The sequence below is a fragment of the Macaca nemestrina genome, chromosome 18, assembly GCF_043159975.1.
Source record: "Macaca nemestrina isolate mMacNem1 chromosome 18, mMacNem.hap1, whole genome shotgun sequence".
NCBI lineage: Eukaryota > Metazoa > Chordata > Mammalia > Primates > Cercopithecidae > Macaca > Macaca nemestrina.
In genome coordinates, this window is record NC_092142.1 from 73195080 (window position 1) to 73254632 (window position 59553).

Genomic DNA, 59553 nt, shown 5'->3' on the forward strand with positions numbered 1-59553 from the left:
TGAGAGAAAAGCAGCATCGTTTCCACAGCAGACCACTCAGCGTCACTGCGGCGGGGACATTCTGAGGTCAGACCCTTTTGACTAGGAAAAGCAACACACAAGGCAACATGGTTTTTCCCTTTCAACCACTGTGGCTTACTTGCTTACTCAACTAAGAAAGAAAAAGCAACCTTATTATAGAGATCAGCAAGAGATGAAGAAAATTATAGGGAGGCTGCCCTGGCCCAAAGGTCTGCTAACAGCTTCTGCAGGGAGGATGAGGGTGGTGCCCGGTTAACTGCTTATCTCCACTACAGACCAGAGAACGTCTGTGCGATGCCTCTCATCAGTGAGGTAGATGATCATCCTCTTGCCAGAGGTATCGAGTGCCAGCCCACAGCACAGCGGAACAGAACGAGCTGCCCCTCAGGGCTGCATCCGACACACGGCAACCCCAGCAGAATTAATAGGCTGCTCCAAGAAAATGCAACCCAAGGGAGAGGGACTCGTGCCCCGAGGCCTGCACCACCCCAGCTTGCTCTGCTTTGAGATGCAGAATTTGAAAGCAGCTGTCACCGTCACTCATGTCCACAGTGGAGCTTGTTTCTGTCCTGCCTGTCAGACACACCTCCTGCCACCATGAAAGCTGAGTGGGGGTGGGAAGGGAAAAAGAGTCCAGAGTGACTATTAGGAGGAGGAGGTGGAAGGACAAGGAAGGCTGCAGAGCAAAAATTTTTAAAGTAGGTCAAGTTCAAAATTATATCAAGGAGATGAGAGATGGGAGGCAAAAGCTCCATAAGAGGAACGGAGGCAGAAGGAAGAAAAGCTCCAAGGAGACGCCCGCTCCAGGACAAGATGATGGGGAGAAGGTGAGGTTGCCCTGGCATCACTTCCCATGTAAGTCACTCAGCTCCATGTCATCCTTTCGGCGCTTCTGGGTGAAGAGGGAGGCGACGGGGTAGAGCTTGGCCTTGGCCTGGAAGCGGTATCCCGCGATGTCAATCTCATACTCTCCCCGGTTGATAAAATCCGCTGTCACCACCTGCTCTTCCCCCGTGTCCTCGGAAAAGTTGTGAACAAAGCCCAGGCAAACGTGGCGCTCTAGGCTGTAGCTGTAGGCACTGCTGGTGGTCTTGCCAACGTACTGCCCATTCCGGTAAATGGGCTCTCCCCACCAAGGCCAAAGGTCTAGGTCTGTGTCATGGTCGTCCAGGATGAACATGGTGAGGCGTTTATACACTCCATTCTGCTTCTGCAGCAGGAGGGCATCACGACCAATGAAATCCATGCCCTAAGAAAGAAAGGAACTGCCAAGTCATCCAGCGACACTCAGACCCTCGGCACAGAAAGCAGCACCGTGGGAAGGGTCCCCTGGTGTCACAGCAATGACACAGAGAGGGGCACAGCCGCCTCCAACCACAACCCTGCCAGCTTTTGGGAAATGGTGTGATTTCCACCATGTGAAAAACTGCATGTGAAATATAAAAGACCGCTTGGTAATTTTTGTAACAACAGAGGTACACATTTTGTTGCCTATTTTATAAACATAAAGTCACAAGACCAGATAGAACAAAAACATTTAGGAAAAAAACTCACTCACTTAATAAAATACCCTGTCAGTACAGTACTTTAGAAGAATGTTTTTTATATTGGCCAGTTGCGGTGGCTCACGCCTGTAACCCCAGCACTTTGGGAGGCCGAGGCGGGCGGATCTCCTGAGGTCAGGAGTTCAAGACCAGCCTGACCAACTTGGAGAAACCCCATCTCTACTGAAAAAAAAAAAAAAAAAAAAAAAAAAAAAAAAATTAGCTGGGCGTGGTGGCACATGCCTGAAATCCCAGCTACTTGGGAGGCTGAGGCAGGAGAATCACTTGAAGCCAGGAGGCAGAGGTTGCAGTGAGCCAAAAATCATGCCATTGCACTCCAGCCTGGGCAACAAGAATGAAGCTCCGTCTCAAGAAAAGAAGAAAAAAAAAATAGTGATTATCTTTAAATAGACAAAATGTGGGTGATTTTAGTTTCCTTTTTTATATTTCCCAAAATGAGTTATTACTTTTTTTTTTTTTTGGAGATGGAGCCTTGCTCTGTCACTCAGGTAGGAGTGTAGTGGCATGATCTCAGCTCACTGGACCCTCTTCCTCCCAGGTTCAGGCAATTCTCACGTCTCATCCTCCCGAGTAGCTGGGATTACAGGTGCCTACCACCACGTCCAGCTAATTTTTATATTTTTACTAGAGATGGGGTTTCACCATGTTGGCCAGGCTGGTCTCGAACTCGTGACCTCAGGTGATCTGCCCAAAACAAAAAAACCAAAAAAATTAGGCCGGGTGTGGTGTCTCACATCTGTAATCCCAGCACTTTGGGAGGCCAAGGAGGGCGGATCACCTGAGCTCAGGAGTTCGAGACCACCTTGGCCAATGTGGCAAAACTGTCTTTACCAAAATACAAAAAATTAGCTGGGTGTGGTGACAGTCTATGGTCCCAGCTACTTGGGAGGCTGAAGTGGGAGAATCACCTGAACATGTGAGGGCACTGCAGTGAGCCAACATTGCGCCCCTGCACTCCAACCTGGGTGACAGAAAAAGACCCCACCTCAAAATCAAAAACAAAAGAAAAAGCCCACAAAAATTAGGCAGCTGACCAAAAGATAACTAGTTTGTACAAATATTCGTGGCATATTAATGCATCACCATAATTAACTCGGAATAGCCTCCCAGAAAGTACTAGAAATAAGTGGGTTTTTTTGTTTGTTGTTTTTTAATTTTAATACAGAGACGAGGTCTTGCTGTATTGCCCAGGCTGAGCTCAAGTGATCCTCCTGCCTTGGCCTCCCCAAAGTGCTAGGATTACAGTTGTGAGCCACTGCATCTGACCAAGTGTTGTCTATTTATTATGTTTTCTTTTTTTTTGAGACGGAGTCTTGCTTTATCACCCAGGCTGGAGTGCAGTGGTGCAATCTTGGCTCACTGCAACCTCCACCTGCTAGGTTCAGGTGATTCTCCTGCCTTAGCCTCCCGAGTAGCTGGAACTACAGGTGCCGACCACCACGCTGGCTATTTTTCGTATTTTTTTGTTTTGCTTTGTTTTGTTTTGTTTTTTTGCCTCCCAGGTTCACGCCATTCTCCTGCCTCAGCCTCCAAGTAACTTGGGACTACAGGCACCAGCCACCACGCCCAGCTAATTTTTTGTATTTTTAGTAGAGACGGGGTTTCACCATGTTAGCCAGGATGATCTCAATCTCCTGACCTAATGATCCACCTGCCCGCCTCGGCTTCCCAAAGTGTTGGGATTACAGGCATGAGCCACTGCACCCAGCCTACTTTTTGTATTTTTAGTAGAGACGGGTTTCACCATGTTGGCCAGGCTGGTCTTGAACTCCTGACCTCAGGTGATCCGCCTGCCTCAGCCTCCCAAAGTTCTGGGATTCAGGCATGAGCCACCATTATTATGTTTTCATTTGAAGATATTTTACCCTATAAAGTTTTCGTTCTCATTTACCTGATGCTAACATCAAGGCCTCAATCTTTTTCCTTTTTCCTCTCATATCAGTTCTTCTTCCTAGTCTAGTGCAGATTCACTACTCAGAAAGCTGAGTGAAAGTGGAGTCTGGATAAACACAGTACCTTTTCTAATTTCACCCGAGACTCTCGTCCACATTCCAGGGGTGTGGTGAGGTTATTTATATCCTGACCCCAGAAGGCAAAAAACTTCTCAATTCGGAGACTGCGAAGAGCATAATACCCAGCATTCCGGATTCCGTATTTCTGGCCAACACTCATCACTTCATTGTACACATGCAGGGCGTACTATAGGAAGAGATGGAAAGTTAGTAAGCAGTAGACCTTCAGAATTAAGCATGAAGCATGTCTGGAAGAGGTGATGGCTCACACTATTAACATGGACAAGAGAGGAGGCATATAAAACTCCCAGGATGTCTCATCCTTGACACACTTAGGGCATAGTCCAGGGGTGATAAGCTGGGGTCACCCCAGCCTGGACTTAAGCTCCATGACAGCAGGATCCATGTCTTTTTACCTCTCTAAAATGTCTTGTGTGGTAATTCTAGCACACAGCAACTTTTACATAATAATTTGTAGAAGCACTCTCACCATTTGGTAAATGGCCAGTCTCATCATCGTTTCTAAAACAGTCCACTAATGCTCCAGGGTCTTCATCTGATTCTGGCTTTGTTCTTTTGCTCCAGTTTCCCAACCACTGTCATGCCCTCATGTGCTGGCCCAAGCTGTGAGGCCCAGCTCTCACACGTAACTCGAGACGTGTGCACACATCGGATGACGGTGGGGGAGCCAGGAAGGCAGGGCTCGCCTGCTCGTGTCCCATAGCATTCAGGCTCTCAAGTTGCTCTTTTCTTGGTTTCAGAAACATGTACATTATCAGATCAGTGAACAGAAGGTTTTCCAAACTGAAGGCAAATATTAAATCCCTGTCTGAACATACACTGTTAAGTTTAAAGTCCAACAAAAATGAGACTACACTGTTTGCTTTAAAAACTATAAAATGAAATCGAAAGCAAGACACAGCAAAGAACCAGCTTCAGTAATACTGCAGTTCTTTATCCTAGCGCAGTATGTTTCTATAAACTGCACCACTGTAGCTGAACAGGCATCTACCAAACAGACCACTACGATCAATTATTTTACTTCATTTTATTTCTTTTTTTTTTTTTTTAATTTTATTTTTGAGACAGAGTTTTGCTCTTCCGCCCAGGCTGGAGTGAAGTGGTGCTATCTTGGCTCAATGCAACTTCCACCTCCCGGGTTCAAGTGATTCTCCTGCCTCAGCCTCCTGAGTAGCTGAGATTATAGGCGCCTGCCACCACACCCGGCTACTTTTTGTATTTTTAGAGACGAGGTTTCGCCATGTTGACCAGGCTGCTCTAGCACTCCTGACCTCAGGTGATTCGCCCACCTTTGCTTCCCAAAGTGCTGGAATTACAGGCATGAACCACTGTGCCCGGAAGACAACTTTAAATGTGGAAAAAAGGAATCCAAGCTATTGCATGCAACACTTGCCTGTGGTATGTGTATAAGGGAAACACCTGAATCAGCCAAGGTGGGTGCAGGAGACCCACAGAACGCGGCAGAATGAGGAGAAGACAGAGCTGGCGTCTCCGGGGAGCGTGGTGCTCTCCCACCTCAAGCTCAATCCCCGGTTCTTTAGCTAAGAGGATGGCCAAGGAAGAAAGAGGTAACCAGGTGACAAGCGTTGGGCCAGATCCAACTACATGACTAATGTTGGCAAAATCAAAGAGAAGAGTGGGTCTCCACCGTTCACTCATTCTTCTCACAAAATACCAGAGATTTAGTGTGAACAAAACGAGAATCTGCCATGTGCCCCCATGTTTTGGAAGACCTTTTCTCAAAGAGACAAACATAAGCTTCCCGGACAAAAGCCAGCTTATAGAGAACCCAAGAGTGGCACAAACAATCTCTTTGACTCATGAAAAATCATAAGAAAGGGAACAGCTCAGGGAAATCAGAAAGCCGAAACCAAGGCCTCCAAGCAAGGATGAAGCTGCCAGAGCCACAGAGCCTCCCCTTCCTGATGAGGTGTGACCACAAGCATCTAGGTGACAACACCTGAACCACTGGGTGGCACTTCAGAATCAATATGTCTGCACAGGCCAACCATGGCAGCTGCATCTGTTTAAACTCTTCCCAAGTCTTGAACAATCTCTTCATCTTCATATTGTTGTAATACTTCTGAGTGTGGAAAAGCAGATGAAATTTCATGCGCTGATATATCTGTGCTTTAATAATTTAAAAAGGGTCGGGCACAGTGGCTCAAATAGTTAAAAGAGGGCTGGACACAGTGGCTCATGCCGGTAATCCCAACACTTTGGGAGGCTGAGATGAGAAGATCATTTGAGGCTAGAGTTAGAGTCCAGCCTGGGCAACATATGCAGACTCTCATTGCTATAAAAAAAAAAAAAATAGCCCGGGTGCGGTGGCTCATGCCTGTAATCCTAGCACTTTGGGAGGCCAAGGCAGGCAGATCACGAGGTCAGGAGATCGAGACCATCCTGGCCAACACGGTGAAACCCTGTCTCTACTAAAAATACAAAAAATTAGCCAGGTGTGGTGGCGGGCGCCTGTAGTCCCAGCTACTCAGGAGGCTGAGGCAGGAGAATCGTTTGAACCTGGGAGGCAGAGCTTGCAGTGAGCCGAGATAGTGCCACTGCACTCCAGCCTGGGCAACAATGGGAGACTCTGTCTAAACAATAAATTTAAAAAACAAAATAGCTGGGCACCTGTGGTCCTACCTACTCAGGAAGCTGAGGTGGGAGGACTGCTTGAGCCCAGAGGTTGAAGGCTGCAGTCAGCTATGATCATGCCACTGCACTAAAAAATGGTAGTAAATAAGGTCGGGGCAGTGGCTCACACGTGTAATCTCAACACTTCGGGAGGCTGAGGCGAGAGGATCACTAGAGTCCAGGAATCTGAGACCAGCCTAGGCAACATAGCAAGACCCTGCCTCTACAAAAATAAAATTAAAAAATTAGCTGGGAATGTTGGTACATGCCTGTAGTCCCAGCTATTCAGGAGGCTGAGGCAGGAGGATCACTTCAGCCTGGGAGGTCAAGCTGCAATAAGCCAGTCTGGGTGATAGAGCAATGCCTTATCTCACCAAAAAAAAAAAAAATTTAGGCCAGGCGCGGTGGCTCAAGCCTGTAATCCCAGCACTTTGGGAGGCCAAAACGGGTGGATCACGAGGTCAGGAGATCGAGACCATCCTGGTAACACGGTGAAACCCCGTCTCTACTAAAAAAATACAAAAAAATAGCTGGGCGAGGTGGTGGGCGCCTGTAGTCCCAGCTACTCGGGAGGCTGAGGCAGGAGAATGGCGTGAACCCGGGAGGCGGAGCTTGCAGTGAGCTGAGATCCGGCCACCGCACTCCAGCCTGGGCGACAGAGCGAGACTCCGTCTCAAAAAAAACAAAAAACAAAAAACAACAACAACAACAAAAAAAAATTTAAGAGAAAACCTATCACTAAAAGTAATATGACTAACATCAAGAAGAAAACAAGCATGCCTACAATCGTTGCTACCTGTCACAATAGGACAAAGGAAGGAAATTATGGGAAGAAAGACTGTGGGCCGGGCGTGGCAGCTCATGCCTGTAATCCCAGCACTTTGGGAGACCGAGGTGGGCGGATCATCTAAGGTTAGGAGTTCAAAACCAGCCTGGCCAACATGGTGAAACCCCGTCTCTACTAAAAATACAAAAATTAGTTGGGTGTGGTGGCACGCCCTGTAATCCCAGCTACTCGGGAGGCTGAGGCAGGAGAATCGCTTGAACCCGGGAGGCGGAGGTTGCGGTGAGCCTAGATTGCGCCACTGCACTCCAGCCTGGGGCATAAGAGTGAGACTTCATCTCAAAAAAAAAAAAAAGAAAGAAAAGATTGTGGAAAAAGAAGAAACTATTACTATTTGCATATGATTAGACTGAACTCAGCCTGCAGACCTTTTTATAACAGCAAAAGACTAGAAATATCATAAATGTCTATTAGTATCGGAATGAATTAGAATGAATGGAATGAATGAATGAATGGAATGCTATGCCACTGTTAAAAAATAAAGAAAAGAAGAACAAGGAAGCTCTTTTTCTTTAGGCACCAACAAAGAAAGAGCTCTAAGACAAATTGTGAAGTGACGCTGGGTGCAGTGGCTCACGCCTGTAATCCCAGCACTTTGGGAGGCCGAGGTGTGTGGACCACTTGAGGTCAGGAATTGGAGATAAGCCTGGGCAACATGGTGAAGCCCCATCTCTACTAAAAATACAAAATTCAGCCAGGCATGGTGGTGTGCACCTGTAATCTCAACTACCTGGGAGGCTGAGGCGGGAGAATCACTCGAACCTGGGAGGCAAAGGTTGCAGTGAACTGAAATTATGCCGCTATACTCCAGCCTAGGTGACAGAGTGAGACTCTGCCTCAATCAAAACAAAAAAAATTGTGAAGTGAAAAAAAAAAAAACCCAGGATGACGAATAGCAGTATGCTTCCATTTCTGTTTTTAAAAAGGGGGCTTGGCTGGGTATGGTGGCTCACACCTATAATCCCAGCACTTTGGGAGGACAAGGTGGGTGTATCACCTGAGGTCAGGAGTTTGAGACCAGCCTGAGTGACATGGCAAAATCCGTCTCTACAAAAAATTACAAAAATTAGCCAGGTATGGTGACACATGCCTACAGTCCCAGCTACTCGGGAGGCTGAGGTGGGAGGGTGGCTTGAGCCCAGGAGGTCGAGGCTGCAGTGAGCCATGGTCATGCCATTGCACTCCACCCTGGGCAACAGAGTGAGACTGTGTCTCAAAAAAAAAAAAAATTAATTATAAATTTGCTTGCAATATGCATACAAATCTCAAGTGCCATATTAAATACTAATATTATTGGTGACAGTTGGTGAGAACTGATCAGACGGCGCCAAAGACTTTTTAAATGTATTACCTATTCAAAAAAACTTATATAACTTAGTTAAAAATGGTCAAATCTCTTCAATGCAGCCTACCTCAGTTCCCAAGGCCCAATCAGATACAGCTCTCCAAACCTGCCAGTGCTGGTGAATGCCGGGAGTGCCGGCACCCCACAGTGGTTGTGGGAAGAAGGGAAGGGTGCCCTCTCACCTCTATGGGGATGTACAGCATGAATCCTGGCTCTCCTGTGTGCGTCATGCTCATCACCCGGATCCCATTTGCATAGCCCACGCTCATCTCCTGCAGGGACAAAGTTAGCAGTCAGCCTGGGCACTCACATTGCTTGTTAAGGTGGGACGCCTGGGGAAACCTTTCATTAGTGCTGCACCCTCTGCTTACTGTTGAGTGAAACAGACGCCAAGGCAAGAATTTCATCCTGAAAGCGGTGAATTTCCAGGTCCTGAGGCACTGAGAATGGAGCACTGCCTCTGTGACACCTCTACTTGCTACTGTTACCATCTCAGGAGTTTTAGCCAAGCTGATGGTGGAGAGTGGAGGGAAGTCTTTGACAAGCACAAAATATTCCTCTTTGCCAGGTCCTTGTGTTAGTCGGGGGTTGCAGGCACAATGAGGACAAGGCGAGTGTCTTCTCTGGGGGACTCAACAGACAAACCCTGGCCACCTGCCATACAAAAGATGATGCCGGATGCCCACAGACATGATTCATCTGCTATCCTGGGGTCAAAGACGGGCTTCTGATTCTCAGGACATGTTACATAGATGCTCAGTTCCCTAACAGCGGCCACTGATGCAATCACTGTTCCTATAAAGGAAAGTGGAAAGTCCCAGACAGCACTGAAGTGAAGTGCTTCCATAGGAGGCTGACAGGATGTGGCACTCGCCGGGTGTTGAGCATACGGGTCACTCTTCCAAGCAGGAGAGTGAACACTGGGAGGGGTCCACTGACAGCTAACAGTGGAGAGTTTTCTGTTGCTTCACTTTGCCTCGGAGAAGGAAAACTGTGAAACAATTTGTAGGTGTTACCAACTTTGGGTGAACTTCCAAGAGTCTCCATCAGTAACTGCCTGGAAGTTGCTGGTTACAGGTTGCCAAGATGTCTGTCCGTTTGGCTGTCTCTAATCAGCTGCTTCCTGGGGAGGATTCTGTTGTCATTGCTTTCATTCGATTACAGTTTGTTTCACTCAGCTCTGGTAGCCACTTACAGGAAAGAAAATTATGTAAGAAGTTCAGAGATTCACCTACGCCATTTCTTCTCTGAAGATGCCACAGACACAGAAGTTACTCTGTGTACAGAAAAGAGACCACACCGCATGGAGAGAAGGGACCTAACTTCGACAGGCATTTTTGTGTGCGTCATAATCCTGTAACTTCAAATTTTGATCCAGTGTTACAGAAACCAAAAAGCATACAGACTTTACATTTAGAGAACCTAAATCCACTTCAAAGATATCCTAATGCTTATCAAATAAGGAAAGCTTGGAGTGTAAAAAATAAACAGATAAGGCCAGGCACAGTGGCTAACACCTGTAATTCCAGCACTTTGGGAGGCCTTGGTGGGCGGATCACCTGAGGTCAGGAGTTCGAGACCAGGCTGGCCAACATGGTGAAACCCTGTCTCTACTAAAAATACAAAAAATTAGCAGGGCATAGTGGTGGGCACTTATAATCCCAGCTACTCAGGAGGCTGAAACAGGAGAATCGCCTGAACCCGGGAAGTGGAAGTTGCAGTGAGCCGAGATCTCACTATTGCATGCCAGCCTGCGCAACAAGAGTGAAACTCTGCCTCAAAATAATAACAACAAATAAATATACTCAGTCACTTCTTTGCTAATGAAGGGCAGCACATTTTTTTTTTTTTTTTTTTGAGACAGAGTCTTGCTCTGTCACTTAACTTGGAGTGCAATGGCGCAATCTTGTGCAGTAACCTGGAGTGCAATGGCTGCAACATCTGCCTCCCAGGTTCAAGCCATTCTCCTGCCTCAGCCTCCCGAGTAGCTGGGACCACAGGCATGCACCACCACGCCTGGCTAATTTTTGTATTTTTGTATTTATTTATTTATTATTTATTTTTGAGGTAGAATCGCACTCAATATATTGCCCAGGCTGGAGTGCAATGGCACGATCTCGGCTCACTATAACCTCCGCCTCCCAGGTTCAAGTGATTCTCCTGCCTCAGCATCCCGAGTAGCTAGGATTACAGGCATGTACCACCACATCCGACTAATTTTTGTATTTTTAGTAGAGATGGGGTTTTGCCAGTTGGCCAGGCTGGTCTTGAACTCCTGACTTCATGATCTGCCCAGCTCGGCCTCCCAGAGTGCTGGGATTACAGGCATGAGCCACTGCACCTGGCCTCTTTTTTTTTTTTTTTTTTGAGATGGAGTCTGGCTCTGTCGCCCAGGCTGGAGTGCAGTGGCCGGATCTCAGCTCACTGCAAGCTCCGCCTCCCGGGTTTACGCCATTCTCCTGCCTCAGCCTCCCGAGTAGCTGGGACTACAGGCGCCCGCCACCTCGCCCGGCTAATTTTTTTGTATTTTTAGTAGAGACGGGGTTTCATTGTGTTAGCCAGGATGGTCTCGATCTCCTGACCTCGTGATCTGCCCGTCTCGGCCTCCCAAAGTGCTGGGATTACAGGCTTGAGCCACCGTGCCCGGCCCAGCGCACTCTTTTATTTGAGACATAGTCTCACTCTGTCACCCAGGTGGAGTGCAGTGGCGTGTTCTCGGCTCACTGCAACCTCTGCCTCCCGGGTTCAAGTGATTCCCGAGCCTCGGCCTCACAAGTAGCCGGGATTATAGGCGTGTGTGACCACACCTGGCTAATTTTTGTATTTTTAACAGAGACAGGGTCTCACCATGTTGGCCAGGCTGGTCTCAAACCCCTGACCTTGGGTGATCCACCTGCCTTAGCCACCTAAAGTGCTGGGACATGAGCCACCTCACCCAGCCAAGACACACTTTGTGGGTGTTAACACCATAGTAAGAACAGGGAGCTGCCACCGCTATGAAAGACACATTCTCTACCCATTTAAAAACAGAACTTTATCAGCACTCACCTTGCAAAAGAGGCTTGGGAAGTGGTCTGGAGTCATAGGGGCATAGGACAACTCGGACAGCACATCCACAGCTCGAGGGCCAATCAGATTGAGGGCTAAATGGAAAAGAACAAGAGATGTCCAGCTCTCCTGCTGAACAGGTGAGCCAATCGGAAAGGTCTACTCTAGACTTGCTCAGCTATAGCCAGGCCTGGGTGCTGAGACCAGGAATACGTCCCTTTGCTTAGGCACTCCAAGGATGGATGCTAAGCACCCCGATTCTGGTGAATACACCTCTGCCAACAGGGCCTGTGAATGCAGCACGGCTGGCCATAACTGCCCACACAATTTCCGTTCTCCTCCTTTTCCCAGCACGGCTAAGTGATGGAAGAAGCCCCAACCCAAATCAGTACCCGGAGGAGATCTGCCCAACCAAAAAGTATATGGACTTTAAATTCGGAGAAGCTAAATCCACTTCAAAGATATCCTAATGCTTACTACATAAGGAAAGCATTATTCCAGACACCGGTGTTTGGGATATCAGCTTGTGCTAATTACACATCATCCATCCTAAGCCAGGCTAGAACATGACTTTTATTCAGTAACATTCTGTAGCATGCCAATCCAGGAGCAGGACGTAAATCATATTCGCTACTACAAGGAATTGAGAATGAGGGCCTGGGAGAGCAAACGCTGGTGGGGCCAAGGAGCAAGATCAGTTAGGTAGGAGGGCGGGAGGGATTAAGTTGAGACGGCTGAGGGTGAGAAAATCAGGGAACCAAGTCATCCTTAAAAATTAGGTACTCATGGCTGGGCGCGGTGGCTCACGCCTGTAATGCCAGCACTTTGGGAGGCCGAGATGGGGCGGATCACGAGGTCAGGAGATCAATACCATCCTGGCTAACACGGTGAAACCCCGTCTCTACTAAAAATACAAAAAATTAGCCGGGCATGGTGGTGGGAGCCTGTAGTCCCAGCTACTTGGGAGGCTGCAGCAGGAGAATGGGACGTGGAGCTTGCAGTGAGCCGAGACTGCGCCACTGCACTCCAGCCTGGGCGAGAGAGCAAGACACCGTCTCAAAAAAAAAAAAATAAGAAAAATTAGGTACTTATTAAAAAAAAAAAAAAACTTTAAAATTTACTCATTCATTCAAAAAATAAATGACCTCCTACATGCAAGCTGTAGGGGATATAGCAGTGAACAAAACAAATAGAAACCAAAGCACTAACTCATTTCACACTTCACCTACAAAAAGAGGAAGGGGCTGGGCATGGTGGCTCATGCCCGTAATCTGAGCACTTTGGGAGACCAAGGTGGGTGGATTATCTGAGGTCAGAAGTTCGTGACCAGCCTTACCAACATGGTGAAACCCATCTCTACCAAAAATATAAAAAATAACTCACGCCTGTAATCCCAGCACTTTGGGAGGCCGAGGTGGGTGGATCACGAGGTCAGGAGATTGAGACCATCCTGGCTAACATGGTGAAACCCCGTCTCTACTAAAAATACAAAAAATTAGCTGGGCGTGGTGGTGGGCGCCTGTAGTCCCAGCTACTTGGGAGGCTGAGGCAGGAGAATGGCGTGAAACTGGAAGGCAGAGCTTTCAGTGAGCCGAGATCACACCACTGCACTCCAGCCTGGGCGACAGAGCAACACTCTGCCTCAAAAAAAAAAAAAAATTGGCATGGTGGCATGTGCCTGTAATCTCAGCTACTCAGGAGGCTGTGGTAGGAGAATCGCTTGAACCCAGGAGGTAGAGGTTGCAGTGAGGGGGGATCGCACCACTGCATTCCAGCCTGGGCAACAGAGTGAGACTCCATCTCAAAATAAACAAACAAATACATAAATAAATAAATATAATTAAAAATTAGTTAGGTGGAGTGGCATGTGCCTGTGGTTCCAGCTACTCTGGAGGCTGAGGTGGGAGGACTGCTTGAGCCCAGGAGGTTGACGCTGCAGTGAGTTACGATGGTGCAACTACATTCCAGCTTGGGCAACAGAGCAAGATCCTGTCTCAAAAAAAAAAAAAAAAAAAAAAAAAAAAAGTCTTAGAAATCTACTTTTTTTTTTTTTTGAGACAAAGTCTTGCTCTGTTGCCCAGGCTACAGTACAATGGCATGATCTCGGCTCACTGCAACCATTGCCTCCCAGACTCAAACGATTCTCCTGCCTCAGCCTTCCAAGTAGCTGGGACTATAGGCGTGCACCATGTCCAGCTAATTTTTGTATTTTTAGTAGAGATGGGGTTTCATCATGTTGGCCAGGCTGGTCTTGAACTCCCAACCTCATGATCCGCCCACCTTGGCCTCCCAAAGTGCTGGGATTACAGGTGTAAGCCACTGTGTCCAGCCTTCAATTTTCTTTTCTTTTTTTTTTTTTTGAGACGGAGTCTCACTTGTCTAGGATGGAGTGCAGTGGTGCGATCTGGGTTCACTGCAACCTCTGCCTCCCAGATTCAAGTGATTCTTCTGCTTCAGCCTCCCAAGTAGCCGGGACTATAGGCATGTGCCACCATGCCCAGCTAATTTTTGTATTTTTAGTAGAGATGGGGTTTCACCATATAGGCCAAGCTGGTCTTGAACTCCTGACCTAGTGATCTGCCCACCTCGGCCTCCAAAAGTGCTGGGATTACAGGCGTGAGCCACTGCGCCCTAGAGATCAATTTCCTATGACCAGAGAGCCTCTTCTATGCTAACTCTAACGTTCATTTTTGAGGGTCAAATGTAAAGAAGGCAAACGTGGAAGACATATCTGCATCTGCTGGCCTTTTCCACGTGGCAGAGCCTGAGGCCCCCGTACCTGTGTACTTCCAGGTGACGTCCTCCAGGAGCAGGTTGCTGTCTTTCGGCATGTGTTTCTTAAGCCAAGCCCAACAGTGGACCTGCTGGTCAGTTGGAGAGATCATGAAGAAACTGAAAAGTGAGACCCCAAAATAATCAAAAGCAGGCAGCAGAAAAAGGATCAAGAAACAATCAAATCTTACTTAGTTTCAAAGCAATGAGGCAAACACTAGGAAAAGATTTCTTAGCTTTCACAGAAGGCCAGTAGCACCATTCTAGGATATACCACCTAACAACAAAACAAAATTCTAGCTTCCTGTTAGTGCCAAGAAATTATACAGATTTATTAACGTAAGACATCGGCTAGGCACAGTGGCTCAGGCCTGTAATCCCAGCACTTTGGGAGGCCAAGGTGGGCGGATTGCTTGAGCTCAGGTGTTCAAGACCAGCCTGGGCAATGTGGCAAAATCCTATCTCTACAAAACACACAAAAATTGGCTGGGTGTGGTGGTGGTACCTGCGGTCCCAGCTACTTAGAAAGCTGAGGTGGGAGGATCACTTGAGCCCAGGAGGTGGAGGCTGCAGGGATCCATGATCACATCACTGCACTCCAGCCTGGGTGACAAAGTCAGACCCTGTCTCCAAAAAAAAAAAAAAAAAAAAGACAAGGCATCTTCTCCCACTAGGGTACATAATCTGGTGGGCTTTTTAAAATTTTCCTCCTGGTGATTTCTTTTTGTTTAGGACTGTTAATAAACTGGTTTTGATTTCATGTAATGATTCTTAGTCCCTGGGATTTATGGTTCCTGGAGAAGCTCCTGAAAGCCTCTGCTACAGTACCCCTAAGGAATCAATGTGTTGGAGGGAGCAGAGACAACGGCAGCTCATCTCACCTGCGCTTGTTCAGTCGTGCTATGCTGCAGTCATTTTCATACCCTCCACCCTCGTTGAGCATGCCGGTATGCACAATGTGGCCCACAGGCACATCCAGGTCATTGGAAAAGAGGTACTGTAGAACTTCTAATGCCTGATCCCCAGTGGACTGCAGGGTTAGGGAATGAAACAAGAGAGAGTGAGCGTGAGAGCACCTGGCTGGGCCACATGGCCCCACCAGCAATGAACCTCACTGAGAAAATTCAATCAGCCAATTCCCACGTGACAACATTTGCAGACGTACTCCACTGCAAGAAGCTCCAGGCAATGCTAGCTATTGATTCTTATGATAAACAGGCCTCTCTAGCAAATCAAAAATCTGAAACAAGGAGCTAAAATTTCAGAAAAATGTTACGATACAGATGAAACACAAAAATATACCAGAATTCTTAAGAAATCAGTTTTTTGTTTTTGTGTTATTTTTTAGATGGAGTCTCACTCTGTTGCCCAGGCTGAGTGCCGTGGCACAATCTCAGCTCACTGCAACTACCACCTCCTGGGTTCATGTGATTCTCCTGCCTCAGCCTCCCTACTAGCTGGGATTATAAGCGCCCGCCACCACGCCCGGCTTTTTTTTTTTTTTTTTTGAGACATTCGTTCTTATCACCCAGGCTGGAGTGCCACGGTGCAATCTCAGCTCACTGCAGCCTCCATCTCCTGGTTTCAAGCAATTCTCCTGCCTCAGCCTCCCAAGTAGCTGGGATTACAAGTGCCCGCCACCACGCCTGGCTAATTTTTTGTATTTTTGGTAGAGACGATTTCGCCACGTTGGCCAGGCTGGTCTTGAACTCCTGATCTCAGGTGATCTGCCGTCTTGGCCTCCCAAACTGCTGGGATTACAGGTGTGAGCCACCCCTCCTGGCCTTAATTTTTGTATTTTTAGTAGAAACGGGCTTTCACCATCTTGGCCAGGCTGGTCTTGAACTCCTGACCTCAGGTGATCCATGCCCCCTTGGCCTCCCAAAGTGCTGGGAAAACAAGCATGAGCCACTGCACCCACTCAGGAATCAGTTTTGAAGAAGAAAAACAAAAGGCATTCAATAAATATGCAGTTTCCTAATCCATTATTTTGGTTCCCAAATACTTACTGTTATCTCAAACTTTGTGAAAGAGGACATGTCAATGACACACACAGCTTCCTTACAGCACTTGACTTCAGACTCCACGATGTCAAACCAATCTGGCTTATAGAAAGTCTTGCTCTGCTCCAATGCCAGGAGGTCTACGGAATGGAAAAATCACAAGGTGGAAAGAAAATGAGGGAACTTACACTGGAGAGTCTCCCTGTAGAGTTTAGTGTAGTCCAGGTGGTTCTTATTCTTCTGTAACACATTCTAGCTTATGCACTTGAAAATACATTTTATTAATTCCCAGTACAAAAAAAAAAAAAAGAGCAAAAATGAGAACGTGACTTCTTACCCTTGTCAGGGGGAACAAAGTACTTTGGCCTCTCAAATCCGTGTTTCTCCATCCACCTGGCTCCCTGTGCATCCAGCCGGTCGTAGAGAGGAGAGGTGCGTAACTGCCTACCGGTCTGGAAGTCCCAGCGGGGAACCTTCAGATCATACATCAAAGCTAGACAGACAAGAGTAGTCTATCAAAGCCCAAGACACAGATTCGCGACCTGAGTAGCCAATATCCACTAGACTCTGAAGTTGTTTCTATTCAAAAGAGCTTTCCAGGCTAACGTAGTCTTTTTTTTTTTTTTTTTTTTTGGAGATGGAGTTTTGCTCTTGTTGCCCAGGCTGGAGTGCAGTGGCACAATCTCGGCTCACCGCAACCTCCGCCTCCTAGGTTTAAGCGATTCTCCAGCCTCAGCCTCCCAAGTAGATGGGATTACAGGCACGCGCCACCGTGCCAGGCTAATTTTTTGTATTTTTAGTAGAGATGGGGTTTCTCCATGTTGGTCAGGCTGGTCTCAAACTCCTGACCTCAGGTGATCTGCCTGCCCCGGCCTCCCGAGTGCTGGGATTACAAGTGTGAGCCACTGTGCCCAGCCCAATTTCCAGGCTAATGGAGTCTAATTTTCAAAATTACCGAGTGTATCAGGCATGCTCCAGAAGGAAAGACAATCCTGACAAGCTGCTGTCGTCCCTCCCTGGAGGTACAGAGCTACGTGTCACGGCATGACACGGCCTGTACTCACATTCAGCATTCCACATTAGTTGGGAGAAAAGTCAGGGTCCTAAACCTTGCTAAGCTTCATAGCAGAGATGAAGGTTACTAAGTGGGACACAGGTGGTAACAAAGTGCGAAAAAACAGCACTCAATTCTTCATCGTGCCTGTGTTAGGATCTCAGACCTATGATAGACATTTCCTCCCTGATAACTTACTTCTCAAGTGAAAGGTTATGTATTGTAGCTTGATTAGGTGGCTTTGAAATCTGAGAAGTTACATTCTATTGTACCAATGACATTATTCACACAACAAAGCTAGGGTCAGTATTCGTTTCTCTTAGGCCAGGTGCGGTGGCTCATGTCTGTAAACCCAGCACTTTGGGAGTTCAAGGAGGGCAGATCATGAGGTCAGGAGTTCGAGATCAGCCTGGCCAACATGGTAAAACCCTGTCTCTACTAAAAATACATAAATTAGCCAAGCATGGTGGCAGGCACCTGTAATACCAGCCACTCGGGAGGCTGAAGCAGGAGAATTGCTTGAACCCAGGAGGCAGAGGTTGCAGTGAGCCGAAATTGTGCCACTGCACTCCAGCCTGGGCAATAGAGCAAGACTGTCTCGGGCCGGGGTGGGGGGGAATTCATTTCCCTTAATGTCCAATCTTCAACAACAAGAAGTAAAAAAAGCCAGAAAACTGTGATCTATGGTCCCTTGCAAAGAGAAGACCTGATCTCACAGCATTCCAAACAAAAGGTACATCAAGGCTGGGGGAGGTTGGGAGACAGAAGGAAGCCAGGTGGGGTTCTCTGCATGGTGACAATCTGTCCATATCCTGGTACTTTAGATTCTACCTTCCCCATTTTCCTTTTTTTTTTTTTTTTTTTTTGAGACGGAGTCTCACTCTATCGCCCAGGCTAGAGTGCAGTGGTACGATATTGGCTCACTGCAACCTCCGCCTCCCAGGTTCAAGTGATTGTCCTGCCTCAGCCTGCCAAGTAGCTGGGATCACAGGCACGTACCACCACACCTGGCTACATTTTTATATTTTTAGTAGAGACAGGGTTTCGCCATGTTGGTCAGGCTAGACCTCCTGACCTCAAGTGATCCGCCCACCTTGGCCTCCCAAAGTGCTGGGATTACAGGCATAAGCCACCGCGCCTGGCACCTTCCCCATTTTCTATGTGCCTGCCATTTCTATTTCACGAGAATTGGAGAAGGTTACCAAAAGTGTCATATCACCAAGGAGAAGCTCAAGCTCAATTATGATTTGCACAGGTTCCAAAGTAACGATGGGTGGGGAAATCTAGGCTTATAATAGTTCACCTCTAAAAAAAAAAAAAAACTTTCATTTTTTATTTTTTTGAGACAGGGTCTCAGTCCCACTGCCCAGACTGGAGTATGTAGTGGCGCCGTCATAGCTCACTACAGCCTCAACTTCCCCAGGTGATTCGCCTACCTCAGCCTCCCAAGTAGCTGGGATTTTAGGTGTGTGCCACTATGCACGGCTAATTTTTTGGTTTTGGTTTTAGTACAGACAGTTTTGCTACATTGTCTAGGCTGGTCTCAAACTCCTGACCTCAAGTGATCTGCCTCCCTCAGCATCCCACAGTGCTGGGACTACAGGCATGAGCCACCACGCCCAGCCAAGTTCAACATTTTAACCAAAGTATTTGCTAAAATTAAAGAACCTTGGCAGTTAAACATATCGCTGTTAGGTCCTTCATCTCCATGGATGTACATCCTCTTCCCAGGCCAAAAGTCAGCACTCAGGCATTAAAGGCCATCCAGAGTCCTCACCATCAATGTTGTTCAACTACCAAACTAACAGTTTACTTGTAACCAAGAATGGTGGTCACAGCCAACACAGAAACTTAGTGCTGAGCATAAGTATATCCAAAATATTTAGATATCATTTGGCAAAGTCTGAGAACAGCTCCTCAGTACAGGAAAATGAAATTACAACTTGAACCCACATGGTTTGGTTCAATTCCTGATACAAAAGCTTTTTTTTTTTTTTTTTTTGAGACAGAGTCTCGCTCTGTCGCCCGGGCTGGAGTGCAGTGGCCGGATCTCAGCTCACTGCAAGCTCCGCCTCCCGGGTTCACGCCATTCTCCTGCCTCAGCCTCCCGAGTAGCTGGGACTACAGGCGCCCACCACCGCGCCCGGCTAATTTTTTGTATTTTTTAGTAGAGACGGGGTTTCACCGTGTTACCAGGATGGTCTCGATCTCCTGACCTCGTGATCTGCCCGCCTCGGCCTCCCAGAGTGCTGGGATTACAGGCTTGAGCCACCGCGCCCGGCCGATACAAAAGCTTTCTTAGGGTTTCCTAGAAAATAAATCAGAGATCAAGGTAGAATAACAAATTAAGATGAAGTGGCCAATCCTTCAAAGTTGCAGCAGGGTGAGAACAAGGGAGTGAGAGCAGGAATGTATGTTTTGTATTTATATGAGAAGTGGTTCCCAATCTCGCTGCTGTAGGGTGGATTAACGATGAAAGTCACTCACGGAAGCCTGAAGCTCTGAGAATAACGTGGAAAAATTCTCTGACTTGGAAAGAAAAAACTAAGTGGGGAACGAGAAAGCATTTTCTCGAAAAAAAAAATGTGGGAGTGAGAAAGCATTCACTTCGACATAGGGGCTCTCAAGGCAAACTGGGAAGAATGCATTGCTTAGAATATTTAGGAAGCTGCTATGTACCATCTGTAAATCCTGTTCTACTTTCTTGTTCCCAGAAGGAAACAAGGTCCAATGCACTGAAGAAAACGTTATGTATATATCACCAGGTGCTTAAAGCCCCTTACTCAGGCCTGAAACAGTCAAATCAGATGCCCAACTCAAAGTGCTTGTTAAAGAACTGAGGAAAACTTTGCTCCTTCTGAATGACAACACGGACCACCGGGAAGATAACTGCAACTAGGAGCAACTGTGATAATGCTTCACTTACGCATGACTTCCATGACCCGGTGGCGCAGAAAGGTACGGCTGCTCTGGAGGGCTCCAAAACGTTTCAGGTCCAATTCCCAAACGTTTTCTGAGGGATAACCATGTACCATCCATTCAGCAAGGTACCTATATAGACAAAGGGCACTTGTTGGGACTCAGGTCTGAGATTTGAGAAGATAAAACTAATTTCTACAAATTGAGAACTAATAGAATCAAAAGACCCTAAATTGCCACAGACCAGCTGAATGGTTTTGGGCAATTTCCTTAACTTTTCTGGAAGAAACGAACATGGGTCTGTGTACTGCTCTGAAAAGACTACTATGAGGATTTTACCCCAGATGATAAGATTCCCTAGGAGGTATTTAACATATAAGCTGGCCAGACACATTGGCTGATGCCTGTAATCCCACAACTTTGGGAGGCTAAAGCAGGGGATTGCTTGAAGTCAGGAGTTTGAGACCAACCTGGGCAACATAGTAAGACTCCGTCTCTACCAAAAAAAAAAAAAGTTTCAACATGAGCCAGGTGGCTCACGCCCGTAATCCCAGCACTCTGGGAGGCCAAGGCAGATGGATCACCTGAGGTCAGGAGTTCGAGACCAGCCTGACCAACGTGGAGAAACTCTGTCTCTACTAAAAATACAAAAATTAGCCAGGTGTGCTGGCACACACCTGTAATCCCAGCTACTCGGGAGGCTAAGGCAGGAGAATAGCCTGAACCCAGGAAGTGGAGGTTGCAGTGAGCTGAGATCATGTCACTGCATTCCAGCCTGGGCGACAGAGGAAGACTCTGTCTAAAAAACAAACCGTGTATTACCTAGTTCAGATACCTACCTCAATCAACATACTTGTCTACCAAACTCAAATACACACTCAAATGACCAATATTTGTTACAACAGAAAAAGTATAAAAGAATATCCCACAGGATCTGTGGCTAACTCCAAAAGATGAGTTGCAAAAACATTTTGCCAGATGACATTTCTGGAACATGGGGAGTCTCCTATGCAGGGGACAACTCCAAAATTACATGTATCTTCTTATTAGTCTTAACATACTAGATTAAATATACCACACATCATATTAACAACAATTCTAGAAGGGAAGAGACCCAGCAAGCTGACTTATGTTCACAGCTGACTCTGAGGGAGAAAGACTTACTTTCCGGCTCCTCCACCAAATGAAAGGCCAGCAGAGTTCATTCCTGCCAGGACAAAGTAGCCCTGCACTGCAGGAGACTCGCCCATGATGCATCTCATGTCTGGTGTGAAGGTCTCTGGGCAATTCACCAACTTCATGATCTCCAGAGTCTCTAATTCTGGCATCCTCCTCAGAAGGGAACTCAACAGAGGCTCTGAGCAATAACAACAAACCCAAATAGAGTTCTCACCTTTAAGGAATTAAACCACTTTCAACCCCTCTACTTTTTTACTCCCTCTCCTTTCAGAAAATCTCTTAAAAAAAAAATTTTTTTTTTTGAGATGGAGTCTCACTCTGTCGCCCAGGTTGGAGTGCGGTGGCACAATCTCAGCTCACTGCAACCACTGCCTCCCAGGTTCAAGCGATTCTCCTGCCTCAGCCTGCCAAGTAGCTCGGATTACAGGCACGCACCACCGTGCCTAGCTAATTTTTGGTATTTTTAGTAGAGACGAGGTTTCACCATGATGGCCAAGCTGGTTTCGAACTCCTGACCTCAAGTGATCTGCCCACCTCAGCCTCCCAAAGTGCTGGGATTATAGGCGTGAGCCACTGTGCCCAGCTGAAAGAGATTTTTTTAAAGACGAGCCAACTGGCCATTTATCACAAAGAAGAAACCCTGGTAGAATTACAGGATACAGCTGCAAAATACTTGGTATAAAGACTAAGGAAAAAAGATACTGGTTAGAAAGGAAAGCAGCATAGAATAGCAAGTAAAATGTAGCTACAGATAATAATCTCGAAGGGATCAGTGTGAGTGGAAACGCTCTTAAATGGCAGCCACAGAGATTTTAATAAAAGGTAATGTTCTGAGCTGGGCATGGTGGCTCACGTCTGTAACCGTAGTACTTTGGGGCCAAGGTGGGCGGATCACTGTAGGTCAGGAGTTCAAGAGCAGTCTGGCCAAAATGGCGAAGCCCCGTTTCTACCAAAAATACAAAAATTAGCCAGTTGTGATGGTGGAAGCCTGTAATCCCAGCTACTTGGGAGGCTGAGGCAGGAGAATCGCTTGAATCTGAGAGGCGGAGGTTGAAGTGAGCCGAGATCGTGACACTGCACTCCAGCCTGGGTACCAGAGTGAAACTCCATCTCAAAAAGAAAAAAAAAAAGGCAATGTTCTGCATTGGAATAGCTGCAAAAGACAGACTTTCACCCTGCTTTAAAGGAAATCTACCATTAGGGCAAATTCAGTGGGATAGCAGGAAAAAGATGAAACAAGACCAGAACTGGATAATGGGTACATGGGGGCTCATCACACTACTCTCGCCGGGTTTATTTAGTAGAGACACAGTCTCTAGTCTCGCCATGTTGCCCAGGCTGGTCTTGACTTTCTGGGCTCCAGTGATCCTCCCATCTCGGCCTCCCAAAGTGATGGAATTACAGGTGTAAGCCACTGTGCCCAACTTCTATCCACTTTTAAAAGTTTGAAATTTCCCATAAAAATTCATTTAAAAAAAAAGCCCATCAAGGGTCAGAGGGAAATTCTTCATTAGAGACTCTTTCATATCTTTTTAATTTGGAACTCGGTAACTATATTATTATTATTATTCTTTTTCTTTTTTTTTTTTTTTGAGACAGTTTCGCTCTGTCGCTCAGGCTGGAGTGCAGTGGCATAATCTTAGCTCACTGCAAGCTCCGCCTCCCAGGTTCATGTCATTCTCCTGCCTCAGCCTCCCAAGTAGCTGGGACTACAGGTGCCCACCACCACGCCCAGCTAACTTTTTCTATTTTTTAGTAGAGACAGGGTTTCACTGCGTTAGCCAGGATGGTCTCGATCTCCTGACCTCGTGAACGCCCGCCTTGGTCTCCCAAAGTGCTGGGATTACAGGCGTAAGCCACCGTGCCCAGCCAATTTTTTTTTTTTTTTTCAGATGGAGTCTTGCTGTGTCACCCAGGCTGGAGTGCCGTGGTGTGACCTCAGCTCACTACAGCCTCTGCCTCCTGGGTTCCAGTGATTCTCTTGCTTCAGCCTCCCGGGTAGCTGGGGTTACAGGTGCACGCCATCACGCCCAGCTAATTTTTATACTTTTAGTAGGGATGGGGTTTCACCATGTTGGCCAGGCTGGTCTCAAACTCCTGACCTCAGGCGATTCACCTGCCTCAGCCTCCCAAAGTGCCGGGATTACAGGCCTTAAAGGCCAGGTGCAGTGGCTCATGCCTGTAATTCCAGCACTTTGAGAGGCTGAGGCAGGTGGATCACTTGAGGTCAGGAGTTCAAGACCACCCTGGCCAAATAGTGAAACCCCATCTCTACTAAAAACACAAAAATTGGCTCTGTGTTATGGTGTGTGCCTGTAATTCCAGCTACCCAGGAGGCTGAGGCAGGAGAATTACTTGAACCCAGGAGGCGGAGCAGCAGTGAGCTGTGATTGCACCACTGTACTCCAGCCAGGGCAACAGAGTGACACTCCATCTCAAAATGAATGAATGAATACATAAATAAACAAAATTATTTTGAAATTTAATAAAACACTACACTAACAAAACAATTCTGAAAAACAAAACAAACCAAAAATAATTCTGGTTTTCTTGTTTGTTTGTTTGTTTTTTGAGACGGAGTCTTCGCCCAGGCTAGATCATGCAGTGGCGCGATCTAGGCTCACTGCAAGCTCTACCTCCTGGGTTCACGCCATTCTCCTGCCTCAGCCTCCCGAGTAGCTGGGACTACAGGCGCCCGCCACCACGCCCAGCTAATTTTTTGTATTTTTAGTAGAGATGGGGTTTCACTGTGTTAGCCAGGATGGTCTCGATCTCCTGACCTCATGACACACCCGCCTCGGCCTCCCAAAGTGCTGGGATTACAGGCATGAGCCACCGCACCCAACCAATATTTCTGTTTTCTAAAGAGCACTTCAATTTTATATGAAGTCCTACTGAAAGCAGTCTCCTCCTAAAACCTAAAATCTCAGCAATGATTTTAGATGAATAAAGAATAAGCAGGGGTCAGGCACGGTGGCTCATGCCTGTAATCTCAGCACTTTAGGAGGCCGAGGTGGGCGGATTTCCTGAGGTCAGGAGTTCGAGGCCAGCCTAACCAACATGGAGAAACCCCATCTCTACTAAAAATACAAAATTAGTCAGGCATGGTGGCACATGCCTGTAATCCCAGCTAATCAAGAGGCTGAGGCAGGAGAATCACTTGAACCCAGGAGGCAGAGGTTGTGGTGAGCCAAGATCACACCATTGCACTCCAGCCTTGGCAACAAGAGTGAAACTCCATCTCAAAAAAATAAAATAAAATAAAAAAGAAGAGCTGGGCACAGTGGCTCACACCTGTAATCCCAGCATTGTGGGAAACCAAGGCAGGCAGATCACTTGAGGCCAGGATTTCAAGACCAGCCTGGCCAACACGGTAAAACCCTGTCTTTACTGAAAATACATAAATTAGCTGGACATGTTGGTGCACGCCTGTAATCCCAGCTACCCAAGAGGCTGAGGCATGAGAATCACTTGAACCTAGGAGGTGGAGGTTGGACTGAGTCAAGATTGTGCCACTGCACTCCAGTCTGGGCGACAGAGCAAGACTTTTATTTCAAAAAAAAAAAAAAAAAGGCCAGGGGCAGTGGCTCAAGCCTGTAATCCCAGCACTTTGTGAGGCCGAGGCAGGTGGATCACCTGAGGTCAGGAGTTCAAGACCAGCCTGATCGACATGGCAAAACCCATCTCTACTAAAAATACAAAAATTAATTGGGCATGGGGGCAGGTGCTTGTAGTCCCACCTACTCTGAAGACTGAGGCAGGAGAATCACTTGAACCGGGGAGGCAGAGGTTACAGTGAGCCAAGATCGCGTCACTGCACTCCAACCTGGGCAACAGAGCAAGACTCCATCTCAGGAAAAAAAAAAAAAGCAGCTGGATATGATGGCTCATGCCCGTAATCCCAGCACTTTGGGAAGCTGAGGCAGGAGGACTGACTGAGCCCAAGAGTTCGAGACCAGCCTGGGTAACACAGCAACACCCCATCTCAACAAAAAATTTAAAAATTAGCTGGGCGTGGTGGCAAGCACCTGTAGTCCCAGCTACTTGGGAGGCTGATGTGGCAGCATCGCTTGAGCTCACGAATTTGAGGTTACAGTGAGCTATGATCATCACATGGCACTCCAGCCTAGATGACAGGGCAAGACCCCATCTCACACACACACAAAATGGTAGAGATGACTACACACACACAAAGGGCTAGGCACAGTGGCTCATGTCTATAATCTTAGCACTTTGGGAGGCCAAGGTGAAAGGATCACTTGAGCCTCGGAGTTCGAGATCAGCCTGGGCAACATGGCAAGACCATGTTCTTTTTTTTCTACCAAAAAGAAAAAAATATAAGCTGAGACCAGGAGTTTCGGGCTACAGTGAGCTATAATTGTGCAACTGCCCTCCAGTCTGAGCCACAGAGCAAGGCTCTGTCTCAAGAAATAAAAAAAAAGGCCGGGCGCGGTGGCTCAAGCCTGTAATCCCAGCACTTTGGGAGGCCGAGACGGGCGGATCACGAGGTCAGGAGATCGAGACCATCCTGGCTGACACGGTGAAACCCCGTCTCTACTAAAAAAAAAAAATACAAAAACTTAGCCGGGCGAGGTGGCGGGCGCCTGTAGTCCCAGCTACTCGGGAGGCTGAGGCAGGAGAATGGCGTGAACCTGGGAGGCGGAGCTTGCAGTGAGCTGAGATCCGGCCAGTGCACTCCAGCCTGGGCGACAGAGCGAGACTCCGCCCCCCAAAAAAAAAAAAAAAAAAAAAAAAGAAATAAAAAAAAAAAGTAAAACTAAGAATCAAATAAAATTTAAAAATAAGCCAAATGTCCAGTAAACAAGATTTTAGCCCCCTGAATCTACTACCTAGTAACTTCATCCTTAGACCAGGCAAACTCACCGTCTGTAACCACTGTTGTACCCCATGGTGTTGTTATAATCATTAAACAAGCAACTATTCTTGAAAATACTTTGATAAATATAACACCTTAGACAAATATAAGGCAGTACTGTTATAATGTAGTTCACATACCAAAGTGATCCCAGTCTTCCTGTAGATTCTGAATCTCCAGCTGGTTCTTGCCCTCAGTGAAAATTGGTTTCGGGTTCTTCTCAAAGCCCCCAGACAAGATGCCACCCTGCCAGTTCCGAATATAAATTCTTCCATCAGCATCCACAATAGCTGAGGAGGAGAAATGACATGGAGTGGGGAGTGGAAGAAAAAACAAGGGCTTAGAGGCAAGTTAGCTTTCTAAATAGACAGAAAAACCAAACAAAAACACCCATCCCATTAATGGCTTTATTAATGAAAGAACATTCAATGAACACAGGCATTCATTAGCTTTAAAATACCTTTTGAGGTCATGGGGGAAGATCCTCCCATTTAGACTTTCAGTGGAGACTGTTTCTCTGATTATCCCTTTCCTAGAAGCTTTGACTAGACCCCACAAGCAAACCACGTAACTCCCATTGTGCCAAGCGAAAGTTTAACAGAAAGGGGGATTGCAGAGCCCATTCTAGGCATGAAGACCATCAAAAGGATGTGAGAACCCTCTCCTACAGTGCTTGGAACCACTAACTCACCTAAGTCTATCGTTTACCTATGACGTTTCTACAATCTATAGCATTCAAGTCAAAAAGTCAACATGACAGTCCAAATATTCTCAATGACCTCTGTTTAGGACTAAAATTAGCTTGCAAAATGAAAACAAAAACAAAAAAATGTATTAATGGAAATTTTGGCCATCCTTTCATAAAGAGTTAATAAAGAAAAGTCAGAATTGGGTCCACCTCCCTGTAACATGCTCTAGAAATGAAAGACTCTTTCAGACACAGTCTGTCCTTAGCAGAAAGTTTTCCTTTTCAAAGGACAGGATACTGGCAAAGAAACAAGATTTTTTTAAAAAGTGCAAGTCCTCACTTGGTGTGCTGCTCTGCAGAGGGGTCTCCAAGGGGCGAGTCAGGAGGTAGAAGTGTTCGCAGGCATGTAGCGGGATACTAACCGGCTCCTCGTTGGACAGACCCAGCTCGTATGCCCACTACAAATGGACAGGTTTTGTAGGTGGGAAGAGGAACAGAAATACAAATGAGCAAGTTCAGCCTCTTGAGATTAATTCCAAGTGGCTTATGTGTGCTCTTGCTACAGTGTCAAGTGTGGGAAGTTAGCCTGCTTTAGTTCAATTATTTGGATCGGGAGCAATACTACATTTTTTCAGCCGTAGAAATTACTTTGAGATCAAAGGAAGAGATATTTACCAGCTAGTCAAAGGAGCTCATGGGAACCAAAGGAGGTCCTTTCGATAAAATGCCTGGGTTCAACTACAAACCCCAAAGAGCAATCACTAAATGAACTTCACATGGCGAAAGTATTTCTTAGTTCACTTCAGGATCATAGCATGGAAGGCAAGAGCCAATCTGCTCTGAAAGAAGCAGTGTCCTGGAAATTAGTGTCCACATTCCTGACACAATAAAATAGCCTAATAAGTTATTTGCTAGGTTGTAGAATGAAATGTAACACCAAGACCCAGCGCCAAGGATTCACGTCAATGCCTGACCATTTGCTGGCCTTCCTGACCAGGATAGCACCCGTCAGCCCAGTATGGAGGAAGGACAAGGTCACACATGCTTCTATTTCGGACTAAGTATAGGTTTCTGATTTAGAATACCCTACAAGAAACAGTGTAGTTACTGATATCTGTATAATCAATCACAATACTAATCTTACTTCTCTACACCAAAAAAATCTTGGAGACAAACATTAAATAAGAAAAGCAGAGCCCAGTGTTGGTGCTGACCTACCTGGCCGGCACAGTTGACAAAATACTGGCATTCAATCTGTCCTTTATCTGTCTCCACTCCAGTAACTTGACCTTTTTTGACCATTACATGAAGAACAGATGTCCGGTCATAGATCTGAACACCTGTTCCAAGGTAAAGAAAGAGTTGGTACTTCATCTGACGTACCAGAATGTAGACATCTGCAGAAGGTTCTCCACCCAAAAGAAACACTGACAAAGTCAAGTCAATGCTTTATTACTTTATTTTGTTTTTGAGACGGAATCTTGCTCTGTTGTTACGGGTGGAATGTAGTGGTGCAATCTTGGCTTGCTCTCTGCCTCCTGGATTCAAGCGATTCTCCTGCCTCAGCCTCTCAAGTAGCTGGGAATACAGGCGTGCACCACCATGCCCGGCTAATTTTTGTATTTTTAATAGAGATGGGGTTTTACCATGTTGGTCAGGCTGGTCTTGAACTCCTGGCCTCAGGTGATCCACCTGCCTTGGCCTCCCAAAGTGCTGGGATTACAGGCATGAGACACCACACCCGGCTCAATGCTTTAATTAAAAAAAAAAACCCTGGAATCATATCCTGAGACTATGTAAATGGGCCTTGCTCAAGATTGAAAATAGCAAGTCAGTTTAAAAACAGACTTTGGAACGCAATAATTAAATTCCAGGAATCACAGACTATGGAGCAGAGAGGAGAGGATGTAAAAAAGGCGCCTTAAGTGGTAATCTGCCCATATCATTGATATGATACCCTGGACACTAGTAAGTTTTTCTCTCATTCAGTGCAACACGGGCTCATGATTTCAGGTGTGGATTAAACTTCCAAGGTGTGTTTTCACCTTGAACTTCTCAAGTCCTGTAGGGGAAAAATATTACCTTAAGTCCAAAAGGTATTAATCAGCCGGGCCCAGTGGCTCATGCCTGTAATCCCAGAACTTAGGGAGGCCGAGGTGGGTGGATCATCTGAGGTCAGGAGTTCAAGACTAGCCTGGCCAACATGGCGAAACCCCGTCTCTACTAAAAATACACAAAATAATTAGCCGGGTGTAGTGCCGCACACCTTAGTCCCACCTACTCGGGAGGCTGAAGCAGGAGGATCACATGAACCCAGGAGGTGAAGGCTGCAGTGAGCCAAGATTGTGTCATTGCACTCCAGCCTGGGAGAAAAGAGAGAAGCTCTGTCTCCAAAAAAGGGGCATTAATTAGCACTAAAAGCAGTTCTTTGGAACTTAAAAAATGGGGCCCTGAGGGAAAACACTTATTAACAGATAAACAAAATTATAAGACACAGTGTTCAAAAAATGGAAGCTGAGTACCCCAAAGAGGATAATCTTTCCAAACTTGAGTTGGTGTAACTGCCTACTGTGAGACACTTCCTTAGGTAACATCTTCCCTGCTAACCCATCTTAAGAAAATGCAAAAACCTGCTCACCATTTTGGGAGGCTGCACTTGCCAGGGCAAGAGCCACGTCAGCAGAGGACACCACTGCATCCTCGGGAACATGCATGGCCCCCACCAGGTCGTGCACGTTGAGGAGATGGTGAAGTTCGGCCACTTTCTTGGGGGAGATGATCTCAGAAGGGATACCTATGACACTGCCACAGAACACAAGGGACAATGACATTCACAGGCTCTTTGGCAGAGGCCAGTGTGGTAAAGTCAGGCCACGCTTCTAGACTCTTACGTACTTCAGCCTTGAGTTAATGCGCTTCAGGGAGATAAGTCGGTCCTGAGTTTGGGCCAGAAAGATTGAGCCTGTCCTTGTGTAACCTGTAAGAAAAATGAGCCCAAATGAGACAGATCAGACCAAATGTAGGATAGGAGAGTAGAAAATGCACTAGATTATAGCTTAGAAGACCTGTGATGAATCCTGGGACTGCCACTCCATATCCTTGGGCAGGTAAATCAGCTTCTCTGAGCTTCTTCAGAAAATTTTAAGAACTTCAGATGCGCTAAGGCTCCATGCCCTAACCAAACATTCTCAGCTAACAGTTTTGTGAGGTTGTGAGGATCAAATGAGATTCTAGGCCAGGTGCAGTGGCTCACGCTTGTAATCCCAGCACTTTGGGAGGTTGAGGGGGGCGGATCACCTGAGGTCAGTAGTTTGAGACCAGCCTGGCCAGCATGGTGAAACCCTGTCCCTACTAAAAATATAAAAATTAGCTGGGTGTGGTGGTGCATGCCTGTAATCCCAGCTACTGGGGAGGCTGAGGCAGGAGACTTGTTTGAACCCAGCAGGTGGAGGTTGCAGTGAGTCAGAATTGCACCACTGCATTCTAGCCTGGGCGACACAGCAAGATTCTATCTTTAAAAAAAAAAAAAAAAAGAAGATTTTGGGCAGGGATTCGACCTTGAACCCATCCCTATTCTTCCTTCCTTTTAGGAAATTCACCCTTTCTCCTCCTAGTCTTGGGGGGGTGTAACCCTTGGCAAAGGCCACTCACAAGAACATCAGCTACCAAGGGTCAGATTCTCCCTTCTCCTTCCCCAGTATAGCCAAACAGTGGGCACGTGACCTAAGCTTATCCAATCAGACCCTCCTGAAATAGTCAGTCTTGAGCACATAGGTGAATGGCTAGAGGTCACCATCTCAAGGGCAGCATCGTCCAGACCAGGCTGCTCCTGTTCCGGCTGAGGGACTGCCTGCGGTGCAGTCCCCACATCCTGGCTTCCAGATTGCCTTCAGCTGGCAGCCTCCTACCAACTCCACAGGCCCCAAGCTCCTCCCAACAAGCTCTAAGTTGGCCAGAGTCAATTCCTGTTGTTTGTAATCAACACACCTGATATAGAACCATAATTACACTTAGGCGAATGACAATCCTCCTAAAATGCAATGACTCTTAATTCTCATGAAGAAAAAGTTGAAGCAATTTGGTATCTTATTTTCAAAAGAAGTACAGTCAGGATAATTTACATATTTTCTTAATTTATTAGTAGAGACGAGGTTTCACCGTCTTAGCCAGGATAGTCTCGATCTCCTGACCTCGTGATCCGCCCACCTCGGCCTCCCAAAGTGCTGGGATTACAGGTGTAAGCCACCACGCCTGGCCAACCCAAGTCTTAATTACCAAAGCAGCAGGCAAACCTGGCAGAGGACAAGATACAGAACTGAATATAACAGTCTCAGGGACAGGCAAAACAGTAAACGGAAAACACTTGCTTACCTGTTTGGATCCCTGTTTCTTGCTCTAACTGATGGTAGAGTTTGTTTGAGTAGTCTGCCATCTTCTGCTCAATGGTCAAGTGCCTGGCAGTGCTCAGGATGCCAGCACAGAACCTTGTAGAGCCAGCAGCCAGCCTGCAGGATGGATGCAAAATGCTATTAGGTACATTGACGTATCTGTGAATACAAGGTCAAGGTTTTCATTATAGTACTGTTTCTAATACCAAAAGATGGAAACAAGGTGGACACAGTGGCTCACACTTACAATCCCAGCACTTTGGGAGGCCAAAGTAGGAGGACTGAGGACTGCTTGAGGACAGGGGTTTAAGATCAGCCTGGTCAACAAAGGGAGACCCCATCTCTACCACCAACAACAAAATTAGCCAGGCATGGTAGCACATGCCTGCAGTCCCAGCTACTTGGAAGGCTAAGGCCAGAGGAGCCCTTGAGTTCAGAAGGTAGAGGCTGCAGTGAGGTATGATCATACCACTGCACTCCAGCTTGGGCAACAAGGTGAGAAAAATGTTCACTGACATGGGACAGATTTAAAATTTTGGATAGTTTAGGCCAGGCACAGTGGCTCATGCCTGTAATCCCAGCAATTTGAGGGGCTGAGGTAGGAGGATCACTTGAGGACAGGAGTTGAAGACTGGCCTGGGCAACATAACCAGACCGTGTCTCTACCAAAAAAATAAAAAATAAATAAAAATAAAGGCCAGGTGCGGTGGCTCACGCCTGTAATTCCAGCACTTTGGGATGCCGAGGTGGGTGGATCACAAGGTCAGGAGATTGAGATCATCTTGGCTAACATGGTAAAACCCTGTCTCTACAAAAAATACAAAAAATTAGCTGGGCATGGTGGCGGGCGTCTATAGTCCCAGCTACTCGGAAGGCTGAGGCAGGAGAATGGCGTGAACCCGGGAGGTGGAGCTTGCAGTGAGTCAAGACTGTGCCACTGCGCTCCAGCCTGGGCGACAGAGCGAGACTCCGCCTCAAAAAAAATGAATAAATAAAAGTTAAAAAAAAATAATAAATAAAAGTTAGCCAGGCTACCTGGGAGGCTGTGGCAGGAAGATCCTTTGATCCCAAAAGTTTGCACCTGCATTGAGCTAGGATTGTGCCACTGCACTTCGGACTAAGCAATAGAGCAAGACTCCATCTCTAAAATAAAATAAAATTTTGGAATTCATCTGTACAACAGAATACTATGCAGCTACAAAAAAAAAAGGTCTTTATGTACCAACATGGAACAATCATAATGAAAAAGCAAGGCGAAGAACAGTGTGTAAGGTATGCTCCCACTTATATAAAAAAGGGAAAAAATATAATAAATGAATACTCATACACACACACACAAACCTACCAACACATAATTGCTTATAGAAGTAGAGAATGTAACTAGAACTTAACTTCCCTCCAGAGAGGAAAGCTTTTTGTTAGAAGTGAAGATTGAGGGCTGGGTGCAGTGGCTCACGCCTGTAATCCCAGCACTTTGGGAGGCCGAGACAGGCAGATCACTTGAGGTCAGGAGCTCGAGACCAGCCTGGCCAACATGGCGACACCCCATCTCTACTAAAAATACAAAAATTAGCCGGGCATGGTGGCGGACACCTGTAATCCCAGCTATTCAGAAGGCTGAGGCAGGAGGATCGCCTGAACCCAGGAGGCGGAGGTTTCAGTAAGCTGAGGCTGCACCACTGCGCTACAGCCTGGGTGACAGAGCAAGATTCCGTCTCAAAAAAAAAAAAAAAAAAGAAGATTGAAAAGGAGTCTTTTTCCTGTACACTCTTTCACATATTTTCTTTCTTTTTATTTTTATTTTTTGAGATGCTTTGGCGTTTTGTTATTGTCACCCAGGCTGGAGTGCAGTGGCACAATCTTGGCTTACTGCAACCTCTGCCTCCTGGGTTCAAGCTATTCTCCTGCCTCAGCCTCCCGAGTAGCTGGGATTACAGGTACCCGCCATCATGCCCAGCTAATTTTTTTGTTGTTGTTGTTTTAAGAGATGGAGTTTCGCTCTTGTCGCCCAGCCTGGAGTGCAATGGCATGATCTCGGCTCACCACAACCTCCACCTCCCAGGTTCAAGCGATTCTCCTGCCTCAGTCCCCCAAGTAGCTAGGATTACAGGCGTGCACCACCATACCTGGCTAAATGTGTATTTTTAGTAGAGATGGGGTTTTGCCATGTTGGCCAGGCTGGTTTCGAATTCCTGACCTCAGATGATCCACCTGCCTCAGCCTCCCAAAGTGCTGGGATTATAGGCATGAGCCACCGCACCCAGCCTCTTTTACATATTTTCAATTTTGAATCATATAAATACATTGCCTACTCAAAAGTACATAAACTTTACATTGAAAAAAAGTTCTCTAATTTGTGGTAGCTCCCAAAGACCCAGTTTTGCAAGGGACCCATATGTCAAGAAAGCAGGTGGGGGTTCTAAGGTCATTTTCCCCAAATTATTTATCACTCAGTAAATAAACTACCAACTGTGTCAGCATGCCTGTCACTGGAGTTTACTGTATTTACTCTAATAATGATATTTTCCCCGTAAGATTGTCAGCTCCCTGAAGAGATGTTTCTATCATCTTTGTAACAGTGTGGAGCTCCACCCCAGGTGGGCGTTCCATTATCTGGCTGGTGGTCAGCACCTATAGCTCTGGTGATGTCTCTGCTGGGAGAGCACTCCTCGAGCAGCTCTGACAGTGGCTCTTGCCCTTAGGGGTACATTAGAGTTCCCCAGGAAGCTTTTAAAAATACTGATACCTGGCTCACCCTTAGAGATTCTGGTTTGTTCTGGGGAGAGGTCTGGGCATTGGTAATTGTTAAAAGCTCCCCAGCTGATTCTACTGTGCAGACAGATTTAAGAATCATTGATCTATGAGAATAGTGAAGACGGAGAAGAGGAACAATTACAGATAAAGGGGAGTATAAAACCATTTCACAAGTCACTGATAAGGCATAATAATAATTATTACTTTTTGAGACAGTCTCACTCTGTTGCCCAGGCTGGAGGGCAGTGGCACAAACTTGGCTCACTGCAGTCTCCGCTTTCCAGGTTCAAGCAATTCTCCTGCCTCAGACTCCTGAGTAGCTGGGATTACAGGCGCAAGCCACCATGCCCAGCTAATTTTTGCATTTTTAGTAGAGACAGGGTTTTGTCATGTTGGGCAGCCTGGTCTTGAACTCCTGACCTCAGGTGACCCACCCACCTTGGCCTCCCAAAGTCCTGGGATAATAGGCATGAGCCACTGCACTTGGCTGAGGCATAATTTTTTTTTTTTTGAGACCGAGTCTTGCTCTGTTGCCCAGGCTGGGGTGCAATGGCGTGATCTTGGCTCACTGCATCCTCCACCTCCTGGGTTCAAGCAATTCTCCTGCCTCAGCCTCCCAAGCAGCTGGGATTACAGGTGCACACAACCACTCTCAATTAATTTCTGTATTTTTAGTAGAGACAGCATTTCACCATGATGGCCAAGCTGGTATCGAACTCCCGACCTCAGGTGATCCACTCGCCTTGGCCTCCCAAAAATGAAACCCCCTAGAGACTTCCACTTACAAACATTTACACTGAAATTAGTTTATCATTTTTTGTGGAAATACCTGATAATTAAATTTGAAAGGATTTCAAAAAATAGGAGATAGACTTTGACATCAAGGAAGCATTATGAGCCCAGGTGTGGTGGCCCACACCTGTAACCCCAGTACTTTGGGAGGTTGAGGTGGATGGATTACTTGAGCCCAGGAGTTTGAAGCCAGCCTGAACAACATGGTGAAATCACATCTCTACCAAAAATACAAAAAATTAGCCGGGCGTGGTAGCGCATGCCTGTGGTCCCAGCTACTCACAAGGCTACGGTGGGAGGATCACTTGAGCCCAGGAGGCAGAGGTTGTAGTGAGCCAAGATTGAACCACAGCACTCCAGCCTGAGTGACAGCGTGAGATCCTGTCTCAAAAACATTAACAAAAACAAAACCCACTTTTGCTCTTAAAAGTATCCACTGCAGGCCAGGTGCAGTGGCTCATGCCTATAATCCTAGCATTTGGGAGGCCAAGGCAAGTGGATCAGCTGAGGTCAGGAGTTCAAGACCTGCCTGGCCAACATGGTGAAACCCCATCTCTACTAAAAATACAAAAATTAGCCAGGTGTGGTGGCATGCACCTATAGTCCCAGCTACTTGGGAGCCTGGGGCAGGACAATCACTGGAAACCCGGGAGGTAGAGGTTGCAGTGAGCCAAGATCATGTCACTGTACTCCAGTCTGGGTGACAGAGCAAGACTCTTCTCAAAAAAAAAAAAAAGAGTATCCACTGCATAAAATAGAAATCCATGAGTCTAAACTAATTGTGTGTGTGTGTGTGTGTGTGTGTGTGTGTATACAGATATATAACTGAGTAAATAAATGGGGGAGAAGGAAATCTCTTCCTGACAGCAATATGCCAACTATAATAAATGTAGAAGGATGATCAAAAAATCACCATTTGTCAATCATCATGGTGGTAGCTGACTCAGGCAACAGCTGTCAATGGATGCTAAGCCCGGTAGGTGGAGGTCTGATACGAACTGATATGAACAGGATATTGGCATAATCTCAGAATCCATCTCTCCTGATAGGGCACTGGCCCGTTATAAAGGGAGAAAACAGGGTCTCTGTGCTAGAGATGCTTGGAGGACACCAACATAACTGGGTGACCAGGGTTATCACCACCAGAAGTGAGACAGGACAGCTATACATCTTCTGATGTGGTGCACTGCTGAGAGTCCAGCCTAATTTCTGTGGTCTTACTGCCAAAAATGTATGACCTGGTTGTGAGGATGGATACACAACTCTGTGAACAGAATTTGGCACTTAACAAGGATGAGTGGCATGGTATGCAAATTGTATCTCAATACAGCGCGTTTACAAAAGTCTCTAACCTGAGTCTGATCATAAGACAACAGCCTAGGCTAGGTGTGGTGGCTCACACTTGTAATCCCAGTACTCTGAGAGGTCAAGATGGGTGGATCACCTGAGGTCAGGAGTTCGAGACCAGCCTGGCTAACACAGTGAAATCCTGTTTCTACTAAAAAAATAGAAATTAGCCAGGCGTGGTGGTGGGCGCCTATAATCTCAGTTACTCGGGAGGCTGAGGCAGGAGAATCGCTTGAACCCAGGAGACAGAGGTTGCAGTGAGCGGAAATTGCACCACTGCACTCCAGCCTGGGTGACATAGTGAGAGTCTGGCTCAAAAAAAAAAAAAAAAAAAAAGAAAAAGAAAAAGAAAAAGAAAACAGCCTAGGCAACACAGGGAGATCCCACCTCTACCGAAAAATACAAAAATCAACCAGACATGGTGGTGCATGTCAACAGTAGGTTAGGAGGCTATGACAGAAGAATTGCTTGAATCCACAAGGTCAAGGCTACAGACAGCTGTGATAGTGTGACTGCACTCCAGCTTGGGTGACACAGCAAGACCCCTTCTTAAAAAAAAAAAAAAAAAAAGGAAGAAAAAAGAAAACATTAGCTAAACACAGGTTGAGAATTATCAGAGTGGAAGGCCTGTATTTTTTTTTTTTTTTTTTGAGACATAGTCTCGCTCTGTCACCCAGGCTAGAGTGCAGTGGCATGATCTCTGCTCACTGCCACCTCCACCTCACGGATTCAAGCGATTCTCCTGCCGCAGCCTGCCGAGTGGCTGGGATTACAGTTGTACACCACCATGCCCAGCTAATTTTTGTATTTTTAGTAGAGATAGGGTTTCACCATGTTGGTCAGGCTGGTTTCGAACAGGTGATCTGCCCACCTCAGCCTCCCAGAGTGGTGGGATTACAGGCGTGAGCCACCACGCCCGGCCAATACTGTTGTATGAATCTAACATTACTTGTGTAGTGGTATAATATTAATGATGGATTATAAGAATCCATTCTGTAATCTCTGTAACTATTACAAATTAATATAAAGGGATTTAGCTTACAAGCCAATAGAGCAGAAAATACTTGACCTAAAAGAAGGCAAGCACAGAGAAACTAAGCCTATAGAGCATATTTCTTTTGGGGAATGTGAACAATGTTAAGAACTAGCAATTAAGCGAACACAAGCAGTTGTCTACTTTGCTTAAATGCAATCCACATTATTTACAAACACAAATTTCTGTCAAAGTCTAAAATGCTGCTGGGTACAGTGGGTCACACCTGTAGTCCCAGCACTTTGGGAGGCCAAGGTGGGAGGACTGCTTGAGGCCAGCAATTCAAGCTCAGCCTGGGTAAGAAAGCGAGATCCTGTCACCAAAACACCAAAAAAGAAAAAAAAAAAAAAAGAAAGGAAAAGGAAATTTGTCAACTCTCTAAAAATCAGAGAACATGAGCATTACTAATCATCATTCAAGAAAACTCAGGAGATTCCACCTTGCTGCTTCTCACGCTACTTGGCAACATTTAGATTCGCTACTGGTGGGGAAGTATCTCTGAAAGGAGAGGGAATCTTAGATTAGAGCAGCACAGCCATGAGCCAAATGCAGTCTGATCCTTACCTGCCCTGCTCCAAAAGGACAATATCCTTCCACCCCATTTTGGAGAGGTGATAGGCCACAGATGTGCCCATGATTCCACCTCCACAGATGACCACCTGTGCCTGGGTGGGCAGGGCCATGGAACGTGCCTCCGCAGCTGACGCGCTGTTTCTTGCAGAGGACCAGTTCTGCCATCCTGGGCTGGCTCTTTGTCTTCCAACAATTGACAGCAACCGGTAGAACATCACGTCTCTCACCAACTAGATCTCAGGAATTTAAACTAGACAGAGAAACCAAACATATTTCATGCCATTCAACTCAGTGCATGGGATTAATGAGAAAGGGATTTGACAAAGAACAAATCATTCAGCAAATATTTGAGGGCAGCCACGCGTGGTGGCTCACGCCTGTAATCCCAGCACTCTGGGAGGCCAAGGTGGGCGGATCACGAGGTCAGGAGATCCAGACCATCCCGGCTAACACGGTAAAGCCCTGTCTCTACTAAAAATACAAAATTAGCCGGGTGTGGTGGCAGGCGCCTGTAGTTCCAGCTACTCAGGAGGCTGAGGCAGGAGAATGGCGTGAACCCGGGAGGTGGAGCTTACAGTGAGCCGAGACTGTTCTGCTGCACTTCAGCCTGGGCCACAGAGCAAGACTCTGTCTCAAAAAAAAAAAAAAAATTTGAGGGCATACTGAGTTTCAGACATTCTGCTAGCAGTGGACAAGAATGGGGAAGTCTATCTTTATGAAATTTACATTTGAGAGTTTGCGTGTGTGAATGAGGAGAGCACCAATCAATATACAAATAAATATACAAATAAAACAAGTAAACAAAGCTAACGTGATAGAGTAACTAGGGGCATATTTAAAATAGGATGGTCAGAAATAGCCTCCAAGGAAGTGACACTTGGAAACAGACCTGAAGGATAAGGAACGAACTACACATTTGGCAGACACTGAGACGAGCATGTGCAAAAGCCCTGAGGTAAGACAGACCAAGAACAAAAAGGAGGCCTGCACGCACACAACATGGGGAGTGTGGGGAGACGAGCTAAGACAACGCTGCAGAGGCAGGCGGAAGCCAGTGACACACAGCCTTGGGTGCCATCAGCAGGAGTTGGAATTTTATTCAAAGTACAAAGGAAAATCACTAACGCAGGGAAATCCCTAGCAGGGGAAAGAAATGATCTGGGATGTTTTTCTTTTCTTTGCTTTTTTTTTTTTTTTTTTTTTTTTTTTTGAGACGGAGTCTCGCTTTGTCGCCCAGGCTGGAGTGCAGTGGCCGGATCTCAGCTCACTGCAAGCTCCGCCTCCCGGGTTTACGCCATTCTCCTGCCTCAGCCTCCCGAGTAGCTGGGACTACAGGCGCCCACCACCTCGCCCAGCTAGTTTTTTGTATTTTTAGTAGAGACGGGGTTTCACCATATTAGCCAGGATGGTCTCGATCTCCTGACCTCGTGATCCGCCCGTCTCGGCCTCCCAAAGTGCTGGGATTACAGGCTTGAGCCACCGCGCCCGGCCTCTTTTCTTTGCTTTTTTTGGCGCGGGGGGCGGGGGGCTGTTTTTCAAAGGTAGGTCTGGCTCCACTGTGGAGAGCGCATGGTAGAATTAAGAAGAACAGAGTCGACTTCCTGGGCTCAAGTGATCCTCCCACCTTGGTCTCCCAAAAGTGTTGAGATTACAGGCGTGAACCACCGCCGTTGGCCAAAGCAGGGTTTTAATAAACTTAATCTATCAGCAAAACAGATGACTGTTCAACTTTCAAGAAACTGAAGAAAGACCTACTGGTTGTCCATGCAGTCATGTGTACAGGAGGATGAGGACTTTGAGATGAGAGGCGGTAGACAAGGGGGCCTCAGGGCAGCTCACTGCTAGTCACCTCCTTACCGCCTCCACTGCCAGCCACAGGACCCACAGACACTCCACAGTCAGCCCAAATTGTCCAAGGCCAAGGTATCTATGTCCATCCATCACAGAGGACTCTCACAATTGCAACCAATGCAAGCACAGACTGTGTCCAGGCTGATATCCTATCCAACTGGAGAAAAATTGTCTTGGCCAGCTTGTGAATGCCACCATGCCTCTCACCCCAGTCCCTATTAAGCACCATCTCAAGACAGAAGCTTCTCTACCCAGCTAGTCTTTCCATAATCTCATCTCCATGTGACCACTGTACTTCCCATGACCCAAGCTCTCTTCACTTTCCTTCCCTTCAAGCCCCTCTACTGCACCGTCTAGAATACCTTCCCCAAAGGCAAGCACCTACCCCTTGGCTGACATTCTCTCTACCCTGTCCCAATGGCAACACAGCTCTCCTGGGCAACTGCCGCTGCTTAATGGCCAGCCCCATCCCACTGACCTCAATGTCAACCTCCCGGCTTCTGACCCGTGACCACTTGGTTATACTTGAAAACTGTCCTGCTCCTTGGTGGCTTAGGCTAGCACATGTTAAGCCACAGGCAGACCTCTGTCTGTATTCAGGTTCAGAGCCCAGCTGCTCTTCTCTCAACTTTCAACTTCACCTCCTTTCTTCCCTCATTCTAAGCAGATAACCTGTCTCACCTCATTCCCTGAAACCCTTCCTATAGACCCACTTGCATCTGCAACCATCTCTTCCTTCTTTTACCCACCGGAAAGTTAATCTCCCCCAAGTGCCCTGGATCCCACTTCCTCCTCTCTTCTCTCGACCCTAGCTCCATCAACTGCTCTGTCTCTTTCATCTACCTGCAACGTTTCCCTCCCTTTTTGCTCCTTTTCCTCAGCATTTTTTTTTTTTTTTTTTGAGACAGAGTCTCGCTCTGTCGCCCAGTTGGGAGTGCAGTGGTGTGATCTCGCCTCACTGCAACCTCCACGTTCCAGGTTCAAGCAATTCTCCTGCCTTAGCCTCCTGAGCGGCTGGGACTACAGGCGCATGCCACCACGCCCAGCTAATTTTTGTATTTTTAGTAGAGACGGGGTTTCACCATGTTGATCAGGCTGGTCTTGAACTCATGACCTCAGGTGATCCACCCACCTCCACCTCCCAAAGTGCTGGGATTACAAGCGTGAGCCACCACGCCCAGCCTTAATGACTTTCTGATGCCCTCAGGAAAAAGGCAAAACTCTTTTCATATCAAGTGCAAGATCCTTCACAGTCTGGTTCTTATCTGTGGTCTCACTTCTCCTCTCCCCACACTCTGACCAAGCCAGACTGAACAACCTGTAATTCCCCAAACATATCAGGTGAGGCGTGAATGTTCTATTCAGCTCCAGGTTCTGTGCATGCTGATCCCTCCTGGCATGGTTCCTGCCACCCCTTCCACAAATACAGGTCACAAATACATCTCCTCAGGTCACAGCCTCTTTGACATCTTTTTTTTTTTTTTTTTGAGATGGAGTCTCGCTCTGTCACCCAGGCTGGAGTGCAGAGGTGTGATCTCAGCTCACTGCAAGCTCTGCCTCCTGGGTTCAAGTAATTCTCCTGCCTCAGCTTCCCAAGTAGCTGGGACTATAGGTGCCCACCACCACGCCCGGCTATTTTTTTCTATTTTTTAGTAGAGGTGGGGTTTCACCGTGTTAGCCAGGATGGTCTTGCTCTCCTGACCTTGTGATCTGCCTGCCTCGGCCTCCCAAAGTGCTGGGATTACAGGCATCAGCCACCACGTCCAGACCCCTCTTTGACATCTTATCTGATACTCACCCCCTCCTTCTCCAAAACTTGGTTAGATGGCTCTTCTATGTTCTCCTATAGCACACTGCACTTCTCCCAGCACAGAACTTACCACATTGCACAATGGTCTGTTTGCCAATCAGAGAAGCAACACGCCAGCACAGCAGGGAATCCAGGCTTTGGGGGCAGACAGGTCTGGGTTTGAAAATATCCCCACCTCTCACTAGCTGTATGACTTTCAGCAAGTTACCAGATCTCTATGCTTTGAGCTCCTCATCTGTAATATGGGCTAGTAACACCTACCTCACGTGGTTACTGCAAAGACTAAATCAGACAAGGCAGGAAGAACATGGTACAAGCACCTAAGAAGCACTCAGTAAATAGTGGTTATTTTTTATTATTTTTTGAGACGAGGTCTGTCACCCACGCTGGAGTACAGCGGCATGATCATGGCTCACTGCAGTCTCAACCACCCAGACTCAAGCAATCCTCCCACCTCAGCCTCCAGAATAGCTGGGACCACAGGTGTGCACCATCACGCTCAGCAGCTAATTTTAAAATTATGAATATTTGTAGAGGAGAGGTCTTACTTTTTTTTTTTTTTTTTTTTTTTTTTTGAGACGGAGTCTCGCTCTGTTGCCCAGGCTGGAGTGCTGTGGCCGGATCTCAGCTCACTGCAAGCTCTGCCTCCCGGGTTCACGCCATTCTCCTGCCTCAGCCTCCCGAGTAGCTGGGACTACAGGCGCCCGCCACCTCACCCGGCTAGTTTTTTGTATTTTTTAGTAGAGACGGGGTTTCACCGTGTTAGCCAGGATGGTCTCGATCTCCTGACCTCGTGATCCACCCGTCTCGGCTTCCCAAAGTGCTGGGATTACAGGCGTGAGCCACCGCGCCCGGCCTGAAGAGAGGTCTTACTATGTTGCACAGGATGGTCTTGAGCTCCTGACCTCAAGTGATCTGCCCGCCTTGGTCTCCCAAAGCGGGATTTACAGGTTGGAATTACAGGCTGAGCCACCACACCCGGCCTATTATTTCCTTATTATAGTGAAACTAAGAGCAGAAACCTTATAAATTGCTCAATTTTCCTAGCATTCAGCATAGGTATCTAGGAAATACATGTTGATGCATGAATGAGAACAGAGAACAAAGAAGATGGGGGAAAAATCAAGGGTAGGTCCCTAGATTTGAGGAGATATCTAAATACCCGAGAAAATTATTTTTATTTTTATTTATTGTGAGACAGAGTCTCAACTCTGTCACCCAGGCTGAAGTACAGTGGTGTGATCTTGGCTCACTGCAACCTCTGCCTCCCAGGTTCAAGTGTTTCTCCTGCCTCAGGTTCCTGAGTAACTGGGATTACAGGTGCATGCCACTGTGCCCAACTAATTTTTTGTATTTTTAGTAGAGATGGAGTTTCGCCATGTTGGCCAGGCTGGTCTCGAACTCCTGACCTCAGGTGATCCACCCACCTTGGCCACCCAAAGTGCTGGGATTACAGGTGTGAGCCACTATGACTGGCCAAGAATTATTTTTAAAGCTAATATTTTTATAAGTAGTTACAATGCACCAGATACTACCTATGTATATAACTAACTTAATCCTCACAACCTTATGAGGTAGATATTAGCATTTCTACTCTACACTTGTACAGGTAAGTGAAAGTGACTAACCCAAGGTCCTACCAAATTGTTGAGCAGCAGAACCCTGTCAATTTGGCACTAGTGGCCTGCTATTTAATCATGACTCCATGCTACCTTTCAAATGAAAGCACATGGTAAGGAAAGGACAGCTGTGAGGACTGAACTATTAGGCACATCCCCCTAACAGGAAAAAGGGAACTGCAAAGGTGGCAGAACAAACACAGTTAACAGATGAGTTTCAAGGTGGAATTTAAAAAAACTTCAGGCTGGGCACGGTGTCTCACACCTGTAATCCCAGCACTTTGGGAGGCCGAGGCGGGTGAATCATTTGAGGTTGGAAGTTGGAGACCAGCCTGGCAAACATGGTGAAACCCCGTCTCTACCAAAAATACAAAAAAATAGCTGGGTGTGGTGGCGGGTGCCCGTGGTCCCAGGTACTCATGGTGCGGCCACCATTGCATCTTGGGCCAGACTATCCAGTTCCCTTTTGTTGGATTCAATACTGTCTCACCACATAAGCCAATCTCGTGTTTTATTAATTTTTAAAATATTTTTGTTTTGTGGAGATAGGCTCACTATGTTGCCCAGGCTGGTCCTGAACTCCTGAGGTAGGAGGATCGCCTGAGCCTGGGAGACAGAGGTTGCAGTGAGCCGAGATTATGCTACTGCACTCATGCCTGGGTGACAGAGTGAGACTCTGTCTTAAAACAAAAAAAGGCCAGGCGCAGTGGCTCACGCCTGTAATCCCACCACTTTGGGAGGCCAAGGCAGGTGGATCACTTGAGGTCAGGAGTTCGAGACCAGCCTGATCAGCATGGTGAAAAACCATGTCTAACTAAAAACACAAAAATTAGCCGAGTGTCGTGGCTTGCACCTGTAGTCCCAGCTACTCAGGAGGCTGAGACAGAAGCATTGCTTCAACCAGGGATGTGGAGGCTGCAGTGGGCACAGTCGCACCACTGCACTCCAGCCTGGGCAACACAGTGAGACTTCTCAATAAAAGCCCAGGGAGCTTGGCGCCAAAAAAGGGATTTCTGACCTTGTGTTCATTATGACCTTCAAAAGAGTGAAGTGGTGAGGGCATGAGGGCAGAGGAAAAGGGCTTAAGACAAGGAAGAAAAAGAAGGCACCAGAGTCTAGCACTTTTGCTGTCAAACCTAAGCCTATAGGGTTGGCGAAAAACCAAAGCAAAGCTTGATAGCAAAGGAGGTAAAGCCACGGGAGAAGAAACTGAAGACGTCGGCCGGGCGCGGTGGCTCAAGCCTGTAATCCCAGCACTTTGGGAGGCCGAGACGGGCGGATCACGAGGTCAGGCGATCGAGACCATTCTGGCTAACCCGGTGAAACCCCGTCTCTACTAAAAAATACAAAAAACTAGCCGGGTGAGGTGGCGGGCGCCTGTAGTCCCAGCTACTGGGGAGGCTGAGGCAGGAGAATGGCGTAAACCCGGGAGGCAGAGCTTGCAGTGAGCTGAGATCCGGCCACAGCACTCCAGCCTGGGCGACAGAGCGAGACTCTATCTCAAAAAAAAAAAAAAAAAGAGAAACTGAAGACGTCAAAGACAGAAATGAAGCACATCATCTGGTTTAAAACAAATCATAGGCCGGGCGCGGTGGCTCAAGCCTGTAATCCCAGCACTTTGGGAGGCCGAGACGGGCGGATCACGAGGTCAGGAGATCGAGACCATCCTGGCTAACACGGTGAAACACCGTCTCTACTAAAAAATACAAAAAACTAGTGGAGCGAGGTGGCGGGCGCCTGTAGTCCCAGCTACTCGGGAGGCTGAGGCAGGAGAATCGCGTAAACCCGGGAGGCGGAACTTGCAGTGAGCCGAGATCCCGCCACTGCACTCCAGACCGGGCTACAGAGCGAGACTCCGTCTCAAAAAAAAAAAAAAAAAAAAAAAAAGAAAAAAAAATCATATATTTTTTAAGGTTCTGGAAAATGACCGTATAATATTCTCTGCTAAAAAGAATAACTTCTGCTAAACAACCGTAAGACTGCGGCTGGCTCTACTGAGATCTGCTTATTCCAACAAGACCAAGGTGCTAGTTCTAACTTCGAGGTGTCCCTCTGTATGGCTTCGGCGTTGCACACACTGGACCGCCGGTCACAAGGAAGACTGGATGAGCATGGGTGGGTTCACACAACATTTTCCACACTTGCCTCAGCAAAAGAACCACCTGGGACACTTGTTTAAAAACGACAGATTCCCAGGGTCCACCTCTGCAGAGTCTGATCCTGCCACTCCAGGGAGCTGTATTTTTCAACAAGTACACCAGGTGATCACGCGAGTTTAAGAAATGAACACGAGTTGGCCGGGCGCGGTGGCTCATGTTTGTAATCCCAGCACTTTGGGAGGCTGAGGCGGGCGAATCACGAGGTCAGGAGTTCGAGACCAGCCTGGCCAACATAGTGAAACCCCGTCTCTACTAAAAATACAAACATTAGCCGGACGAGGTGGCGCGCACCTGTAATTCCAGCTACTTGGGAGGCTGAGGCAGGAGAATTGCTTGAATCCAGGAGGCGGAGGTTGCAGTGAGCCGAGATCGCGCCACTGCACTCCAGCCTGGGCGAAAGAGACTCCGTCTCAGAAAAAAATAAAAAAGAAATTAACACAAGTCCCTGTCACTGGAAAAACATACCCGTCGGGCTGGCTCCTCCTCCACCACCAGCCCCCAACCCCGTACATCATGTTTATATGCATGCAAGACACTGGCTTGGAGATTGTTTCAAATCCGAGGTATCACACATCGGCCCCCAAAGGTCAAACATTAAGAAGGAAGCTCACTGCCCTGGTCCAGGCTTTTCTAGGTGACTTCTTCCTCAGGACTCTGCAGCAGTCTTACTAATTATAAAGCACAAGCGGACCGCACGTCTCAACGCGGGAAAACAGTTCCACCTGCAGGGATGCGACCGGGCTAGGCGAGCTGGAGTTGGCTCTGCGCCGCAGGGGTGTGCAAGCCCGAGAGGGGGGAGCCCGAGGTCACCCCGCCCGCCCTGGCATCGGGGCTGAGGTGCAGGCGCCTGGAGGAGCGGTGCGCAGGCCCAGAGGTAGCCGAGGACACGAGCGGACAACATTCCTTGGACCAAGTACTGGCGCCTGGACGCGCCTTCGCGAGGCCAGGCGGAAGCGACTGGAAGCGGGGGCTTGCGGAAACCACCCCCGGGCGAAACCAAAGGAGAAAGAGGGGAACCCAGGGGTCCCGGGGCGCTCACGCCCGCGCGGAAGGGGAGGCCAGAGTGGCCCCGCAGCTATCTCCTTACCTCACGGGCCCCCACGGGCTCCGCGCTCACCTACAACCCGGCGGGAGCAATGCGGCTGCCACAACGGCTGCCGGGGGTCGCCGCGGGCCGGAAAGCGGGGTTCGGGGATGGAAAGGGGGCGGGGCGAAGAGAGCAAAAAGTTCCGGGGAAGCCGAGACCGCGACCTTCCGCGCTTTACGGCCCCTGGGCAAGGGTACGGCTGGCGCGTGACCTCAGCCGCGCACGAGCACGCCGTGACGCCCTCGCGGAGCCCCGCCCCTGCCACGTGAGCTTGTTTGGGTCTCTGGAGGCACCGCCCCCAGGGCCTCTTTGCCAGCCTCAGAGGCGAGCTATGGAAACTTTGACTCTTAGGGCCGTTTTGGAACCCGGGCCTTGGACCGGCGGGGTTTCTGCACGTGGAACCGGAACGTCTGAGATGATCGCAGATCCTGTAGAGGGTGGGGAGCGCGGGAGTTCTTTCTTCCCTCGAGGCCTGTGCCAGGGCTTACTCCAAATCCAGTGGGTCCCCAGTCCTAAGCCACAAGCAGTCTCGGAGAAAAACGCTTCTCACCCCCGTGGGAGCGCGGCTCTTGGAAGTGGCTCCGGGCTTTCTTGGGCGAGGCTCTCACAGAGCAGATCGGAAATCCATTCTGCTGTCCCGCCCCACTTCGGAGGACGGACTAACGGACCTCAGTTCCCGGCCCTATCTTACTCCTCGCAGCTTCTCAGCTTGGCTCAGCTCAGAGAGCTGTCAGCCCTGACTTAGAGAACAATCTTTTTTTTTGAGACAGAGTCTCAGTCTGTCGCCCAGGCTGGAGTGCAGTGGTGCGATCTTGGCTCACTGCAACCTCCACCTCCCGGGTTCAACTGATTCTCCTGCCTCAGCCTCCTGAGTAGCTGGGATGCACCACCACGCCCGGCTAATTTTTGTATGTTTAGTAGAGACTGGGTTTCACCATATTGGTCAGGCTGGTCTCGAACTCCTAACCTTGTGATCTGCCCGCCTCAGCTTCTCAAAGTGTTGGGATTACAAGCGTGACCCACCGCACCCAGCCTGAGAACAATCTCTTATTGATTTTCCTGCTTTTCATGTCCTCCTGTCCTCCCTCTGCAGTTGTCTTTGTAAAATATGGGAGGTCACTTTACTCACTGCCTTGAAACCTTTGAGGGACTCCCCTTTGTCATGAGACAAAGCTCCAAGTCCTTAGCCTGGCCAGCCAGGGTCTCCAGGGTGTGCCAGGCTGCACTGCCCCAGGGCTCGGGCCCATGCTGCGTGTGATGCGGGGCCTGCAGCTGGGTGCATGCTCCCCGTCCACAGCTGGATCTCACCTCGAATCCTGCTCTCCAGTCACACTGAGAGGTTTCCCACTCCCATCTTTTGCTTACTAAAATGCCTCCTGGCAGCCGTCCCCTGTGCTTGTGGAAAGTCACAAGGATTGAGGATCACATGAACCCCCACTCCCCCAAGTGGTCCTGACAGAGCCCTCCTGTCTTTCAAAAGCCCAGCCCAAGACCACCAACATACTGCAGCGGAGCCTTTCTTTCCAAGAGAATGGCCCCTTCTGGGGTCCCCACACGCCTGTTTCTGATATGTCTTTATTTGGTTCTCTGCCCTGCTGGTTCTATAAATCCCTCTGAGGACTCGAAACTCCAACACCTCACATTGTGCCTGGTGTTTAACAGATGATTAAATGAATGGGGAAAAGTGGAGAGCAAAATCTTTAAAATGTGCTTTAAAATTTAAAGATTTTGGGCCAGGCACTGTGGCTCACACCTGTAATCCCAACCCTTTGGGAGGCCGAGGCCGGTGGATCACCTGAGGTCAGGAGTTCGAGACCAGCCTGGCCTACATGACAAAACCCCTTCTCTACTAAAAATGCAAAAGTTAGCCAGGTGTGGTGGTACATGCCTGCAGGCCCAGCTACTGGGGACGTTAAAGCAGGAGAACCGCTTAAGCCCAGGAGGCAGAGATTGCAGTAAGCCAAGATCGCGCCACTGCACTCCAGCCTGGGCGACAGAGTTAGACTCCGTCTCAAAAAAAAAAAAAAAAAAAAAAAGGAAGAATTTTTAATGTTTTGAAATGTTTAGGCCAGGTGTGGTGGCTCACACCTGTAAACCCAGCACATTGGGATGCCAAGGTGGGTAGATCATCTGAGGTCAGAAGTTCAAGACCAGCCTGGCCAATATGGTGAAACTCCGTCTCTACTAAAAATACAAAAATCAGTCGGGCATGGTGGCCTGTGCCTGTAATCTCAGCTGCTCAGGAGGCTGAGGCCGGAGAATCGCTTGAACCTGGGAGGCGGAGGTTGCAGTGAGCCAAGATCGCGCTACTGCACTCCAGCCTGGGCAACAGAGTGAGACTCCATCCCAAAAATAAACATAAAAATAAAAAATTTAAAGATTGTCCATCCTGGCTAACACGGTGAAACCCCGTCTCTACTAAAAAATACAAAAAACTAGCCAGGCGTGGTGGCGGGCGCCTGTAGTCCCAGCTACTTGGGAGGCTGAGGCAGGAGAAAGGCTGAACCCGGGAGGCGGAGCTTGCAGTGAGCTGAGATCCGGCCACTGCACTCCAGCCTGGGCGACAGAGCAAGGCTCCGTCTCAAAAAAAAAAAAAAAAATTTAAATGATTGTTTGCCAACTTTACAATAGGACGATGTAGTTGCTCACCTATCAGATACGATTCCTTTACTGCCTTGGTCCACATTCCCCGGCCAGTAGGTGGCGCTGTAGCGCATGATTTGAGCGTCCTGGGTTCACACAGGCTCTCGTGCGGAGAGACCCATTAGCAACCGAGTAAGGCTACGCAAGTCTCCCTCCCAAGGCTGATCACCTAGCGTGGCCTCAGTGGCACAGGGGGACAGAGACTGAGGCTCCTTTGGTGCAGCCTCGAGAACAGCGACGTGCCTTTTTCCTCCATTCTCTCTTCTTGGTGTATGACCTTGGGAGGTTACCTTTCCTAGGCCTATTAGGTCCTCCTGAGAAACAGAACCAATAGGAGATGTAATATGTGGGTGTAATTAGTAGATGTAATTAGTCTCTCTCTATATACAGAGACTAATCTTAAGGAATTGACTCACATGATTGTGGAGACCGGCAAGTCTGAAATTTGCAGGGCAGGCTGGAAACTCAGGGAAGAATTGATGTTGCTGTCCGTCTTGAGTTGAAGGCAGTCTGGAAGCCAAAATCCTTCTTCCTGGAGGAACTTTAGTCTTTTCTCTTAAGGTCTTCAACTGATTGGGTAAGGCCCACCCATATTATGGAGGGCTTTACTGCTTTACTCAAAGTCTACTGACTTAAATGTTAATCACATCCAAAAAGTATCTTCACAACAATATCTAGGCTGATGTTTGCCAAACAGCTCAGCACCAAAGCCTACTGAAGTTGACACATAAAATTAGCCAGCACAGCATCCACTTGCTTGCTTGTAAAATGGGCAGTGACAAAAACCTTTTTTTTTTTTTTTGAGATGGAGTCTTACTCTGTCGCCCAGGCTGGAGTGTAGTGGTGCGATCTCGGCTCACTGCAAGCTCCACCTCCCGGGTTCATGCCATTCTCCTGCCTCAGCCTCCTGAGTAGCTGGGGCTAGAGGCACCCGCCACCACACCCGGCTAATTTTTTGTATTTTCAGTAGAGACGGGGTTTCACCATGTTAGCTAGGATGGTCTTGCTCTCCTGACCTCATGATCTGCCCACCTTGGCCTCCCAAAGTGCTGGGATTACAGGCGTGAACCACCGTGCCCGGCCAACATACCTTTTTTGGAGACTCAACTCTGCATATAAAATACATGGCCAGTTGTAAACATCTTCCCATACATGACAGCTGTTTTTTTTTTTTTTTTTTTTTGAGATGAAGTCTCCCTCATCACCCAGGCTGGAGTGCAATGGTGCAATCTCGGTTCACTGCAACCTATGCCTCCCGGGTTCAAGTGGTACTCCTGCCTCAGCCTCCCAAGTAGCTGGGATTATGGGTGCCTGCCACCACACTCGGCTGATTTTTTTTATTTTTAGTAGAGATGGAGTTTCACTATGTTGGCCAGGCTGATCTCGAACTCCCAGCCTCAGGTGATCCATCCATCTTGGTCTCCGAAAGTGCTGGGATTACAGGTGTGAGCCACTGCACCCAGCCTACTTTTCTTATTACTCTCGCAAGACGAACCACATGGCCTAGCCCCTTGGGTTTCTAGGTTGTGGCAGATGACTGGAGATGAGCAAAATGAAATGACCCTAGAAGGCCCAGAGACATTCAGCTCGAGAAGCAGATAACCCAGGTCCAGGTGTGTTGGTCAGCTGCTTGTGATGAAAGCTGGGCTGGAGTCCACAAGTGCCACTGGCACCGACGTCTTCTAACCAAGCTCCTTGTGTCTGTTTACTAACTATGTGGGCTTAGTGTAGACCTCCTCTAGGATGCAGCCTGGGAGTTGGTGCAATGGTCTAATTGCAGGGAGCTATCTTTGCATGCCCAGGACATGCCCCTGTGTGCATATCCTATATGAGTAGCTCTCCTCCTGGCCCCTGGGGATCTTGGCTAGCATGGGCCTTATGCTTTCCAGCATCTTCCGGGCCCTGCATGTAGCTGGAAGTTTGTGCTTCATTTCCTTCTCAGACCGGCTGGCCCACTCTGCTGCTGTGCTCCAGAACATCTCCAATGGGTGACCAGTTTGAACACCCAACCTCTGCACCTATCGTCTGGCTTAGAACCTTTCAGCAGCCTCACAGGAAAGCTTTGTGCCCAGTCTTCCCCAGCCCATCTGCACAGGGACCAATTGCTGCCAGCCTTGCAGAGCAAAGGTGGTCAGGATGGTTGGCCACAGAAAAGGGTGCAGACATGGGGAAGGCTGGCTAGAGTCTCATCCAAACAGAGAGGAGAGCCCATACTTGTGACACATTCCACATTCTCCTTTACCCGGCAGCTTTTTTTTTTTTTTTTTTTTTTTTTGAAACAGGGACTCACTCTATCTCCCAGGCTGGAGTGCAGTGACACAATCACAGCTCACTGCAGCCTCGACTCCTGGGTAGAGCGACCCTCCTGTTGACAGCTATTGTGAAGCCTTGGTTCTCGTCTTCTTGGTTTAAAAGAATTTAAACAAGAGACACACAGCAAAAGAAGTGCAGCATAGAGTCATTTATTGTAAAGAAAAAATACTATTTTGAAAAGTATAGGCTGGGCGCGGTGGCTCACACCTGTAATCCCAGCACTTTGGGAGGCCGAGGCGGGCGGATCACAAGGTCAGGAGTTTGAGACCCACCTGGCCAATATGGTGAAACCCCATCTCTACTAAAAATACAAAAATTAGCCGGGCATGGTGGCAAGCGCCTGTAGTCCCAGCTACTTGGGAGGCTGAGGCAGGAGTATCGCTTGAACCCAGGAGGCGGAGGTTGCAGTGAGCTGAGATCGCACCACTGCACTCCAGCCTGGCCAACAGAGCAAGACTCCATCTCAAAAAAAAAAAAAAAAGTTAAGTACAGAATAGACAGCGCCCTGAGAGAGAGCATTCGTAAGGATGAGACAGCAAAGACTGGTGCTAGGGAGGCTCCCTTTTTGGCAGTCTTTCTTGATTATTAAGGGGGTAGGAAGAGGCATTACTAGTAGGCAAGTTCTGGGTGGTCTTCTTGGTGCACATGTGCAGTGGTTGTACATGCTTGTTTATACACTGCAGGTCTCTTTAGCATCTTTTATTTTTATTTATTTATTTATTTATTTTGAGACGGAGTCTTACTCTGTCACCCAGGCTGGAGTGCAGTAGTGTGATCTCGGCTCACTGCAACCTCTGCCTCCCAGGTTCATGTGTTTCTCCTGCCTTAACCCCTCTGAGTAGTTGGGATTACAGGCATGCACCGCCACACCCGGCTAATTTTTGTATTTTTAGTAGAGACAAGGTTTCACCATATTGGCCAGGCTGGTCTCGAACTCCTGACCTCAGGTGATCCACTGGCCTCGGCCTCCCAAAGTGCTGGGATTACAGGCATGAGCCACCGTGCCTGGCCCCTTTTCATTTTTTGTAGAGACAAGGTCTCACTATGTTGCTCAGGCTGGTCTTGAGCTCCTGGCTTCAAGCCATCCTCCCAAAGTGCTAGGATTATAGGCATGAGCCACTGCACCCAGCCACTACCTGGCAGCTTTTAAGTCAAAGCTTAGTGGAATCATGGGAGGGAGAAATTCTAGTGTCAGCAAGCGAGGAAAAGCAGACCTGGCTCTCCTCTCCAGGACCACTTAGTGCCAGAGCTCTAGACCTCACAACACACTGCTTGTTCCAGGCTCCACTTTTTCTTCTCAAAATGCTTTATAAATGCCTGGTCCCCACCCTCTTTGGAGTAAGGGTTAATGGTATTCTTCAGGTACTAAAATAAGGCACAGACTCTCTTCATATGACCTGGTACAACACCTCATCCCAGATGTGAAATCCTGTTTGCCTAGCCAGGCCATGCTTTTCTCCTCCAGGCAGGCTTCCAGATCTCCAGCTGCAACTACTCATCCAATCAGGAGCCAAGAGAACACGAGAGGCAGACAGGGTGCCGCCTGCAGCCTTCTGCAACCTCCAGCCCCAGAATCCCTTAGCACCAGTTTATAAATGAAAGAGGTTTAGTTGACTCACAGTTCCGCATGGCTGGGGAGGCCTCAGGAAACTTACAATCATGATGGAAGGCAAAGCAGGCATGTCTTACATGGTGGCAGGCAAAAGACGGCAAGAGCAAGAGCAGGGAAAAGTGCTTTATGAAACCATCAGATCTTGTGAGAACTCACTCACATTACAAGAAAAGCATGGGGGAAACCGCCCCCATGATCCAATGATTTCCTTTCCCTTCCTTACAGGTCCCTCCCTCGACACCTGAGGATTACAATTAGAGATGAGATTTGGATGGGGACACAGAGAGAAACCATGACACGGGCTCTCCAGAGAAGCAGCCCAGCTTTGGGAAACTCAGTTCTCCCATCTGACCATCCAACCAACAAGGCCGCTGACTCATACAGGACCAGCTTAGTATTTTTCTTAAAGGCACTACCTTTTTGTGACTAATTTTTAGAATTGATTTTTATTATTTTTTTTGAGACAGAGTCTCACTCTGTCACCCAGGCTGGAGTGCAGTGGCGTGATCTCGGCTCACCACAACCTCCGCCTCCCGAGTTCAAGCAATTCTCCTGCCTCAGTTTCCTGAGTAGCTGGGACTACAGGTGCATGCTACCACGCCCTGCTAATTTTTTGTATTTTTAGTGAGATGGGGCTTTGCTGTGTTAGCCAGAATGGTCTCGATCTCCTGACCTCGGGATGCACCCGCCTCAGCCTCCCAAAATGCTGGGATTACAGGCGTGAGCCACTGCGCCCGGTCACTAGAATTTAATTTTTATCACATATATAGATACTAGTTTGAAGTAATACTATAAAGCTTATAATGATGAACAGCAGCTCCCTGACTCACCACACCCTTGCAATTCTCAATCCCTAGGAGTAATAACTCTCAAGTCTTAGAGCTCTTATGGTAATTAACTATTAATTCATGCTCATACTGTTATTTTACTGGTTTTCAGGTTTCAGATATTCTCTAATGACTAGGAAGATGATTTTGCTTTCAGACCACACATACACTCATCGCCCCTCTTGCCACTCATCCTTTAAATTTGACTCTTTTTCCCTTCTGGGGTTAAATCAATATTCATTGTTTACACTGTTTTAATTATGCAAATATCACTACTTGAGGCATACCACATACTATAATTACATTTCTGTTAGTTTTCCTTTAACTGAAAATGTCTTAATTTCACCTTCATTCTTAAATGATATATTTGGTGGATATAGAATTTTGGGTTGACAGTTATTTTCTTTTTTTTTTTTTTTTTTTTGAGACGGAGTCTTGCTCTGTCTCCCAGGCTGGAGTGCAGTGGCCGGATCTCAGCTCACTGCAAGCTCTGCCTCCCGGGTTTACGCCATTCTCCTGCCTCAGCCTCCCGAGTAGCTGGGAATACAGGCGCCCGCCATCTCGCCCGGCTAGTTTTTTTTTGTATTTTTTAGTAGAGATGGGGTTTCACCGTGTTAGCCAGGATGGTCTTGATCTCCTGACCTTGTGATCCGCCCGTCTCGGCCTCCCAAAGTGCTGGGATTACAGGCTTGAGCCACCGCGCCCGGCCCAGTTATTTTCTTTCAACTCCTAATGAAGTTCTTCTGGTTTTTTTTTTTTTTTTTTTTTTGAGACGGAGTCTCGCTCTGTCGCCCAGGCTGGAGTGCAGTGGCCAGATCTCAGCTCACTGCAAGCTCCGCCTCCCGGGTTCCCGCCATTCTCCTGCCTCAGCCTCCCGAGTAGCTGGGACCACAGGCGCCGCCACCTCGCCCGGCTAATTTTTTGTGTTTTTAGTAGAGACGGGGTTTCACTGTGTTAGCCAGGATGGTCTCGATCTCCTGACCTTGTGATCCGCCCGTCTCGGCCTCCCAAAGTGCTGGGATTACAGGCTTGAGCCACCGCGCCCGGCCAGTTCTTCTGGTTTCTATGATTTCTGATGAGAAGTCCAAGTCATTCAAATCTTTGTTTGTCTGAAATTTGTCTTCTCTGTTTTCAAGATTTTCTCATTTTTTTTTTCTTTTTGAGACAAAGAGTTTTGCTCTGCCACCCAGGCTGCAGTGCAATGGCACAATCTTGGCTCACTGTAACCTCTGCCTCCTGGGTTCAAGCAATTCTCTGGCCTCAGCCTTCCTAGTAGCTAGGATTACAGGCACCTGCCACACGCCTGGCTAATTTTTGTATTTTTAGTAGAGATGGGGTATCACCATCTTGGCCAGGATGGTCTTGAACTCCGGACCTCAGGTGATCCACCCACCTCAGTCTCCCAAAGTGCTGGGGTTACAGGCGTGAGTCACTGCGCCTAGACTATTTTGCATTTTCAATAGTTTGCTCATGAGGTGCTTAGGCATAGTTCTCTTCAAATTTATTTTGTTTGGGGCGTATTGAGTGTATTTATTTATGAGATGGAGTCTCACTCTGTCACTCAGGCTGGAGTGCAGTGGTGCGATCTTGGCTCACTGCAACCTCCACCTCCTGAGTTCGAGAGATTCTCGTGCCTTGGACTCCAGAGTAGCTGGGACTACAGGCGTGCACCACCATTTTTTTGAGGCTAATTTTTGTATTCTTAGTAGAGATAGGGTTTCACCACGTTGACCAGGCTGGTCTTGAACTCCTGACCTCAAGTGACCTGCCTGCCTCGGCCTCTCAAAGTGCTAGGATTACAGGCATGAGTCACTACCCCTGACCTTACTGAGCTTTAATCTGTAAACTTATTTACTAAAGTTGGGATGTTTTCAGTTATTATATTTTTAAATATTTTTCTTCCATGTTTCCCTCTCTATCAATTTTTTTCTCTCCTTCAGATTTGATTATTTCTATTATCCAACTTCATCTTCACTGACTCTTTCGTTGGTTTTTTAAATTTTTTTTTCTATTTTTTTTTCTTTTTTCACTGACACTTTCCTTTTCAACTCCATTTTACTAGTAAGCTCATTGCTCTGGTTTTAATGTGTCCCCCAAAATTCGTGCATTGATACCTAATGGCCAATGTGATCGTATTAAGAATTGGGGCCTTTAGTAGGCTATTAAGTCATAAGGTTGGAGCCCTCATGGATGGGGTTAGGGTCCTTAATAAAAGATCTTTCAGGGGCTGGGCACCGTGGCTCATGCCTGTAATCCCAGAACTTTGGGAGGCTGAGGTGGGTGGATCACGAGGTCAGGAGATCGAGACCATCCTGGTTAACATAGTGAAACCCCATCTCTACTAAAAATACAAAAAATTAGCCGGGCGTGGTGGCGGGTGCCTGTAGTCCCAACTACTAGGGAGGCTGAGGCAGGAGAATGGCGTGAACTTGGGAGGTGGAGCTTGCAGTGAGTTAAATTTGCGCCACTACACTCCAGCCTGGGCAACAGACCGAGACTCCGTCTCAAAAAAAAAAAAAAAAAAAAAAAAAAAAAAAATATCTTGCAGGAGTGGGCTTATTCTCTTCTGCTCTTCCACCATGTGAGGACATAGCATTCATTCCTTCTGGAGGATACAGCAAAAAGACACTGTCTCAGAAACAGAGAGCACCCCCTAGCAGACACCAAACCTGCCTTGATCTTGGACTTCCCAGTCTTCAGAACTGTGAGAAATAAATTTCTATTATTTATGCATTACCCAATTTCAGTTATTTTGTTATAGCAGCTCAAATAGAATAAGACACTCATCTAGTGATTACTTTTTTTTGGAGACAGAGTCTCACTCTTGTTGCCCAGGCTAGGGTGCAGTGGCACGATCTCGGCTCACTGCAACCTCCGCCTCCTGGGTTCAAGCGATTCTCCTGCTTCACCCTCCCAAGTAGCTGGGACTACAGGTGCGTGCCACCACACCCAGCTAATTGTTTTTACTAGAGATGGGGTTTCACCATGTTGGCCAGGATGGTCTCTGATCTCTTGACCTCGTGATCCACCTGCCTTGTCCTCCCAGAGTGCTGGGATTACAGGCATAAGGTACTGTGCCCAGCCTGTTTTTTTTTTTTTTTTTTTTTTTGAAGACAGAGTTTCGTTCTTGTTGCCCAGGCTGGAGTGCAATGGTGCTATCTCAGCTCACTGCAACCTCTGCCTCCCAGGTTCAAGTGATTCTCCTGCCTCAGCCTCCTGAAGTAGCTGGGAGTACAGGCACCCAGCTAATTTTTTTGTATTTTTAGTTGAGATGGGGTTTCACCATGTTGGTCAGGCTGGTCTTGAACTCCTGACCTAAGATGATCCATCTGCCTCAGCCTCCCAAAGTGCTGGGATTAAAGGTGTGAGCCACCGCACCAGGCCCAGATATTATCTTGTTAGTCTTCTTTTCTACTTCTCTGCTGAAATTTCCTAGCCTTTTTAATTCATTAAAAGCATATTTCCCTTTATATCATGGAACATAGAAGAGCTACTCTAAAGTCTTTTTCTGATAATTCCACTGTTTGGGTCATCTTAGGGTTGGCATCTGCTACTGGCTTCTCCCTTGAGAGTGGGTCATATTGTCCTGGCTCTTCATCTGTTGAAGCATTACAGATTGTATCCTGGAGATTGTGAATGCTATATGTGTAAATTCTAAATTCTGTTATACTGCTCTGAAGAATGTTGATGTTTTGGTTTTAGTTGGCAATGAACTCTGTTACATTCAAGTTGCAGAATGTGATCACACTTGCATCTGCAGTGACTGATTACAATTCAGTTCTTTTTTTCCTTTTTTTATTTTTATTTTTTGAGGACAGAGTCTGGCTCTGTTGCCCAGCCTGGAGTGCAGTGGCGCAATCTCAGCTCACTGTAACTTCTGCCTCCTGGGTTCAAGCGATTCTCCTGCCTCAGCCTACAGAGTAGCTGGGACTACAGGTGCCCACCACCATGCCCGGCTAATTTTTGTATTTTTCGTTGAGACAGGAGTTCACCATATTGGCCAGTCTAGTCTCGAATTCATGACCTCAAGTGATCCGCCTGCCTCGGCCTCCCAAAGTGCTGAGATTACAGGCATGAGCTGCCATGCCTGGCCACAATTCGGTTCTTTAAATAGTAGTTACTGTTGGCCTGGCGCAACAGCTCACACCTGTAATCCCAGCACTTTGGGAGGCAGAGGCGGGCAGATCATGAGGTCAGGAGTTCAGACTATCCTGGCCAATATGGTGAAACCCCATCTCTACTAAAAATACAAAAATTAGCCAGGCGTGGTGGCGCGTGCCTGTAGCCCCGGCTACTCAGGAGGCTGAGGCAGGAGAATTGCTTGAATTGGGGAGGCGGAGATTGCAACACTGCACTCCAGCCTGGGTGACAGAGCAAGACTCTGTCTCAAAAAAAAAAAAAAAAAGGGGCCGGGCGCGGCTACTCATGCCTGTAATCGCAGCACTTTGGGAGGCCAAAGTGGGAGGATCACGAGGTCAGGAGATCTAGACCATCCTGGCTAAAATGGTGAAACCCCGTCTCTACTAAAAACACAAAAAAAGTAGCCTAGCCGGGCGTGGTGGCAGGCGCCTGTAGTCCCAGCTACTTGGGAGGCTGAGCCAGGAGAACGGCGTGAACCTGGGAGGCGGAGCTTGTAGTGAGCCAAGATCGTGCCACTGCACTCCAGCCTGGGCGACGGAACGAGACTCTTTCTCAATTAAAAAAAATAAATAAATAAAAAATAAAAAAAAATAAAATAGTAGTTACTGTTTCTGACTTGTTTCTAAACTGCTTCTAGTTTGTCCCACATACGCATATTTTCCAGAGGCTTGCGTGAGTTTACACATGGAATTGGGAGTTCCCCACTCTTTAGCTCTCTCCTGGCTCACTCAGCCCAGATTACTGATGCAACTTCGCTTATTTCCAGAAACATGGTGAGTTTCACTATTGCTTTTTTTTTTTTTTGAGATGGAGTCTGACTCTGTTGACAGGCTGGAGTGCAGTTGCGTGGTCTCGGCTCACCTCAACCTCTGCCTCCTGGGTTCAAGTGATTCTCCTGCCTCAACCTCCCAAGTAGCTGGGATTACAGGTACGCGCCACCAAGTCCAGCTAATTTTTGTATTTTTAGTAGAGATGGGGTTTCACGATGTTGGCCAGGCTGGTCTCAAAATCCTGGCTGCAAGTGATCCTCCAGCCTTGGCCTCCCAAAGTGCTGGGATTACAGGTATGAGCCACTACACCCAGCCTAGAGATCAGTCTTGTTGATAGCTTTGTTTTTTGCTAAAATTTACTTATAATGAAAAGCACAAGTGAACCATTTCTCTTTTTACATGATTTTTTGGGAATATAGTGATGCATGTGTGCTTTTTTCCATAAAGCAATACTTCTCTTAAAGTCTGCCTAAAAAATGAAAATTCTTGGCTGCGTGCAGTGGCTCATGCCTGTAATCCCAGAACTCTGGGAGGCTGGGGAGGTTGGGGGTGGATCACGAGGTCAGGAGTTCAAGACCAGCCTGGTCAACATAGTGAAACCCCATCTCTACTAAAAAAAAATACAAAAAAATTAGCCGGGCATGGTGGCGCACGCCTGTAGTACCAACTACTCAGGAGGCTGAGACAGAAGAATCGCTTGAACCCGGGAAGCGGAGGTTGCAGTGAGCCAAAATTGTGCCACTGCACTCCAGCCTGGGCGACAGAGCTAGATTTCCTCTCAAAAAAAAAAAAGGAAAATTCTTGCTTTTCTTCCTCTCCTTCCCCTTGGGGTTTGGTTTTAGGCTCTCTGATGA

General features: G+C 47.5%; 1 protein-coding gene across 4 annotated transcripts; it reads right to left on the reverse strand.

The window, feature by feature from the left end:
* Positions 1-487: 487 nt before the first annotated feature.
* Positions 488-46550, reverse strand: LOC105491286 (pyruvate dehydrogenase phosphatase regulatory subunit). 4 transcript variants are annotated; one of them, XM_011757522.3, is made up of 19 exons: positions 46395-46545; positions 45919-46029; positions 37860-38118; positions 31353-31486; positions 29877-29958; positions 29620-29783; positions 28200-28321; positions 27322-27439; positions 26434-26583; positions 21403-21595; positions 20246-20370; positions 16603-16758; positions 16272-16405; positions 15144-15292; positions 14270-14382; positions 11491-11585; positions 8625-8714; positions 3603-3785; positions 488-1270 (listed from the first exon to the last, which is right to left on the reverse strand). In XM_011757522.3, the coding sequence occupies exons 3-19, from the start codon at positions 38081-38083 to the stop codon at positions 866-868; spliced, it is 2637 nt and encodes an 878-aa protein (XP_011755824.2). In that variant the 5' UTR covers positions 38084-38118; positions 45919-46029; positions 46395-46545; the 3' UTR covers positions 488-865. The 4 variants fall into 4 exon arrangements, with proteins under 4 accessions (XP_011755824.2, XP_011755823.2, XP_070941037.1 ...); XM_011757521.3 differs by lacking the exon at positions 45919-46029 and having other exon boundaries at positions 46395-46550; XM_071084936.1 differs by lacking the exons at positions 27322-27439; positions 29877-29958; positions 31353-31486; ... (1 more) ...; positions 45919-46029; positions 46395-46545 and having other exon boundaries at positions 29620-29750.
* Between the last annotated feature and the right edge of the window lie 13003 nt (positions 46551-59553).

Bases quoted from the DNA above. Each gene is read 5' to 3' on its own strand.
- LOC105491286 (XM_011757521.3), bottom strand. From the start codon at position 38,083: ATGTTCTACCGGTTGCTGTCAATTGTTGGAAGACAAAGAGCCAGCCCA. The intron at 27,440-28,199 runs GTAGGTCAGCAC...GTCCATTTGTAG, and splicing joins TTGTCAACTGTGCCGGCCAG to TGGGCATACGAGCTGGGTCT. The intron at 14,383-15,143 runs GTGAGATGAGCT...CTCACTTTTCAG, and splicing joins GCACGACTGAACAAGCGCAG to TTTCTTCATGATCTCTCCAA.